Here is a 60,948-nt window from a genome sequence, read left to right as displayed (position 1 = left end):
ATCAATCTTCTCCCAGTTGATCAAACTCAACTTTCCTTTCTCAGCAACTTTCAAGTTTGCTGCTGCTGCTTTAATTAGATCTATACCATCTGTAACTGGTGGCTTGGAGACAGTAATTGAAGGTACAATTACTTTGCTGATTTGCACTTGAAGTTTCTCCCCCTCACTTGGTCCTTTCTCCCCCTTACTTGGTTCTCTCTCCCCCTTTTTGTTATCATCAAGTTGAGGAGTTAGGCCTTGTGTATTAGCTAGTTGCATGAGAAGATTTGTCTGAGACTGTTGATTTTGAAGAAGGATGGCCACAGAATTCTCAATAACTTGAACTCTATCTTCCAGCTTGGCCAGCTTCTTTTCAGAATCTGATTCTCTCCTCAGTCTCAGTAGTTGATCATGCATGGTACCATATGGCATGACTGAATCCAGCTTCTCAGAATTGTAGGTCTTCAAGTCAGCTATATCCTTTTTGAGTTCATACACACTCATATTCTGTCTTAATTGATGTATCTTCATGAGATGTAGAGAATCTAGGTGAGCTTGAAGAATAGCCTTGGTACCAGCATCTGAAGTTTCCTGAAGGGCCTTTTGAATAGCCATAACCTGCTTGACCAAAGATACACCAAATTGTCCTGTGTAGATTTCTTTGTCCATGCCCATTCAGGTAAATTTGGAACAGAATTTGGGCCTTCATCTCCCCCTAAGTTCATGCTTCCATCCAAAGAAATAGATTCATCATCATTAAAATTTACTCCAAATTCTTCAGATGGCTCATCAGCTGTAGGAGGCATTAAATTGACAGCAACTTTATCCCTTTTTAGAGATTCTGAAGTATGCACCAAATTTAATGTCTTTTCTTCCTCCTCATTGCCCTGAGCAGCCAACAATTGATAGGCTGACACAGGATGAGTAAAAGTGTCAGCATCCAAGGAAATGTTATCAATTACAGCCTTGTAATGTTGCTGAAATTGTCTTTCCTTTTCAGCATCATCCACAATCATTGACTCATGAGCATTGGTTGTATCCACCCTTATTACTTCTGTACCTACTTTTCTCTCATAATCTCTCTTTTGTTGCATCGGGGTCTCACCCTGGCTCCCCACCCTCACACCCTCACCTTCACCTACTAAGGTGGGACTCCTCTCACTCACTTTTGCCAATCCTGAATAAATGGATTGCTGATTTTCACTCTTTTCCTCTCCTTTTGCCTGGGAGCAACCCAGCCTCTCACTCAATACACTCTCCTCTCTCAGTCCTAAGAATGACTGTACAACCACTAAATCTTCTGCACTTGAAATAATTGAAGTTTGAAGTTGTGCAGAGATACTCGACGGATAAGTGATATCCATCGAGTGAGTGGTAATGCTATCCGACGGATAACTGTTGTTAAGCTTATCCGTCGGGATACAATCACTACTCGACGAATGAGTAATATCCATCGAGGGAGTAGAAATGAATGAGGTGGGAAGAGAAACTATTGTTGACTTTGTGTTGATTGAAGATATTTGGGGCACAGATGTCACAATAGTATCTGAAAAAATTGGCAAGTGAGCCAACAAATCATCTAAAAGATGATGCTCACTTGCACTAGATTTTGGCTTCCCCAACAGAGTTAAAGAAGGGGAATCAGGAATTGAAGTGTTTATCATATCCACTTCCAGAGATTTTGTTGGTGAGTATGGTGTTTCAGATGCTTCTATTATTAGAGATTTTGGCTGTGACTCCACATTTATTGGAGCCACATCGAACTGAATTTGAGAGAGTGTAGGGACTGTGTCTTTAGCACCAGTTTGCACTGTGTGTGTGCCCTGTGTGTCCCCGGAGGTTTTAGATTTCTTCTTTCTTGTGTAAGTTTGGGGTGAGCTTGTGTCCCTAACCATTTTGGCCTGTGCTCTTGGCTGAGAGCTTTGTTCAATAACTGCATTCTTTTGGGAGGATGCAACTAGAAGTGAGCTTTTATCCTTTTTAAGCATTGCAGTTTGTTGGGAAATTGCAGTGTGGCTAGGCTGGGATTCACTCAACTCTCCATCCTTATTCTTGGGGTTTCTTTGATGTCCACCCCTTCCCTCACCTGACTTTCCCTCCTTCACACTCCCCTCTTTTGCTTTTGTGGATTTTTCAACTGGCATCTTTTGAGAGATGTCAGAGGGGGTTTTCTTTGATTTAAATTTGGAAATTGTAGAGGGTTTGGAGGCTTTGGTAGGCAACTGTTTGGTCATTGGCACAGTTGCCATAGCTACTCCTGAAGTCAAAGAAATAGTGGAGGTTGGAATAGTTGTAGGGATGGATGAACTTACCTCACTTACCTGAGGTGCCTACATTACAGGAAAATAGAACATTGGCACATCCCTGTGATGGTTGGCTCTGTTCAAATCTGCAATGAGTCTTCTCTCTTGAACCCAACAAGCCAGTTTGTTGTTTGGGTTCTCAAGCACAATCTCTTGACATAGATGGTTAGCCAATAACATGAAAAATCTAGCATAATACACATTCTTTCTTTTTTTAGCTAACTCACCTAGTTTAAAACCTAACTCAATCAAGACAAGGTCACTGAAATTATAAAATTTATCTGTAACTAGCATGTATAGTATGTTAAGCATGGAAATATTCACTGAATCAAAATTACTGACTTTTTCAGAGAAAACTTTAGTAACCACATCACACAAGAAACTCCACTCCTTTCTAAGACCCAATCTCCTAATATCACTTAGTTTAGTAGTAGGAAGTGCAAAATGCATGGAATTATGCATATTGATAATATCAGTGTCATTGTGTGGTGAAGTCACATTATTATCAGGAATTTTGAAACATGCTTTTATCACATCACTATTGATACAGAACCCATTACCTTTGATGGTTAGAGTGATGGTCTTGTGAGCAGAGTTGTAGATAGCAGTGGTCCACATCTCTTCAACAACTTCACAGAAGATTGTGGGTGACTCCAGCATGGCGTAATTTAGCTTGCAATTCTTCACAAAGTCCATCATCTTGTGATAGTCCTCTGATTGCTGAATACCCTTATTGACCAAAGCAGTGAAATTGTTCTTCTCATAAATGAACCCAGTTTGAGACATAATCTTTACTACAGGTGCCATTGTTAGAGAATGAAAGCTTGAAGAGAAAGATAATATTTGCTTGAGAGAGAATGAAATAAAAGCAGTTGAATTTGAGAATGATAAAAGAAAACAATTGGAATGAAATAAGCTTTTATACTATCTCAAAAATAACTGATAAAAATAATAAAAAAAAGTAATTTAACCAATAGAAATTGCCTAAAATAGCCGTTTAAAAGTAAACTGTAAAAATTCCACCCATTATCCGTTGTGTAATGCTTACAAACTGTAAGTATACTCGATGGATAATGTTCAGGGAATTAACGGCTGAGATTTAGACAATTCGACGGATGAGGATAAACTGATATCCGTCGAGACATAAAGTATTCCAAAAAAGTAATTGACTTTTATTAGCAAGTAGTATATCGACGGATGACTAAACTCGATGGATAAGGGTCATCCGTCGAGATGCAAATTTTGACTTGGCCAAAATTTCATCCAAGACTTAAAAATCAACTAAATTTCTGGCTACATTATAACTTGCAAAATAACTCAGATAAATTTAAGAGTAATTAAGCATACCTAACTCACTTACCAACCTTGAAAAGGTGGATTCGTCCAGTGGCTTGGTAAAGATATCTGCAAGTTGCTTCTCACTTGGAATAAAATGTAATTCCACAGTACCATTCATCACATGTTCCCTTATGAAATAGTACTTGATGTCTATGTGCTTTGTCCTTGAATGTTGCACTGGATTTTCAGTGATGGCAATTGCACTTGTGTTATCACAGAAAATAGGAATCCTCTTAACTTGCAAACCATAGTCTAGCAATTAATTTTTCATCCATAAAATATGTGCACAGCAACTGCCAGCAGTGATATATTCAGCTTCAGCTGTAGAAGTAGAAACTGAATTTTGCTTCTTACTGAACCAGGACACAAGCTTGTTTCCTAGAAATTGACAAGTTCCTGTTGTGCTCTTTCTATCAATTCTACAACCTGCATAATCTGCATCTGAATCACCAGTTAGATCAAAACCAGAATCTCTAGGGTACCAAATGCCAAGTTTTGGTGTTCCCTTGAGATATCTGAAAATTCTCTTAATAGCTATCAAGTGAGATTCTCTAGGGTCAGCCTGAAATCTAGCACATAAACATGTAGCAAACATTATATCTGGCCTACTAGCTGTTAAGTACAGAAGTGAGCCAACCATGCCTCTATAACTTGAAATATCCACAGACTTTTCAGTAGTGTTTAGTTCAAGCTTAGTTGCAGTGACCATGGGAGTTTTTGCGATGTGCAATCCATTAGATCAAACTTCTTTAAAAGATCAAAAATATATTTAGTTTGACTAATGAATATTCCATCACTAACTTGCTTAACTTGCAAACCAAGAAAGTAAGTTAGTTCTCCCATCATACTCATTTCATACTTACTTTGCATCAATTTGGCAAATTTTTTGCCTCATCTGTAGAGCCAAAAATAATATCATCTACATAAATTTGAACAAGTATACTAGTGCCATTAACATTTCTGAAAAATAAAGTTTTATCTACAGTACTTCTTGTGAAATGATTTTCCAAAAGGAACTTTGATAAAGTGTCATACCAGGCTCTAGGTGCTTGCTTCAGTCCATGAAGTGCTTTCAGAAGATAATAGACATATTCTGGAAAATTTGGATCTTCAAAACCAGGAGGTTGACTAACATACACTTCTTCCTCCAAATCTCCATTTAGAAAGGTACTTTTGAAATCCATTTGATAGACCTTGAAATTGGCATGGGCTGCATAGGCTAAGAAGATTCTGATGGCTTCAAGTCTTGCAACATAAGCAAAAGTTTCATCAAAATCTATTCCTTCTTGCTGACAATAACCCTTAGCAACCAATCTAGCTTTATTCCTGATTACTATGCCATTTTCATCCATCTTGTTTCTGAATACCCACTTGGTGTCTATTGGATTCTTTCCTTTAGGCTTGGATACCAGCTTCCATACATTATTCCTTTCAAATTGGTTTAGCTCCTCCTGCATAGCTAAAATCCAATCAGGATCCAACAAAGCTTCTTCTACCTTCTTTGGTTCTTCCTTTGACAGAAAGCTGTTGTATAGACATTCTTCCTGAGTTGCTCTTCTTGTTTGAACTCTAGAAGAAACATCACCAATCATAAGCTCAAAGGGGTGATCTTTTGTCCATTTCCTTTGTTGAGGTAGATTAGCACTAGATGAAGAGACCTCATGATTGTCTTGATGTGTGATTGAGTTTTGATTGCTAGAAACTCCCCCTGAGTTTGTGGATCCTTGATTTGAGAAAGGGGAATTTTCTATAGGTGATCTGTCTTGACCTCCTGCTCCTTTTGATAACCCGACGGATGGTGAATTTTGAATACTGACGGATGAGGCAGGTTGTCTTCCGACGGATAACACAGATTGTCTTCCGACGGATGAAGCATTATGCAACTCGACGGATGTTGAGTTTTGTGCTTCATTGGTGGTAGATTTGTCTGCATTATCCTTAGACACTGTTTCTTGATCACTCTCATCATCACTAACCATCTCCACATTGTCGAATTTGAGGCTCTCATGGTAATCTCCATCTTTCAGTCCTTCAATATTTTTATCATCAAACACAACATGTATAGATTCCATAACAATGTTGGTTCTTAGATTATAGACTCTATATGCTTTACCAACAGCATATCCAACAAAAATTCATTCATCTGCTTTAGCATCAAACTTCCCATTTTGATCAGTTTGATTTCTCAGGATATAGCATTTGCAGCCAAAGACATGAAGAAAGTTTAAAGTTGGCTTCTTGTTCTTGAATAATTGATAGGGAGTCATGTATCTTGCTTGATTAATCAGAGAAATGTTCTGAGTGTAGCATGCAGTATTTACAGCTTTAGCCCAGAAATATGTTGATAGTTTAGATTCTTCAAGCATTGTCCATTGCAGCTTCAATAAGTGATCTGTTCTTCCTTTCCACTACTTCATTCTGTTGTGGAGTCCTTGATGCTGAAAACTCATGCAGAATCCCATTTTCTTCACAAAATGCTCTCATGACAGAATTCTTGAAGTCAGTTCCATTGTCACTCCTGATTCTTCTAACTTTGAAATCAGGATGATTGTTGACTTGCCTTATGTGATTGATGATGATTTCACTGGCCTCATCTTTAGACTTTAGAAAATGTGTCCAAGAGAACTTTAAGAAATTATCTACAATTACTAGGCAAAATCTTTTCCTTGAGATGAACAATACATTGACTGGTCCAAACAAATCCATGTGAAGCAGTTGCAAAGGCTCTTCAATTGTTGAATCAAGTTTCTTCCTGAATGATGCTTTAATCTGCTTCCCTTTTTGGCAGGCATCACACAGTCCATCCTTTGTAAACTCCACTAGAGGAATGCCTCTTACTAGTTATTTCCTTACCAGCTCATTCATGGTCTTGAAGTTTAAATGGGATAGTTTCTTGTGCCATAGCCAACTTTCATCCTGACTTGCTTTGCTGAGAAGGCAAGTTGCAGATTCTGCTTTGGATGAGTTAAAATCAGCTAGATACACATTTGCTCTTCTCACACCAGTGAGAACCACTTTGTTGCTTTGATTATTAGTCACAACACAGGCTTCTTTGTTGAAGGTTACTGAATTGCCTTTGTCACAAAGCTGGCTGATACTCAACAGATTGTGTTTGAGACCATCCACTAAGGCAACCTCCTCAATAATGACATTGTCCTTTGAAATCAAGCCATATCCCACAGTATAACCCTTGTTGTCATCTCCAAAAGTAATACTTGGGCCAGCTCTTTTCTTAAACTCTGTGAGCGGGGTAGAATCACCAGTCATGTGTCTTGAACAGCCATTATCCAAGTACCAAAGATTCTTTCTGTTTCCCTGCACACATCAAAATCAAATCAAGTTGATTTTGGTACCCAAGTTTCCTTGGGTCCTGCCTTGTTAGCTTTCTTCTTCTGTTTCTTAGGTCTTATCTCAGTTGACTTAGGAATTTCAGATTCTTCCTTAGTCATTTGGGTTGGACCTTTGAAACCATTCAATGCAACAGAATTATCATGCATATTATGGCTAACAGGAAATGGCATGCTTGGTGTAAACATGTTATTCCAGTAAGGCACGCTAAATGGCATTTGAGGCATACTGTATGCAGCATAATATGGATTAGGTGCAAATGGCATATTAGCAAACTGTGCATTCATGTTCTGTGTAGGCATAGCATTAACAGGCATAGGAGGCATGGCATTCATGTTAGGAAATTGAGACTAAACAGACATGGGAGTAGGCATGGCAGATTTGCAATCAACAGACAAATGATTTACACTACCACACTTGACACAGATTTTTCTAAGAGCATATTTATCAGGTGTGTAGTTATTGTGTTTGTTAGTCCCTACTTTACCATTCCTATTGTTTTTCCTTTTAGTCTCTATTTTTACCTCAATTTTCTCAAGTCTGTCACTTAACTGTTTGACAGTCAAGTGACCAACATTAGCCTTTTTCCCTTTCTTAACTTGACTTGACTCTCCTGAAATAAAGTTCTTCGGAATAGACCCATACTTCTCATTCAGCTTGATTAGTTTGGCTTTGCTAATGGGCTTGCTCACAGCCGACGGATGAGAATTTTCATCTTTCGACGGATAACACTTTTTGTTATCCGACGGATAGTCCTCATCATCCGTCGAGTCTACATCTTTTAGCAAACCATCTACCAAATTAGGTTCTAGTTTCTCTTTGCTCTTTTTCCAGGCTTCATCACAAAAAGACTCAATTCCTTGAACTTTGGTGATTTGAGCATGGACATCCCTGGATGTTTTCCATGCTTTAATCACCTCTTGTTCACGCTCGAGCTGCTTCTTTAAAATCTCTTCCTTTTTTAAGGACTCGGTTAATTCCTCCTTAGCAATCTTACACTCAATTCTTAATTTCTCAAAATCAATAAACTGAGACTCAAGCACATTATTCCTCTCACTTAAAAACAGTTTGTTTTCTTTGATTTTAGCATTTTCTTTAGTAAGACACTTAAGTGTAACACGCAAATGATATAATTCTGTAGACATGTCATTTATGGCATCATTACACTCAGCTTTAGATAAATGTGCAAGGTTTGTAGTAATTACCTGATTGCTTGAGGAACTTGTCTCTGTGTCATCAGACTTGGCCATTAGGGCTAGATTGACATAGCTGACATCTTCATCTTCATCCAAACCATCTGCTGCCCAGTCATTTTCTTGTGTAATAAAAGCCCTTTCCTTTTGTTTGAGTAGATCAAAGTATTTTTTCTTATAATCCACAGACTCAAACTTTTTCTTACTAGAATCTGACTTTCTACACTCATTTGCAAAATGCCCTGCCAAGCCACATTTGAAACATTTGAATTTTGACTTATCCACCATGTTTCTATTTGGCTTGGCTGCTCCAAAGTTCTTCTTGAACTTGAGCTTGGAAAATCTCCTGGAAAGAAATGCTAGGTGCTCATCAATGTAATCCATGTCATCTTGGCTCAATGAATCTTCACTTTCTACTGCAAGCCCCTTGCCCTTGTTCTCACATACCTTAGAAGTTGACTCAACAGCTTCCATCTTCACTTCCTTCTCCTTTTCCAAATCAACAACTAATGCAATGGATCCTCCTTTCTTTTTTCCTCTCCCCATCCTTTCATCCTACTCTATCTCAAGCTCATAGGTCTTCAGGATGCCATACAGTCTCTCCAAAGTAAACTCTTTATAATCTTGTGAGTTTCTTAATGAGACTGTCATTGGTTCCCATTCCTTTGGAAGAGATCTAAGGAATTTCAGATTAGAGTCTTTAGTATGATAGACTCTTCCATGCAACTTAAGAGCATTTAGTAGTTTTTGAAATCTATTAAAAATGTCAGTGAGTGATTCACTTTTCTCATTGTGAAAATGCTCATATTGTTGAATCAAGAGCTACATCTTGTTTTCTCTAACTTGCTCAGTTCCATCACAAATAATCTGTATAGTATCCCAGACTTCCTTGGCAGTTTTGCAGTTGATAATGTTGTCAGACATGTCGGCATCAACTCTATTGAACAGAATGTTTATGGCCTTTTTATCCTTCCTGACTTGTTCAATGTCAGGATCAGACCATTCATGCCTTGGCTTGGGAACTGATGGCTCGTTTCCTGTTGCAGCTCTCATTGGAACATGAGGGCCTCTTTCTATGCAGTCCACATAGGCCTCATCTTGAGAAAGCATATGAAGATGCATCTTTACCTTCCAATGATGGTAATTATCTTTATCTAGAAAATGAATCTTGACTCCAACGTCTTTCTTGTTCATATTGCTGAATTGTTTTGATCTTTAAACTTTTTGTAGATTAAGAGCTTGCTCTGATACCAATTGTTAGTCCATTAACAATATAAAAAGAATTACAGAAGGAGGGTTGAATGGAATTCTTGAACCTTTTTCTCGAAATAAAAATGTTCAACTCGAATATAAATATAAGTATTTTGATTAGCACAATGCGGAATAGAAACTTAATTGAATCAAAACATAAGTAATTAAAAACAAGAGTCTTTAAAAACTTTCTGGTGGATTTAAACAATTCCACCAGAGATATATATTATATATCGAGAGGACTCTGTGTGCAAGAATGCTCACAGCTGCTTACAAATTGAACTACTGAGAATACAGGGAAATGCTAAAGATTCTGCTTACAAAGATTTCTCTATTTTTGTATCTCAGCTCACTTCAATCTATTTGCTACGTTCTTGGTTTATATATTACCAAGATTACAAAGTCAAAAAGACTGAATAAATATAAAAACTATCAGTCTTAAGCTTTGCTACTTTTCGTCCTCTATTACCCAGTTAATGGGCTTCCACAGTAGATTTGTATACATCTCGACGGTTGTGCTCAGCTTTCACTGTTCAACTGCTGTTTGAATTCTTTATGTGATCATCCGTTGGACTTTATGAACATCCATTAAATATATGATCATTCGTCGACTTTATGAACATCCGTTGATGGCTTCATTGATCATTCGTCGACTGCTATATTAAACATCCGTTGATAGTCATTTGATCATCCGTCGATGGCTTTGCTAATCATCCGTCGGTAGCTATTTTGGCACTTGACTTCATTTCACTTATGCAGAATTATAAGACATCATTTATATACAATTAATCAACCTATTCTACATATCTAGTTAAAGTCAACATGACTTATAGGCTACTACAGAATCTATACAAAGATGTATACAGAACTGTGTTACAGACTCGTTATTACATAAGCTACTCACTCGATGGATAATAAGTCAACATCCGTCGGGACTATAATGAGTTATTCGTCGGGACTATAATTCTTATCCGTCGAGTGCTACATTATTTCACTAAGTAAAATCTACTTATATGTTTTGTTTATGAAATCATCAAGTACACAACATATGCACAACAATTCTCGCCCTTTAGGTGATGTTTTCCGGCGTTGATTGTCTTCCATTGCGCGTCATGAAAGGTTTCTGAAGATTCGCCTCAGGCGCCAGCTGATAGCAGACTCCCATAGTCAGAGCATTCACACTACTTTACTGAAAAGAAGTATTGTCAAATAAGCAAGGATAAGGAGAAATATTTTTATACTCAATAGGAAGGTGCACACTGATCAGGGATTGGATTACTTCTCAGCAATGCAAATTATACAGATGTGCTCGCAGCATACCTCCCAGCTTTTGGTTCGACACCATGGAACTGAACTTGCGCCATCATATGGTATTGCCCTTACTTTAATCATTATGCATTAACCTACACACTAAGCTACTCATTTAAATTAGGTTATCAGTTAGCTTTTAGCAGCGGTAACTGGAACTTCTGAAATCACCTTAACAATTATACTTATGTAAAACTTAGTATCTTGTGGCCACTATGGCATTCTTGCTGATCATTTAAGCTGCTTATGCTTTCCATAATCTTCTTAGCTTCCTTTTGACTGGGAATAGAACACTGATGCAATTATATAATGTCATATACTATCCCATATAGCCAAATTTAAACTTGAAGGTAGGAGAATTTTAAACACTAATAACTTATAATGAACAAAAGAACATTCTACATCAGTTTTTGAGTGACACTCTTCAAATACAATACCAAATTGGCACCCTTTTCTGATATAACTAGGCTACTTCCTAATTAATGTTAGTATAGAATTCATATTTAGTACCTGCTAGGATCAAAAGTAACTTGATAAGTGTATTGACAGCTAATAATATCAGACAACTCCTAATTTACAATCACTATATTTAGGCTCTGGTCGTTGTTCAAGTAAAATGCATAGTCAATATATCATTTAAATTAATAGGTGAAACTCCAATGGTATAAGCATGACAAGAATCAATTGTCAATAGTGCTAAGGAAAATTTAAATGTGACAGCACTACTTGAGGCAAAAGTAATAATATCTGACATCCTGTCAATTATCTGTTAGAGGTGATTAAAAATGGAGGAATATATATGAGACGCATAAAAGGAAACAAGTCATGCATATTTAGCGACCCCTTACTTCTCAGCCTCCGCTCTCTCATCTTACATCTTAATTTCTCTGACTAACTAATTAAAATAAGGTAATTAAACTGCTTCAAGTATCTGACACTTAGCCACAAACCATGAGCGCTTTTAAACCTCATAACTTAAATTTCCAGCAACATTATCACTTTTAAATCATGTACAGAATAGTGGTGGGTTCTATTTACCCATGGACTTTTGCAACTTGTTGCATAAGGTAGTGGCCAACAACATGTTGATACATTATTAGGAACTAACAAAATAAATTGAAGTTATTCATCATTGTTGAAACTGTTGCAGAAGTCAGGGCTGAATCTTCTTTGCCAATGCACCCCCTTCAGCCAAGCGAGCAGCACCGGGAGATACACAGGCTCAAATAGGTACTTTAATACACATTTTGGGACTTCTGTGTCCTTTTATGAGTTTTAAATCTATCCTAACCTGCTGAGTCCTGCTAAATATGTTTACTTCCAGAACTGAGGACCAAGCTACAAAGGGTGCCATCACTCACAAGCACAGCCAATCATACCATGAGTGGACCACTATTAACCGATGGAGCAGGACCAAGCAATACCCCTATCAATTGGGCTGCAGGTACTACCTTAATCGAGATTGTTAGTTGCGTCAGACTAACCGCCTCGCGCTTCTTCTGCAGGCATCTTGGGAAAAAATACCAATTGTCATGTTCTTCATATGTTCTTTGCTTACTGTCATTGCAGCTGAGCGGGCACTTCTGTCGTATTTCGGCCTCCCCGGCACAACTGCATGCATTGTGGCACGACACTATGGTATGAAGAGCGGACTAAGAGGGACAGGAACACCTCCAACCCGCAATTCACTTTTTGTTGTGAAGAAGGGCGTGGGAAGCTCCCACTCTTGAAACAACCCCCCCTCTTCTAAAACATCTTCTAGGACCAAATTCTGGAGAGCAAGGTGCCAACTTCAGGCGGAATATATGGCCTTACAACTCCATGTTTGCGGTTGCATCACTGGGAGTACAGATTGATAAATTAATAAACAAATCACGGGGACCTTATGTGTTCCGTGCTGGTGGGAAATTTATCACAACACAAGCTCATTGCTCCCACCAACAGGTAAAAAACCCCTGTTTGCCCAGCTCTACATATATGATACTGATCATGAGATTAGTAATAGAATTAGCACATTGCGCAATTCAGAAAGAGGCCCAGCTATTGATGAGAGTATCGTCCAGGGTCTAAAGCAAATGTTAGACGAGCATAGCAATTTGGTAAAATCTTATAGAAGAGCAAGGGACATGTTCGAAGAACAGCCACAAACCACTTTTCATTTGAGGCTGCCTGAGGCCCGTACCAGGGATGGTAGACAGTACAACATCCCGACAGAATCTGAAGTAAGAGGGTTAATAGTGGGTGAGTTCACCAAAAAAAATTTGAGCGGGATGTTATTGTGCACCACCGTACTAGAGGGGTTACACACATTGATGAGTTACACCCAAGCTATATGGCAATGACATATCCCTTGATTCATCCTTATAGAGAAGATGGCTACAGGCTCGGTACACCATTGGCAGAAAGAACCTCGCAAACTTCAAAAATACAGACGATGTCAATGTGTCAGTATTATTGTTTCCGGCTCCAACAAAGGGCCAATCAGGGGCATACCTTGCTTTTGGCAGGCCGACTATTGCAACAATATATAGTTGATGCTTACATGGCAGTTGAGCAAGAAAGATTTAGGTGGATTCGGACCCATCAAAGTGAGCTCAGGACAAAATTATATTCAGGCTTAATGGATGCGGTGCACCGCGGAGACTCAGACAGCTCCGCAATTGGAAAATCAGTAGTCTTGCCATCATCACACACCGGAGGTCCTCGCTACAGGGCTTAAAATTACCAAGATGCAATGGCAATTTGTCGATGGGTAGGATATCCAGATTTGTTTATTACATTCACATGTAACCCAAAATGGAAAGAGATCAATGACATGCTTGGCCTAATCGATCAAAAAGATGACCTTAACAGAGTTGATATTATCTGCCGCGTGTTTGAGATAAAGTTGCAATAACTAATGCACTACATCAAAAAAGAACAGCTTTGGGAAAGTCATGACATGTAAGTTTGCTTTGTTTATATCGTATTTTTAATCAACCTATATTTATTTATGTCCAAAATCAACTTCATTTGTTTAGTTCATTCATTTACCAAACACTCCTAGCATTCTAATAGTTATAAAATGTTGATGCAGCTTTAAATACCATAGAATTCAAGAAAAGGGGTTTACCCCATGCGTACATTCTGCTTTTCTTGCACCAATCAATGAAAAATCATTCTCCTGAATATATTAATACCATAATAAGTTCAGAGATACCAGATATCAATGTCGACCCTAATGCTTATAATGCAGTTAAGAAATATATGCTTCACGGACCGTGTGGTCAGGCCAATGTATCCTCTCCTTGTATGCATCAGGGAAAATACGCCAAATTTTTCCCAAAAAAATTTAATGACATCACCACAATTGGAGAAGATGGTTTCCCAATTTATAGACGCAGAAATACAGATATTTCTGTGAATAAAAGGGCATCCTGCTAGACAATCGTTATGTCATCCCCTACAACAGAAATTTATTGGTCAAATTTGATGCTCACATTAACGTCGAGCTCTGCAACAGTGCAAGATCAATAAAATACTTATTCAAATATATAAACAAAGGACCAGACAGGGCAACAGCAATGATTGAGACTGCGAATGAGAGGGATGAAATTAAAGCATACCTTGACTGTAGGTACGTGCTATGTGTTTATAAAAGAAAATAAAGGCCTCCAATTTTAAAACTTATGCTAAGAATATATATGTGTTCTTTATAGTAAGCTTGGATTTTTATTTGAAATATTTTTATATATTTACATAACTTTGTTTTTACCTTTATCAGGTACATATCGGCATGTGAGGCTTAATGGAAAATTTTTCAATTCAGCATCAACTACAGGTATCCGGCGGTTGGGAGGCTGCCTTTTCACCTGCCTAACGAGCATACTGTTATATTTGAGGAGAACAGATGCATTGAAAATGTCCTTAATATGCCCGGAGTAGAAAAACAAAGTTCACAGAATGCCTAGAAACAAATAAGAGAAATGAGGATGCCCGTAGTCTAACTTATGCAGAGTTCCCCCGACACTGGGTTTGGAATTCCAAGGGTAAATTTTGGAGCAAGAGAAAGAAAGGGAATGCAGTTGGTAGAATTTACTTTGCACATCCGTCAAGTGGAGAACGATTCTATATGCGCATGCTCGTATTTTATGAAAAGGGAGCACATCATTTGAGTGCATTAGAACGGTAGATGGCGTGACATATCCCACGTTCAAGGATGCATGCTATGCTTTGGGATTGTTGGATGATGACAAGGAATGGATAGATTGCTTATCTGAAGCTGCGGTTTGGGCAACAGGAAATGAGCTACACAATCTATTTGTTACAATGCTTGTCTTTTGCCAAGTTTCCAATGTGCCAGAACTTTGGAGAATTCATTCGGAAATACTATCAGAAGACATGCTGCACTTGTAACGAAGAAGATTTCAAGCCCCTGACCTAAAACTAACAAAAGAACAAATGGAGGCATATCCATTGGCTGAAATTGATGATATTATGCAAAAATTAGGCAAGAGCCTGAAAGACATAGATGGGATGCCGCAGCTAGATTCTTCCCTCACGCAGGACTTGACAAATAGATTACTAAACGAGGAATTGGATTATGATCGGCCATCTTTGAAGACCTTGCATGAAAAGTCGCTAAATGCTTTAAACCAATTCCAGAGAAGTGCTTATGATGCAATTTTACACTCTATTCAGCATGATGAAGGCAAGTTGTTCTTCATCAGTAGTCATGGTGGCACCGGGAAAATATTCTTATGGAATACAATCGCTTCTAAATTAAGATCAAAATCATTAATAGTCCTACCTGTTGCTACTTCTGGGTTAGCATCGGTGTTATTGCCCAATGGTCGGACAACTCACTCCCGATTTCACATCCCATTAGACATAACAGCTGAATCTATATGCGAGATCAAACATGGTACACAATTAGCCAAACCCATTCAAAAAACTTCTCTCATTATTTGGGATGAGGCACCGATGACCCACAAATATTGTTTTGAGGCTCTGGATAAAACCTTAAGAGATTTAATGAGCATACGGTATGATAATAGTCGGGCTAGGCCCTTTGGAGGCCTTACAGTCGTGTGTGGTGGAGATTTTCACCAAATTCTGCCAGTTATTCCACAAGGTGAACGTGCAGATATTATTGACGCCTCACTTAACTCATCTTATCTTTGGCCACACTTCGAGATTTATGAGCTAAAGCAGAATATGAGGCTCCACAAGGAAGGGATTGATGCAGTAGAGGCCGAAAAAATAGCATTATTTGATAAATGGCTCTTACAAATAGGAGATGGTTCACTGTACGATGATTCAGCACATGAAATAATAAGAATTCCACCATAGTTGTGTAGCCCAACAATCGAGAATCCAATGGAAGTCATTGTTGATGAAGTCTACCCTTCGCTGCTGCAAAATTATAATGACCCTGCATACCTAAAAGAGCGTGCTATATTAACACCAAAAAATAAAACGGTTCAGGAATTGAATGACTTCGTAATGAACATGATACATGGAGAGGGGAGAACATATTTAAGCTCTGATAGTGTGTGTAAGGCGAGCATTAAGCCTGATGATGATGTGTTATACCCCGCTGAATTTTTAAATAGTTTAAGATTCAGCGGGGTCCCAAACCATAATATACGGCTTAAAGAAGGGACCCCCATCATGCTTCTCAGAAACTTAAATCAATCCGCAGGTGTGACACCCTTGTACCTCATTGTATTTATATGATTTAATCTAATTGAATATATACTTGTAAAAACTAAATAGGTTCAAGCGCTCAAATTTTAAATACACACAAGCATATGTATTAATATTACAAACCCACATTCTTCCTTAAGTTATACAAATAGATTCGACACAAAAATTATAAATAGCTTCCCAAAAGACTTAGCTAAGTATAGCTATATATATAAGTGCTGAAGAGTAGGGAGTCTGGAGCATTAGCTGACCGACATGTGACTTAAACCTGTATTTACCACTCCAAACTTGATATCATACAAAAGTCTATTTTTTTGGATAACTTGTAAAGTATTTGCATTTGATATGAGTTGCAACTCAATAAGAATAAATCATTATAACTTTTACTCTAATAAATTTAACAATATAAAAGAACAATAAAATACTTGTGCCATGTACATGAATACATATGTGCTAATATTCCCTTGACTTTTATTGTTGTGACCAATCAATCTTTTAGTATCATTCCGGAATTCACATTGTTTCACATTATTGCCTCAAAGGCTCATAATTCACGTTAATAGCCAAAAGGATGGAAATTCACATTGATAGCCACAAAGGCTACTAATTCACGTTAAAGGCTAGTAAGGCCTATCTTTGATAGTATAATATTGATGATCACAGCGTCTTTAATTAATCCAAGTGCTTATTCATCTTTATAGAATGTTAAAAAGAATCCAAGTAGCAGGTTATACGATTATAACTATTTTACAGCCAGTACAACACAATAAGTATACAGTCACATAATATAAACAATTTACAACATGCACATATAATTAAACAATATATTCAAGTAATATTCTCATAATCAAGTAATTAAAATAAACTTATAAAGATAATTATATTAGAATGAGGTTCTGATTTATACTCACCTTATACGATTTTAATCCAATAAATTTTAAGAAGCTCTAGTCGATGTCAAACGCTGGAGTCGTTGATCTCCTATCTTCCTTGTTAATTGAGCTCTTCGGAAATTACTAGGTTCACTAATCCGCCAAACTCTGTTTTGTTCATCTCCCGTATTCTTATACTCCCTTTTGTTCTCATATATATTGATACCCAAAAGTTAACGGAAAGTTTTTTTTTCTACTTGTGTTTCTTTGTTTTTTTTTGTCTGAGTACTATGTTAATCTATATGACCTTTGAATACGACACTCATACTATCAATTTGATAGCCACGTTTGCTACCTTTTTCTTTTTTTTTTTTTTTTCATTTTTTATTTCAAGCTTATCAACTCTTTATAAACAAGATCGTATGCTAATAAAATAAGTGACCTCAACTTGGTCACCTTATTCTTCTGTAGTGTCACTACTACTTCTATTAATTAATTATTTAATTAATTAAATAAATAAATACTAATTTTCAATCTACTCGCATGGACTTGAATTCTTAATTATATATTTATTCATTTATTTATTATACTAGTGTTCCATGGTCATTTTGACTTAATATTGTTTTATTCATTTTATTAATCAATGCCTCATGGCCCATTTTCTTGCTTTGTACACGTTTTTCTTTTTACTAAATACACTTACTTATTTAATTTTATAAAACAAGTAGTAACCTTCCCACCTCTGCATCACTCGCCAAAATTTCCCTTTTTAATTTAAAAATTATACTAGGTCTTAAATTCTATATTTTTTTCAACTAAAGCTCTAAAAATAATTTAAATTAAAATCTATTCTATCTAGAATAAATTCTTGAATACAAAGTTTTACATTTTCTTAAATCCATCTCATTTTCTTGTTTATTTATTATTATTATTATTATTATTATTATTATTATTATTATTATTATTATTATTTCTTTTTTCCAAATATCCCCTCTAATATTTAATTTTTTTATTGATTTAATTTCTTATTTAAACGCATTCTAATCAAATCATATTAATTAGGGAACCATGCATAGCTGACCCAACTGACCTTCAACTTGGTCACTAGGTCACACTATGATTATAATCTTTTTATTATTATTATTTTACTATTATTATAATATAACCAATTAATAAGAGTATGCCACCAAGTGTGAATGGACATGCATGCATGGCCAACTTAAAATCTTAAAAAATTGCTCTAATAGTTATTTTAACAATTAACTCACAATTCAGTAACTAAATTTTTATCTATACTTTAAATAATTATTTTTATGAAATACAATATAACATTTACTTTCTTAATAATATTAAGTTAGCACATAAACGTCAAACAACTAAATGCATAAACTTTGTAATATATAAATATTTTGCACATTTGATACTAAATTCCATCAACTCATATTAATAATAACAAGTAACACAATTAAAATCTTAAATAAAATATAAATGACTTATTATTAAAATAATAAATGCATTCTCGTGTGTGCTTCTCGGACAGAGATGTGACAACAGGTCTTTGTAATGGGACACGATTAATAGTCACACGCCTGTGCAAGTGGTCTATCCGAGGAAACATAATTTCTGGAGCAAAAATTGGTCAAAATGTCACCATCCCGCGTATCATCATGTCCCCAAAAGAATCAAAATGGCCATTCAAACTTAATAGGCTTCAGCTGCCGATAGCGTCGTGTTTCGCGATGACAATCAATAAAAGCCAGGGCCAATCTTTGAAACGTGTAGGCTTGTATCTGCCTGGCCAGGTATTCACCCATGGCCAGGTTTATGTGGCTATATCTAGGATGACCGGAATAGAAGGGTCGGTCATAGTCAATGCTAATAGTGAGGTAAAGGATCAGGCACTTATCAAGAACATTGTTTACAAAGAGGTCTTCAACAACATTCAGGCGCCGACACGTGACACTGTAAGGCATCAGACACTACACTGCTACTTCTTTTATAGAGCACAACATATATAATAGATAGCACCATCTGGATTTGCTTTGTATCTATAATACCAAAACAACATGAAAATAGAAAATCTACAAAAAATCTGAACAATTTTCAATTTAAATGGCGGCATTTTCAACCCTTCCCAAAAAAACATCTGCATATTTAGCAAAATATTCTACTGCTACATTGATTAACTAGTGTTCAGCTATTGCTTCCATTTCCATCACTGCTCCCTGCTTTAGATAATAGCACACCATAGAAATAAATAACAAACAAAGTTATGTCATACTGCGTTGCTTACTCCTTATATTTTAAAACATCAGGAGGGATCTTGTTAATTTATGGAATTAGGCGGGGTACTCTTAAAATGATCCGTAAATAGTGTTATTAGATTCATTCTCTATAACAATTACTTGCATTGTGATTTTTTTGGTGCATGCTTTCTCCCTGTATAGCATTCAGATTACTCACATTTGCATTCGCTATAACAATTACTTGCATTGTAGTTTTTTTGGTTCATGTTTTCTCCCTGTATAGCATTCAAAATACTCACATTTGCCATATTATATACTCAGCGCGGCATATTGGCATGTCTGAGCTACATTTGGAAAGCGCAACAAAATAGATGTTCTAGCCACTCAACTAGCTCGACAACTAAAAAAAGGGGGCCAATACTTTATTCAAAAATCATATTTGCCTGTATTTTGGTATGAATCTGCCGCTTACATCATAATGTTATACCCTGTAGGAATTATCTTGATATTATGATCATTTGGGGCAGCCCCCATGCTCTCATCTTTGATTAGAAAAATTGTTTTGCATTATTTATAAACTATTTATTCTGATTTTAGGTAAATTCGTGCTCCTCTAATAGCTTTTTGCATAAAACTTTGCCCTGCTTACATTTTAAATGGAAGTAGGCCTGTATTTTGCACGGTTTCTGCTTTAATATAAAGCTTGGTCAACTGTTCTTTTCAGTTAGAATTTGTGTTCCTAAAAATTATTTACTTCCTCTATAAACCTTATCCTTTCCAGGGTTAAAATTTGTGTTCTTAAAATTTGTATTTACTTATCCACATGTAATCACAAACAGCCCAGTCATGCTTGAAATCCTACAAATCAGATCTAAAAATTATTGTCAAAAAGGCATCTATAATTGTTGTTACAAGTTAATCATTATGGGCCTACATTACAAATAACTGTGTGATAATTAATGATATGTCGTATGTTATTTGAAATTACAAATTTTTGCTCAACATGTACCTGTACATGTATTCTCACACTTTTTAAATGCAGGTTCAAATACATGGTCTCAAAACCAACCTTCTTGATGCATTTAGATACACCAACAGCCTGTGTTAGGTCACACTTTCACTGTAGAGGGGGTGAATACAGTGTTTATTACAATCAAATCAAACTTCAAGAACTTATGTAACAGAAAACAAACTTTATTTAAACAATAAACTCTGTTACAATCTGGAACTGTTATCTCTCAGTGATGAACAAAATATCACGAGAGCTTCTAGAGTTATAATAAATAATATTCTCGATAATGATAACACCTCTAGTGTAAACTCTATTTCTGTGTTTATATACTACACAGTTACAAGATATTCGCTAATTGATATGGAATATAATTCTGCTTCCTAAAATATATCAATCAGATATCTTCTATTCCAAGTATTCCATTCTTCACGGAATTCCTTCTTCATGCATATCTCTTCTTATGTTTATCTTGATCTTCTTAACTTTAATCAGCTACTGTCCTTATCTGATCGTCCTTCAGCACTTAAGTTCTGATATCTATCTCCTGATAACATAAGTACTGATATCCCTTAAGTTCTGACTTCCAGTACCTTAAGTTCTGACTTCCAGTATAAGTACTGATCAGTTAAGTACTGATTTGTTCTGTTCAAATAAGATCTGAAATCTAAACATAAAACATATTAGCCATGACATTATCAAATATATCTAACAATCTCCCCCAACTTGTAAATTAACAAAATATACAAGTTTAACAGATATTTGATGATGTCAAAAACATTAAGTACAAATGCATGAGAAATAGACAAGATAACTACAACTTACAGTCCTTAAAGTTTTTACCAATTCAACTTCTGATAACAACTTCAACCTGTATAAATATCAGAATTTAAGCAGTTGTAGATCTTCGACTTGGCTTCATCATTTTCCGATCTCTCTGATGTCAGAAGTTGTTCTGAGATAATTCTTCAACAAACATTTCTCAGCATATCTGAGTTCATCAATCATTCTCCGTTTGACATCTTTAAGCTCTGCAGTATCTTCACCAGTTTGAAATATTGCAGCTCTGAGATCATTAATCTTTGCTTTTCTCAACTCCCGATCTAGTCTTATGACATAAGCTTTGTTAGACTCTAGATTGAATTCAAGCCCCTTAATACCAAGATATGTTCTGATCTGTGCAGTATTAGGCTTCATATCAACAATATCACCATTGTGATTTCTGTACTTTGGAACATATCTGCTGTCAGACTTAACATAATAAAGTCTTTTCTGTCTCTGAATCTGTTCCTTTAAGTAGTTTGCAGCAGTCTCTGTTATTCTGTCATCCACTTGAAGTAAGAATAATACATGCTCCAATTCTTCAAAATACTTCAATGGAATGGCATTTTGTCTTATATGATAAACCCTACCATCTGTCATGAAATACAACATGATGTATTCTTTCAAGTAGGTATGGTAAACCATCTGTACAGATTCTAGTTGATTCAATCTCTCAGGAGTTGCTCCAATACCTGGTTCACTCAAGGAAGTTGGATCATCAGTAGTGTTGTGTACTCTTCTTTCATCAGCACTTCCCAATCCAGTTTTATCTCTAGCTTCCTTTCCAGTAACTACTCTTGCTTCAAAACCACTTAAAGTAGTCTTCAAAGATTGAGTCTGTTTTGCTTTAGTGAATCCTGGTAGGAGTGTTTTAGATTTATCTTCTGATATCAAGTTAACTTGAGCACTGTCAGAGGTTACTTGCTTCTTCTGAATATCAGAACTTACAATTTCTTGACTCTGAACAACTTGAGCCATGTCAGAGGTTGTTTTAAGAATTTTTCTTGAAGTCAGAGCAAGATTATGTTTTCCATCAGTAATTTCTTCTTCCTCAGGAGGTACATAAGGCTTGATAGGTTCACCAACCTTTTCTTTACCCTTGGATCTTGGATCTATCTGTGGTTGTGATCTAGCCAAAGTTTCTTCAGTATGTATCCTCTCTTTGATCACAATGCCTTTAGGTTTTGGAAGTAACTTTTTACCAGAAGCTTCAGATTTAGATGTGACTTTCTCTGATTTAAGTCTGGCTTCTTCTTCCTTTAAACTTTCCAAGTCCATCCCTGGATTTTCTTGAAGAAATAACTGTCTTGACATTTCCTCATCAAGATCTAGAAGTTCATCAGAACTTATCCTTTTACCAGCAGCAGAACTTATTCTTTTCCCAGTATCAGAACTTGTTCTGTGACTAGCTTGTCTTGATGTAAATCTTCTACCTTGACTATGACCACTACCCATTCCAGAGTTTCCTTGGTCATCTTTTCCATCATCCTGTCCTTGCAGTGACTTGTTGGTTTTGCATTTGGACTTAATTACCTTCTCCCCCTTTTTGGCATCAGCAGGTAATAAAAGAGAGATAAGTAGTTCCACTGAGGTCTGGATTTCAGTAAGTTGCGATTGCTGAGAAGCTTGATTTGTCAGAATTTGATCAATCTGAGCTTGTTGCTTCTCTTGAGTTTTCTCAATATAAGCAACCCTGTCAATGGTAGGTTGGAAGAACTTTTTCTTATCAAGTTTCCAAACTTGTTCCTGTTTAATAAAGTTCTCCTGAATCTTGTGTAGCTCTGCATGAGTGTTGGAATGAAGACCTTGTAGATGTTTAGTACTCAATGCAGTGACTCTAAGCTGGGTTTTAAAATCATCAGAATTTAACATTTCATCAGCTTTAGTCAAGTGCTCAGCAAGATGTAAAGCATTTGGAACACATGAAACTGAGTTCCATTCCTTAGTCCACTCCTGTCCTGCAGGAGTTTCACTCCAAGGTACTGGTGCATCCCTGATAACAAACTCCTTTAGCAGTTCAGACTTAGGAAGAGTCAGTGGAGGAGTATGTCCTGAAGGACCTGCTGCATCAGCATCTACAGTTGTAGCAGCTTCACCAGTATCTCCAACATTTGCAGCATCAGAACTTAAAGAATCAGTATCTTCTGATAAGACAACTGTATGAGTAGCAATGGAGGCTTCAACATCCTCTAATTGCTGATCTGATACTAAGTTCTGATCAACAGCCATATCCTGATGCTCACCTAAAATCTGATCATCATCTTGATGCAGAGAAGGTGTTAGTGATAACTCAGGAGTTTGAACAGCATCAGTAACAGGTGTTGTGGAAGGATTATTTGCTGTTGGAGCTTCTAAGAAAAGTATTTCAGGCACAACCAAGTTCTGAATATCAATTTCAGCACTTGTGCCTGGATCAACAAGAGATAAAGAAGGTAAATTAGCCTTGTCAGATACAGGTTCCTGAAATGGAGTTGATAGAGAAGAAGTGACTGGAGCAAATTCCTTGTCTTGTGAGATCAGAGATTCCTGATCCCCTTCCTTAGCTGCTTCCTCCTCATCATCTGAAACTGGCCTCTGTGCCCTCTGTTTCTTGTACTTCCTTGTTGATTTGGATTCCTTGGGAGTTGCAGGAACAGTCATACGTCTAAGCCTCTTGAGAAGCCTAGAACCCCCAATTGCAGAATCCTTCTGAGAAGTTGCCTTCTCAGCTTCATAAATCATAGGTTCTGAAGAAGGAACCTGATCTTCAGAATCTGTTTCATCTCTCAAAGTAATCCTCCTCTTCTTCTGAGATGTTTGAGGAACAGTCTTTGTTCTCTTTGGCTTAGAGGATGTAGGCTTCACAGTAGGTGCTGAAGAAGAAGGTTGAGCAGTCTGTGAAGTGGAGAGATATGATTTGAGATAAGTTCTGAGGGTAAGTTGAGTAGAATGAGAGGTAGGGACTGAGGTTGATGGATTTTGGTTATGGTGAGTTGGTTGAACATTTGAGTAAACAGATTTGTAAGTAGCTGGATCAGCATTTACCAGAATCTGTTTCACAGACTGAGGAATCTGTAATTGTCTCACCATTGATTTCTTTGTGTCAGCATTTATCAGGTCGTTAAAGTACCTTTTTGCAACCTTAAAAGGTGGGGTTTGAGTGCTGACTAACTGGGGTTCAGCAGTACAATACGTATAAATAAGTTGACAGAATCTAGCAAAATAAACAACATCTCGATCCTCTGTCATCCTATCCCCAATAAAACATTTGCTCCAGTTGCTAGGTTAGAAGCCATAAGGATATTCATGGCTTATGCTGCTCACAAAAAGTTTACTGTCTTTCAAATGGATGTGAAAAGTGCTTTTCTCAATGGAGAATTGGAAGAGGAAGTATATGTTGAACAATTAATCTCCTTGTTAGGTCACACTTTCACTGTAGAGGGGGTGAATACAGTGTTTATTACAATCAAATCAAACTTCAAGAACTTATGTAACAGAAAACAAACTTTATTTAAACAATAAACTCTGTTACAATCTGGAACTGTTATCTCTCAGTGATGAACAAAATATCACGAGAGCTTCTAGAGTTATAATAAATAATATTCTCGATAATGATAACACCTCTAGTGTAAACTCTATTTCTGTGTTTATATACTACACAGTTACAAGATATTCGCTAATTGATATGGAATATAATTCTGCTTCCTAAAATATATCAATCAGATATCTTCTATTCCAAGTATTCCATTCTTCACAGAATTCCTTCTTCATGCATATCTCTTCTTATGTTTATCTTGATCTTCTTAACTTTAATCAGCTACTGTCCTTATCTGATCGTCCTTCAGCACTTAAGTTCTGATATCTATCTCCTGATAACATAAGTACTGATATCCCTTAAGTTCTGACTTCCAGTACCTTAAGTTCTGACTTCCAGTATAAGTACTGATCAGTTAAGTACTGATTTGTTCTGTTCAAATAAGATCTGAAATCTAAACATAAAACATATTAGCCATGACATTATCAAATATATCTAACAGCCTGTAAGAATATTTGAAGATGGAAGACTTAGTTTTATACAACTCTTGGCATGTAAAAATGATGAAATGCCTGTCGTCCCTGCTCAAGCCTACAGGATGAGCAACCTATGACTTGTGTATCCTATGACTTGTGTGTTCTTACTGGTTTTAAATACGGCGTTGTAATAAACAAGTTACTTTGTGCAGAATACCGCAACCTGTCCGGATACGCTCTCTATCTCATTTCTCGTAAAAAATTAAAAACAATTTTATATCTTAATTGTTCAGATCATTTTTACTCAGCACTGTTCTCAACCTCGCGATATGCTGGTTTGTTAAACCAGCAAAAAATAAATAAGCTAATCATAAATTAACAATTATAATATCTATAATGATTTAATAGCTAACCTTAGGGCTGAGCAAAAAACCGAAACCGAAACCGTTTAAAACCGATAAAAACTGAACCACTTAAATCCGAACCGAAATCGAAACCGAAAAATCAAAAACCGAAACCGGTTTGCGCTTTCGGTTATACGTTGCAACCGAACCGAAAAAACCCGAAACCGATCTGAACTATTAAAATAAAGAAATAAATAATATATTTATATAATATAAATTTCTAAAATTAATATTCATGTAACATGTGTATATATATATAATTTCCAAGGGATCATGACTTCTCGTGGCTGACTGCATTTTTGTAACCTTCAACTTCAGAATCTCATTACTAGTTACTTGTATGTACAGAGAGTCAAGGTTAACAAGTGCATATTATATTTCCAAGCTGTAAATGACCATTTTTGTCTGCATTTTTTTATCGATTACTTTGTATGCTGCTTGGATTGAGTTTTCCCATTATGCAAATGGACGGATGAATAGATTATTGTTAGAAAGACCTGTCAGGCAGTCATGACTGCCAATACAAAAATTTTAAGCATAAAACTAACATTAAGCAATAAGCATACAACTATTAAATAGTATTTTGAATACTTTGTAATTTCTTATTTGATAATAAATGTACTTTATAATTTATTTAATTCAAAATTCTAGTAATTATATTTGTGTTTTTAATTTTGAGTGATGCGGTTTTAAAACCAATCCGATTAAAACCGAACCGAGGTTTTTCAAACCGAAACCGAACCGATGGTTTCGGTTGCGGTTTCGGTTTTCAATTTTAAAAACCGAGTACATGCGGTTTCGGTTTCGGCTTTGATCAAAAATCGCCCTGAACCGAACCGCGCTCCACCCCAGCTAACCTTTATGCAACACAAAATTATAGGGAATAATGAAGGTAAAATATGAGCCAGGGAGTACAGGAATGATGGTGGTATGAATTCACCTTAATTATACGCCAAGGAATACAATGAATGATATTGCTAAAGTGTGCATGGATTCACCTCAAACAGACCCAGTACTCTCATTTTAAAATATCTTAAAATTCCTTATTATTGGAACACATTTGCACAAGTTAATTTTTATTTTTACTAAAATCTAATCATATTACTTGCACTATTAAAACTGATCTCATTCATTATTCTTTTTTTGAGTCACATGTACTGTCTTCAATTAGTGCAGAGGATAATGTTCAATGTTCTGCAATTTATTAGGCCTCAAAATATAAACTTTGTCCATGGCCTTAATCTTTGTAAATTTGAGGCCCTACACAACAAACCAGATGTGATATGTAACCTTGATATGTCAATTTATAATATGCTGCAAATATGAGAGGCATATTTATTGACAGCTCTGTGCTTATGCATAAAAACCTGATGCTTCAACCTGAAACTAATCTGTTGCACAGAGGATAAAATGTGGGATTTACTGTTTTTGAAAGCACATGCATTCTAAAACACATGCAGCTATCGACTTGGAAAAAAGGGTGGGCAACATTCATTCATCAAAAAAAGAACAAACAAGTTTATAACAATCGCGCGAAGCGCGGTTTTTACACCTAGTTTACAACATCATAAACAACAGGAGATGCATAACAGCATAAGTCCACTGCCACACTTGATAAAAGGTCACTGGTCACTGGTCACTGGCATAAAATCCACAAGTCCAACGGTATCATTGCCAACCAAAATATTACACGATAGGATTATAAGAATAAGTTCTTAGAAACGTAAACTAGTTCAAAATAAATTAACAGGAGTTTTGTAGATGATGGCATAGTTCTATTCGTCGATAACATTAATGGCTGCCTTGACTATGTCATTCTTTGCACCGATGTCTTCCTGGTCCATGTTACCTACAAGTAGAACTAGAAACTAAAAAATACTGAAAAAGTGAGATGTGAGAATAGAGAAGAGAGCGAGAGGCGGGAGCTGAGCAGCGACTTTATTATTTCCTTTTGTGTTAGATTGTAAGTAAGTAACCCTAGGTAATTTGATTTAGGTTACATTTTCAATTGGGCTGGACTCTAGAATAGATATGGACTATGTTAGACTACTGGACTATATAAAAATTTAATGGGTCTGCACTATTTCTAATTGGGTTGGTTCAGGGTTAAAATTAGCCAAACCCTGACCCAACCCAATTTAATCGGGTTTTTTAAAAATTAACCTGTTCAAATCTCGGTTTTTTGAACGGATCGGCTTATCCGGCAAAAAAAGAATTGATTTGAGTTGGTTTTGATTTGAGTTGGTTTTGACGGGTCGGTCAATTTTCGTTCATCCTAGATTATAGATTACAAGAGCGAGCACAATAAGTAAAAAGTAGCAACCATCGGAATATTTGGCAATTGGCGGTTCATGTGTCCACATCACTGCGAGGAGCCGCGCACCTAAAATAAATTACCAACTACTAACAATAACATCCGCTGCAGCAGTATGTTTCACACAAGTTTCACGAACAATATTAATGAAAAAGTAATAAATTTTTAATATAACTCATTCAAGATATGTGAAGATGAAGTGAGGTTGCTTTTATTCATATTTAATAATACACACGAAAACTTATGTCATTTGTAAGAAACGAACTCAAAAATAAACAAGTAATTTTGATGTTCTTCTCGTTTGGTGTTCTAAAATTTCTGATATTTTTAATAAAATTTGATTAATTTAGAAAATTAATTTATTAATATAATTTTAAATTTATTTAACCACAACAAATTATTTTTGAAGAGTAAATCTGATCATAAATAAGACTATTATAGTAAATCTTATTAGAAGGATATTATTTTTATAAAATAATTATTCTAATAAATTTTTGAATGGTCGAATTTTCGTTTAATCTTTAATTGACACATTAACCGACTAGTTTTGAGTGTGGAGGAGCATGGTCGCACCATGTTATTTTGGAAGTTTGAAATGGAAACAAAAGGGCTAAACACATGAAAATGCTTCAATCAAAAGCGACTGGATTTTTTAATTGAAGGCATTGATTAAAGGACGAAGGAGAAGAAACAAACCTGTCCAACTTATGACATTGCACCTAATATGTATTATAATAAGGTGTCACATTATAATTATTTTCCCTAATTTGTAAACATAGTAATTTTTCTTTAAAAACAAAAGACCATTTGTATTAACATGAAGAAGAATAAAAAACTAGGGAGGAGACCGAACAAGGCACTCCGGTTGAACCACCCTATTCGCTTGTATTCTAACATACACATCCTTCCTAATCTTAAATAAGTCTCAACACTTGGTTACAATGTGACCACATTCCAGCCATTTATTTTTCTGTTTATTTATAACATTCATTACAAGGAGTGCGTCACTTTCCACTACCATAAATTGGTTGTCCAGCTCCAAATGCCAAATACCTTACCAGTGCCGCCTCCTGTTTATTTTCAGGCCGAGCGTGCTCGGTGCTTGTATTCCTAAACAAGTGTTAATTTAAATGCTCCCGCAACTACACCCGGACCCGAAAATCTGGCCCAGCCCGATCTGGTTAAAGTCCAATCAAGTCCGGTCCCGGCCCGGACTTAGGGCCTTGACGGGCCCTATATTTTTAGGCAAAATCCGGTCCGGCCCGGTTAAAAACCTGGGCTTCGGCCCGGTCCGACCCGATTAAAAACCCGAAAACCCCCGGTTAAAATTCGATTATTCCAATATATTTTCTTATATATTTATGAATTCAAATTTACTATAAATATAAATAATACTTTAAACACGCATATATATATACATATTTGTGATTTATAATATTATTTATATATATTTTAATTGCATAAATAATGAAAGAAGATATAGTAAATACATTATATATATTTGGATAATAATGATAAAACATATTATTTTATACATATGTTTATTTTTTACGAAGATCTAGTTGTTAACAAATATCACTAATTTATTAAATTTGTTGAAAATTATTTAAGTTTAATAAGTATAATATGGGGTAAAATATGAACATTTGGGGCGTGATGGCGAAAATATCATTTGGCGGGAGGGATGCCCAATTTACCCACTAAATACGCATTACTATTATGCGGTTTTTTTTATAAAAAAAATTGCAAAGAACACTGCTAGAGTAAAAGTAAATATGCATGTCACACATGTGCATTATTTGCAAATTTTATAAAAAAGGAAATATGCATCTGTAGAATATGCAGTTTATCACTATTTTGGGTGGTTCCTATGTCGATGGGTATTCTGAGCACTTGAAGCCGTGAAGTGGTGTATTATGGATATTTTTTTATAATATGTATATTCTGCAATTTGAACAAATATTCTGCAAACTAAACATATTTCGTAGAATAATACATTTTATAATATTATACGTGTAGTATATGTACGATATTTAAGATTTTAAATAAAATGATGATTTTTATGAAACATAAATCGCAAAATAATACGTTCTGAAATATTTTATGAAATATTTTAGTTGTAAAATATAAATAGTCTCCAACAAAAACGTGGTTTTCATAGAAATTGACTTTGATTATATAATATAAAGTAATTTTATCTTAAATATCAAAAACTTGATTATTGTTAAATTTTATCAAATATTTAGTTTTCAATTTATTAGGTTATTAAAGGTTAGTTATTTATTTCCGGTTAATAGTGATTTATTTTGATATGAAAGAATATTTTGTTTTATTAATGTGCCTGCAAAGATGGAAAGTTTTAAAAAAAATATCTTTTTCCATCTAACCAATCAAAATATTTTAATAGCCATCAGATTGGCTAATCCAAACAGACTAAAATAGAACAAAATGGATTATTTTGTTAGTATGATATTCTTAAAAAATCCTTATTATTCAGATTTTAAAAGCCTATTTATTAAAGTCTAAGTAATTATTAATGCCAAAATGATGGATTGTTTTTAGAAAAATATTATTTTCAAAGCTATTTTTTTACTTTCATAGCAAAAAAGAGAGGGTGAAATGACAAAACTGTCCCCCCATATATGTGCATCAACATTCCTGAAAAAATTAACTGAAGGATAATTTGATCTTTTAAAATAATTTTACTTTGAAAATAAAAAATGAGTTTGAAAATAACATTCATGGGAATTAATATTATGGCAGATAATAACAGGGGAATTAAAATGAGAAGGAATATATAAAAAAAGATGAATGAAAAAAAGAGGACAGGACAGGAGTAGTGGGGGTCAGGGGTGAGAATCAGCTGTGCCCGTGTATGTCTTCTCCATCTTCATTTTTCAATCCTCTCTCTCTCTCTCGCTCTCTCTCGCTCTCTCTCTCTCTCGTACACATAAAAAACATATATGATGTTGTGGGTATAGGATTAAATTGAGAAGTGAAATATGGGTTCGAGTAGTAGCCGCCTGGGTTCACGCCATCATCGGACACCAACAAGGCCCAAACACAGCCGCCGCCTTCTTTCTGCTCTTGTTTGTGGCGGTGCTTCCTCTTCTCATTCATCCACTCTTCAGGTACCCCCCTCCTTTTCATTAAAGTTTTCAACTTTATCTCATTTTTTTTTATTCCCTTTTTTGTTCAATTTGACCAAGATTTTAGGTTTATTTTACATTTTTTGATTCATTTGTCCTACCCAACTCAGATATTTTATCATTTTTGGGTTTATCATGGTGTACTTGTCAAGGGTTTGAGACAAATTTGAAGATGAGAAGGAAACTTTTGGTAGCTTGATTGTATTATTAGTTCAAAGATTTTAATATTTTTTTGGAGATTTGGTCTTTTTCGATGTTTGATCGGATGTGTTTGTATGGATATATTTGATGGGCTTCTGTGAATGAGCTGAATTTATGGTTACTCATTGATAAGAACAAGAAAAATTATTGATTTAGAATATTAAATAATTACAAAAGAAGGTCATATGGTGGTTGAGATTAGTAACTTTAACAAACATGGTATCTGTAAAGATGGTTATTTGACAATTTCAGAAACATTTCCCTGATCGTCAAGTTAATACGGTTTCTTGATTATGAATATGATTATGGCATCCAGAGCAGAACTTGTTTGTAGAGCAGCAAGGGAAGTATTTTTATACTTTATTACAATATTCATTTCCATTATGAAATTAGGGTTTTTATTGGTAGATTTTCACCTAAAGAGACAGTTATATTATTTATGGGTACAATATATGCAGATGGATGTCATCTATCAAGTATTGAATTGGTATACTCAAAAAACGTGCTCCTTGTATTTGAATTTTTAAACAGCTAATTTTCTTTTGTTTTTTTTTCTGGCGGAGACTGTTTGTTAAATTAGTTTGTCCTCTCTTGCTACTGAATATGTGAGTTAATTCTTAAACCTGTTCTTTAAAATGCCTGTCTATTGTTGTAGATGGATGATGATCCCGCCGAAGTACTAATGACTTCTGCTCAATGCCGAAATTCGGTTTCGGGAAAGTTTCAAAGGTTTAAAAAAGAATCTGTTGCAGCATCTGAGGCCGTACATGGATTTAGCATCCCCCAAATTGAGCAAGCATCATCATCTGAAGCTGACTTTAGAGCTACAGAGAATTCGCCTGTAGATGATAATTCAGGAAGTGTTGAGGCAAATAACCATCGCAAAGCCTTGTGCCTAAGTAAGGATGTAATAACTCCTCATCAGCTTGGTATTGATTATAGGGGTAGAGATATAGCTAGTACTTCATATGAGGATCGGCTACCTTCAGGCCTGATCCCTGCAAATGGAAGGAACCATTTGGATGCTGCCAGTGGTGTTGATAACAGAATTGATCGTAACTGCCCTCAAAGTTGTTCAGTTACTACACAAGCTTGCATTAGTGATTCATGTTCAGATGGCTTGTCGATTGAAAACCATGCAAGTGAACTGACAGCCATACATGATTTTGATTCGGGCTCTGTATCAGCTGTATCCGATTTTCCAATAGACTTTAACATGCAAAGTAATGATACTCAAGATGCAACAGCAACGAGTCTTGGATTTGCTGTGTCAGATGGGGAACAAGTTCTAAGAGATGAAAGTTTACTTCATGTTGACGTTCTGAGTCTCTCCCCGAACACCCTGTCTAATAGCGGTGCTGACAACAGTAATCATGAAGCAAGACACAGCAGTAGAAGGCTATTTTGGGATGCATTTTCAAGACGTAGTTCAAGAAGGCGTAGTGATTCTCGGACGTTGGTGTTTGCAAATGAAGATTCTGATGATCCAGGATCACAGGATAGATGGCTTTTTGATTTTAATGGTGAATACTTTGGTGATGGAGTTGGAGTTGGTACTGGAACTCTAGGAAGTAGAACTAATAGCATAAATGAGCACCAATGGCACTCGAGCTCCGAGGTACTCTTACAAAGTTTGTTCTGCTAATTTCATAATTACATGTGTTTTACTGTTCTTCTTAATGCATTACCCCCACCCACCACACACAAAAAGAAAAAGAGAATAAAATATAAAAAATGCTGACATCAATCTTTACATGATAGCTTCAAGTTAAGGTCTGTTTGCCTTGGCATTTAAATTTAGTAAGATATTGATGCACATAATTGTAGAATTTATCGGGCTGTTCTGTTATGCTAATAAAGTTAGGAAGGTATTAGTTATATATTTGAACAAGATCCTAATAATGTTGACAAAACTAGAAAGTTCATGGAACAGTAATGTGGCATGTATTTGACCGTCATGATATGGGATATAAGTATATAAAATTGTCTAAGGTATTACTTGCTTATCCTTATACGGATGTTTTGATTATATCTCTTTTGTTTTAGATATGGGAAAGACTTCACAGTGGTCGCCGTTGGAGTGATCGTCGATCAAGCATTTGTCCATCGGGTCGGCATCCTAATGGCACATGTTCATGTGAATCAGTCTTAAATGCTGATGAGGGTGCTCATGCAAGCATTTCACGTATTGTAATGCTTGCAGAAGCATTGTTTGAGGTATGTTTTTTTAAAACACTAGATTGGATCTGTGTAACGAGTTAAATTTATGAATTTTTTTAATCTAATATATGCTTTCCTATACATCAATTTTTTATGCCATTTGTAGTGCCCTCTTCTTGTACATTTTGGTTAGCTTTTTGTATGAAACTAATGTGTTTACTCTTTATCGTAAATGGGGACCTATTGAATTAGAAAGACACAGAATTTAATACTTTCTCCTAGATATCAGTAGGGTTCTACTTACAGCAGTAATTAGTAGGTTGTTTCATATTTAGGTGTCAGTTATTGACATGTATGTCCACCATTTCAGGTTTTTCTTTAACAAAACTGGAAATTTGTTATAAGAGTTGTTATATACAGTAACAAGCTGAATTATTAAGTTATTATACGTCTGTTGGGATTGCAGGTACTGGATGAAATCCATAGACAACCTCTGTCACTTTCACTTCCTATTGTCTCACTGCCAGCATCTGAGTTGATCGTTGACTCTCTGCCTGTGAAGAATCACAAAAGGACACAGATTACTGACGACGATGAAGAACAGTAAGTTGTGCAGCAGTACTGCTCAATGGTCTAAGTACTTTAGTATATCAAGCATAAGTATATATTTTAGAGACTGTTCTTTTTAGTAGATATCTTAGAGACCACTGAGAGTTATAAGATTTAGTAGCATTCAGATATGGACTTCTTATGCCTGATAATGCATTTATGTTGCGTTGGAAAGAGTGTCCACTGCCCAAAAAAAACCTTGCAACTCTTGAGAAACTAAAACAACAAAACTTCCATGATGAGGCCAAGCGAGAGACAGAATAACATATTCAAACCAATGATTTGGAGGTGATCTGCTAAATCCCTCTCTAAATTCTGTATTCTCATCTTGGTCCATGTACCCCGACCAATATAAACCTCCATGTTCGCCAGTAAATAGTCAATACAGACATTCTAAATATGCCTTTAAGAATGAAAAGAACATGATCTGAATGCATTACCTCACTTACATAACAGATCCATATGCAGACTGAATATTGTGCATGTATACCTAGAAGGGTGTTGATATATGCGTACTATGTTGACTCACATGACTGTAATGTTATCTACTGGTGAAGAATTGCATAGATCCACATAGACATGCTAGTGCGTATATTACCTGTTATATAAGCAAGCGAAGTTTGGTATGCCTATGAATTTGTCTAATTGTTACCAGAAAACTAACATCATTATCTGCAGGTGTTACATTTGCTTGGCTGAGTATGAAGATGGTGATAAAATACGAATTCTTCCTTGTCACCATGAGTACCACATGTTATGTGTTGATAAATGGCTGAAAGAGATACACGGGTACATCCTTTATTCCTTTTTTGCTATTTTTTTATCAGTTTCCTCCTTTCTTGTTTAAATTTTCAACTTTGCTCATTCAATTCATGGAGTCTTCCTTTCCTCTGCTGTTGTTTACAGGATTTGCCCCCTATGCCGAGGTGATGTTCGTGAAATGGATGCTTCCGAATCGAACACAGAAATTCCTTCTCTTTGATGGTATAGTATTACGCATACGCACAGACGGACACAAACACAAACACAAACACAAAAACACACAAATACAACATGTAAATAAGACGTAGATATTCTGTATAAAGATTACATCTTCATCAGTTTATATACCTTTTGTTGCATTCTATGTTGTCATTCATAACCCTCTCCCCCATTCCCCAAGACGCGCAAGGGTAAGGGTGGTGATATAAAATGTGATTCTGCTACTCCATCTTAAAACACAAAGTTATTAAGTTTGAAGAACAACATTCTTGGATACTATTAAACTTTGTACTAAAGCCACAAATATATCAGTAGCATTCCTACTACCGGCCTAATAGTATGTATTTTAACCATTTTAGAGGATCTGTTTGTAGAGGGGTCTGCTATGTGCAATATGATTATCATTTGTGGGAGCTGAATCTGGTTGCTTGATTGGGACACGGGGAAGGGCAAAGCCATTTCTGTGGGCAAATCTTTCCCACAGCAATTTTTGTTGTCAAATAATTCCCATGTTGTAAAGTTTGGATATCTCTATAAACACTTTTCATGTCTTTGGCATGATCCTTCCACTCCTTGACAACATCTAAAACATTACTGCACTGCTCATACCACACAACCTAGTAGTCTAGTATTTGGATATGTAGATAACTGGAACAATTTCTTCAAGTGAAGCGTATCGAAAATGCCTCAATATAGTACTTACTGACAGGCTCCTTTGTGTTCCACAATTTCCATTTGTATTAGCACAAATTCCTTGTTTTTAAAACGTGGTCGTTATCCACTGAAATAGGGAAAGTATTTGTTTATTTTATGTAAAAATACAACTTATACTTCAATTTTATTCGAATACACATCTTGATTAGAGTAGTGCAAGGGGATAAAAATAAATAGGAAATCAGTGGCTTAAATGTAAAGCAAGCAAAGTGTTATATGTGGCGTTGAAAACCCTAGACCAAAAGAATATCAAGTGAGATATTTAAGAATGTAGATTATGAAATATAAATATATGGTAGGCAGAGTGGGAACGGTGTAACAAAGGAGAAAAGTTGACCACAAAAAGGAAAATATAAACAAGAATGATTAGTTCCCGGTTGAAAACGTAACAGCCGTTGTTATCCACTTGTATGTTATCTATCCCCCCCAACAGATATTCGTGTTGCACCCGTGTCCTCTTCTCTCTCCGCCTACAACTGCTGTCATTGTCCATTTCTACAACACCGCACTCACTCCTCCTCCTCCTCCTGTTTTATATAATACATACACTACGCCTTTCGAATCATACAAATCTAACACACACATACAAATATCAAAGAAACTTGTTATGGATTCATATTCATATTCATCTCCAGTGTCGATGACAAGGAAGCTTAGAGAAATACTGTCAGTGTTGTGTTTTAGGATTAGACAGCATGAGATACCGGAGTTAAAGAAGCGACTTAGAGTGTTTACCCGCCAGCTGTCGAGGCGTAGAAATGATGATCTTCACTTCTCATACGCCTCTTAATTTCCAAGAAGATGGACATCTCCATCACTTTGCGTTACGGAGCTTCTCCGCTAAACGAATGGCTTAGATCATTATTTACATATTAACGTACGTGTATGTTAATGTTTGTACTCATCTATGACTATAGATGATATTATACTACTTTCCCCACAATTTTCCTACTACGTGCTTTAGATGTATACACGATAGAGCGAGTATAAGTGAATCAACTTTCAAAGAAACAAACTTAAATTTTTCCTCTTTCTACTAAGTCTTCTTCGACTCTATATTATGCAGTGCTCCATGGATCATAATTTAATTGGTTTTATTCAACAAACTGATGGATAAACAGTCATTTAGGTCATTCTATAGAGCCATGTCAGCACACTTAGTGGTCCACACCAGTCAGTATACTCCCTATCTCCCATTAAATTTTATACATCACTTTTTGGCATATTTTTAAATGTTTCTTTAAAACATAACTGCATAATATTTTTAAAATTTTTCTTTTCCGAATAAAAGTTTTATGTTTAAATTTTTATTCAATTTTTTTTAAAAAAAACATTATGAAACTATACTTTATAGAAAACTCGAAATATGTGAAAACAGTGCATGTATACAATCCGTTAGGACGGAGGTAGTATAATCTTGTCTTGATTGTAAATAACTAATTATGTTACATTTCTTCCCGTAGAAGATAACATTCTCTCTCTCTCTCCTATCTGCAAACAATACGAATCTAAATATCATTTTCTTGTTCTTAGATTCACATTCATGGTTGATTGATTAGTATAAACAAGTTATAGATATTACTTAGTTTAACATGGTATCAGAGCAGTTTTTTCAACGATTACGAGATGTTCTCAGATCTTTCAACACAGTTTGAGTCTAGCTCTCATTTCAGATGTTTTCTTTCTGATTCATTATAGATATCAATCTGTTTCGTGCTTGATTTCTGAGTATTTGTCTTCGTTTTCTGCTTCAATCTCTGTGAGAATGATGAATTTACTTGAGTTTTGGATTGTATCCTTGTTTCTTTCAATATAAATCTCTAAATCTCTCTCGTAATCACTTAAATCTCTCTAAATCTCTAATTTCTTCTCACAATCACCTAAATCTCTCTCGTTTTTTCAGCATTTATTCTTGATTGATTGTATTACTTCGGTTTTTCTCTGAATCATCCATTTGTCTAAACTGTTAATCAACGAATTCTTATGACTTCAACTTCAAACACTACGAATAATGCTTGGAATAGACAAGCTCTTTCTTCTAGTCAAGATCCTAATAGTGTTTACTATGTGCATTTATCAGATACAAATTCTTCACAGCTTGTTTTTGTGAAATTTAATGGAACTGGATATAGTAATTAGAAGCGTTCTATCATGTTGAGCTTATCAGCAAAGAATAAATTAGGATTTATAAATGGAACTGTATCGAAACCTGCAACTACATCTAGTGATTATGCAGCCTGTGAGCGTTGTAATGATCTTGTTTGTTCATGGCTGGTAAATAATGTGGATGAAAATATATCAAATAGTGTGTTGTTCTTCAAAACCGCAAGAGAAATATGGCTCGACTTAGAAGAACGATTTGGTTATGCTTTTATGACTCAAGTGTTTTCTTTGGAACAACAATTGTCTGATTTGAGTTAGGGATCTAAAAGTGTTTCTGAGTTTTTTTTACTGAAATTAGGGCTGTTTGGGATGCTATCAGTGAGGTTGATCCTCTTCCTTGTTGCACTTGTCACAAATGCACTTGTAATATCTCTCGGAAAGTGGTAGAAATGCAACAAAATCATCGCTTACTGCAGTTTACGATGAAACTTAACGATAAGTATACTACTATAAGGGGGAATATATTGATGCAACAACCATTGCCAACCCTGTCTAATGCATTTAGATTATTTTATCAAGAAGAACGACATCAGGGGTTATCAAATTTGACTAACCACACAGAGTCTTTGGCATTTGTGGCTAATAATAGAAGATCTTTTAATGACAATAGTTCACAGAAGAATTTCAGAACTGGATTCAACAATTTTCAGAAACAAGGTTTAGGTAGAGGATCAGGAAATTTTGCATAGCCTCATTCTGGAACTAAGAAGAATTCAACCTATTTTTGCACTCATTGCAATATCTCTGGGCACAGTAATGAGAGATATTTTAAGTTGCATGGTTATCCTCCTAATTTCAAGTTTAAGGACAGAAAGATGGCTGCCCTATCTCTTAATAACATTGAGAATCAGACTAATTCAATTTCTTCTAATGGGGAGACTTCTACATAAATTTCAGCGGCTCAATACAACAAACTGATGGAATTGCTCAACAAATCTAGTCAAACCAATTCTGATCAGTCAGATCATGTTTTACTAGCTGGTAAGTTTTTCTTATTAGCAAATGCTTTTTCCAAATAAGATTGGCTAATAGACAGCGGTACTACCGACCATATTTGCTCAGATTTAAGCAATTTTATTTCATATAAACCAGTCAATAATGTTAATGAGTTCATAGTAGTACCTGATGGTAGACAGTAGAATTCTACATACTGGTTCAGTTAAGATGCATGAAGACTTGATTCTCCATAATGTATTGCATGTTCCTGATTTTCAATATAACTTACTATCTGTGCAAAGGATATGCAAGGACAATGGAGTCTCAATAAACTTCACTGCTAATGAATGTTTCTTATAGGACCCTTTGAGGAAAGGGTAACCAGTTCTTCTTGGTAAATTGCTTGGTGGGTTATACAGTACTTTTGAAGCTGTAGTAGACATGAACACTAAAAAAAGTTTACTCATTGTTAAGGAAGATCTTAGTTTGTGGCATCTCAGATTTGGCCATGTTCCATTCAGTAGTTTGAAGCTTATATTAGGACTCTCAGCATATCAAATCCTTCCTCTGATCTTATTTGTCAAGTTTGTCCATTAGCCAAGCAGACTAGGGCATCTTTTCCTCACAGCAGTATACAAACTGATGGGCCATTTCAACTAATTCATATTGATTTTTGGGGGCCTTACAGAGTCAACAGTTACAATGGATTTAATCAGTTTCTCACCGTTGTTGATGATTATAGTAGATTTACTTGGTTGCATCTGTTAAAACACAGAACTAAATGTGTAAAAATCTTATTGGATCTTTTTTCTCATGTTGAAACTCAATATAAAACCAAAGTTGTTATTGTCAGATCAGATAATGCACCTGAATTGTGTCAAGGTCTTATGAAGGACTTGTACTTACAAAGAGGTATCATTCATCAAACTAGTTGCAGTCATACTCCATAACAAAATGGTGTTGTGGAGATGAAGCATCGACATTTACTTGAAACAACCAGGTCATTACTTTTTTAATCTAAACTTCCTTCTACTTATTGGAGTGAATGTATTCTTTGTGCTACTTATTTGATTAACAGAACTCCATTACAGAGTATAAATAATTCTACTGCTTATTTCAAACTAACTAAGAAGGAACCATCTTTAGATCACTTCAAGGTTTTCGGTTGTTTATGTTTTGCTTCCACTAGTGTTGACAAGAGAATTAAGTTTAATCCTCGAGCACAAGCATGTGTATTTCTAGGATATTCTGTTGTGCAGAAAGGTTACAAAGTAATGAATCTGAGTACTAAGCTAGTGTTTGTTTCTAGAGATGTGACTTTTCATGAGTTTCACTTCACCTTTCATACTCATGTTTCAACTTCTTTATTTCCTTCTGCCATTCACTTACCAGCTATCACGACAGATTCTTGTTCTATTGATGATACTATGTTCACTTCTCTTATAAGCCCTTCTTCTTTTGAATCTGTCCATTCACAGCCTGATTTTTCTGAGCCTTGTCAGAATCTTCATTACAGTTCTTCTGATAATTCTCTTGATTCTCACTTGTCTGATGTACAAGATTAAAGTACTGCATCACTTCCTCTTATACCTCTTAGGAAGTCTCCTAGAGTTCATAAACCACAAGCTTACTTATCTTCTTATAAATGTAATACTGTGATTACTTCATCCCCTTGCCGGCACTGGTGTAATTGGTTACACATCATTCTTTCAATGCTTCTAAGTGTCAAATTACTGAACCTCATCTTACAAAAAAACAGCTTGTGATCCAATCTGGGTTAAAGCTATGCAAACTGAAATTCAAGCTTTATATGACAATCACACATGGGATCTTATACCACTTCCACCTGGAAAGAAACCTATTGGTTCAAAATGGGTTTACAAGTTTAAACTCAAATCTGATGGTAGCTTGGAAAGTTGTAAAGCTCATTTAGTGGCTAAAGGATATAATCAAAGATTTGGAGTGGATGATGAAGAAACCTTTTCTCTAGTAGTTAAAATGGGAACTGTTAGGATTTTACTCTCTTTGGCGGCTAGTAGACATTGGAAACTACACCAACTTGACGTTAACAATGCGTTTCTTCATGGTTCTCTTAAAGAAGAAGTGTTTATGTGTGTACCTGATGGCATACCTAATCCTTTAAATCTAGTTTGCCTACTTAAAAAGCCTCTCTATGGGTTAAAACAAGCCTCCAGAGAATGGCATGCTAAGTTGGTTGATGAACTCATCTGCCAAGGTTTTGTTCAGTCAAAGAATGATTATAGTCCATTTCTTAAAACAACTAATGGGAAATTGTGTATTGCTGCTGTGTACGTTGATGATGTCATTCTTACCGGAGATGACATTGCTTCGATTGATAATCTTAAATTGTATTTAGATTCTCAATTTGGTATTAAAGATTTCGGTCAATTACATTTTTTTCTTGGCATTGAAGTAAATCATACAGATTCTGGTATAATTTTGTATCAGCAGAAGTTTGCTAATGAATTGTTAGCTGACTTTGGATTTGATCTATCTGTCAAAGCTCTTACTCCTCTTCCTGTTCACCTTAAGCTTGCATAAGCTGATGGTGATCTCATTCCTGATCCTGAACACTACAGATCTTTAGTTGGAAAACAAAACTATCTTACAAATACCAGGCCTGATCTTTCCTATATTGTTCAAGCTTTGAGTCAGTATATGCACCATCCTCGGACGTCTCATATGGCTGCTTTGCATCATACATTGCGTTATTTGGCCCATACTATCCACCAAGGTATTTTGTTAAAGGCTTCTGATTCCCTTACGTTATAGGCATTTTCTGATGTAGACTGGGCATCATGTGTTGATTCTCGCAGATCAGTTACCGGGTACATCTTGCTCTTTGGTAATTCTCCAATCACCTGGGAGTCTTAGAAGCAGCATACGGTTTTTAAATCATCTACAGAAGCAGAATATCGTGCCATGGCTTCTGCTGCTAGTGAAATCACTTGGGTTGTTCGTTTATTGTCTGAACTGGGTGTCTCAGAAGTCAGATCTAAAGCATGTTACATTGCATTGCGACAACAAATCCGCCTTATACATTGCAAAAAACCTTGTGTACCATGAAAGAATCAAGCATATCGAACTTGACTGTCATTTTACCAGGGATAAAGTGCTAGAAGGCTTGATCCAGCTTACATATTTGCCCACTCGTTCTCAACTTGCTGATGTTTTCACCAAAGTGGCTCCTTCTCCTCATTTTAACTTCCTACTGTCCAAGTTGGGACTGATTTCTTCTTCTTCTACCCCTCCCAACTTGAGGGGGGCTATTGAACAAACTGATGGATAAACACATTCACTTGATTAGCTATCATATAGTAGTGTGCTAGCTGTCATTCTGTAGAGCCATGTCAGCACACTTAGTGGTCCAGACTAGTTAGTATATAATCTTGTCTTAATTGTAAATAACTAATTATGTTACATTTCTTCCTGTTGAAGATAACTCTCTCTCTCTCTCTCTCTCTCTCTCTCCCTCTCTCTCTCTCGCCCCCCTCTCTTCTATCCGCAAACAATACGAATCTGAATATCATTTTCTTGTTCTTAGATTCACATTCATGGCCGATTGATCAATATAAACAAGTAATAGATATTACTTAGTTTAACAAGTTTGCTGTCATGTTGTCATTCTTATATATTCTTACTGGTGTGAGTGAGCTTATCTTTTTCACGAAACAATTCTCATTAAATACTAGGGTGGTATATATTTTTATTACAGGAGTCGATTTGTTCATATGTTGCCGGTAAATTTAGTTAAGCTATTTATTGGATGGAAACAATTACACTCCATATTTGAACTAAATTTATGAAAATCTCACAAGTCCAATGCGAAATTCAATACTAAACGTAAAATAAATATACTCATTGCTATAATCAGTATTTTATATTATTTTAGTCAACTATTTTAGGTAACATTATTGTATATAATCTTAGAGTTTATACTTTTTTTTCACACAATCTCTATAACTATATTTATGATATGTCACGTATACTTTTACCTAAGAGTTTATAAGTCGGGGAGATACTTTAAGACTAACTATAGTCCATGGGTGTAAATGAGTAAAACTAGTCATGAGCTAGGCCCATAAAATATTCGAATTCGACTCGATAATAAACAAGTCAATATCTAACTATTTAAATTTTTTACCGAGCCGAACTCGAGACTCAAATTATTCGGCTCTTATAGTTCGAGCAATTGTGCCGATTATAGTTGGGGTTGTTTGGAGGGCCTCTTTCCTTCATATAAACGGCCTACATCTCCTCTCTATGATAATTGTGGCTGACCCCGCCTACACCTTCCTCGGATTCAAGACATTTTACAATTTTCACTGACGAGCTTTCTCGCGAGCTCTTTCTTCTCAGGAACATCTCGAAATTGAGCTCAAGAAAGAGCTACTTTTGTCGGTGCAATAGTGGGCAGAATCATGAATTTTTTATAAAAACAGTGTTTTAGCCTTTACTATCTTTAATTTATTTTAGTATAAATATATTTTAATAAAAATATTTAATATTTTATTTAATATATTATATATATCTAATCGAATCGAACCCGAACTGAACCGATCATATTTCGAATTTTTGTCAATATTTAGTTAAATCAATTCGAGTTTTCGAGCCGAAATAGAGCTTATTGAACTTTTTATGAACCGATTTTCGAGCCCGAATCCTAACATTTATAATTGAGTTCGAGTCGAGCCTGACAGAATTCGACTCGACTCGACTCGACTCGCAAGCAGCTCGAGTTCGAACTCATTTTGTAAAACTCGCCATGACTCGAATTCGAAAATGAGTCGAGTTTAGACTCACTTTTATATCCGTTTATGTAAACGAGCCGAGCCGAATATGTGCCTAGATCGAATTGAACTCGACTCGATAATCGAAACTCAACCAACTTGAACTCAAACTCGAGCTCGTTTCCTCGATAAGTATCAAAATAATTTAATTTATATATTACCAATCACTTCAACTACAAGTACACTTCACACTTCACACCACTTGCACAGGCAATTAAACAAGGTAAGAAATGAACAATGAATTCATAATCAGTCATTTCTTTCAGAAATATAAACAAACATCTTGTATATAAGAATATAGTAGAAGAAGAAATTCAAAATATAGATAGTTGTGCAAAGTCACCCAAGTAAATACACATAAAATGTCGTAAGCAAAGTGACTTACTTCATTAATCGAACATTTTGCTCGTACTCGCTCGCAGAGTCGCAGTATTGATCAGTTGCTTGCTACCGACTTGACAAAAGGGTTGAAACAATATTGATGGATTAAAGATTGTTTTTGGGCTATTTGTAACAATCAAATTAAACGAGCTATCCGAAACTTAACTCGTTGAAACTCGGCTTGTTAAACTCGCGAGTAAGCTCGACCCGACTCGTGAATTTAACGAATCGGATCCGGACATATTTTTTGGCTCATATAACATTTTAACCCGGCTCGACTCGTTTAACTTAATCCCGAGCTCAAACTCGAATAACCTAAAATCGAATCGGCTCACATTATGGCCCTATTTTCCGCTCCAAGACACACAATAACACTATGCACATTCACGTGCCTTTAGAATTCCAAACTAGTTTTGCACATCACTGTATGCTATATGTAAATCAACAAACTTTTAGTTAGATAATCTTTGACGATATTGACTAAATTAATTGATTAAAATAATAATTATATAAAATGTGTTGATATATAAGGTAACGTGTTTCAAGTGAAGTTAGATAAAATGCTAAATTCGTATGTACAATTTTGTATAGTTCAGGAGAATTTTGACAAATTTACCCAATTTTAATTAAGAGACTTGCTTGGAGATCCTCAAATTATACAAATTATTTAAATTATTTATAATATTTGCTACATAGAACTTTTTTGCTAAGAATACCTTACATGGGAGATATCCATACAAATCCAAATTAATCGCGGACAAATCTACGTAACCATTTTTAATTTAGCATCTACATCACAGTCTATTTATCAGTTATTCTGAGAAAATATCTTAAATTTAAACATTAAAGTGGATCATTATCATTATAAAAAATAACCTAACTAAATTAGTTCCCGTAATTTTATTAATAATACATATTATAAATATTAGCTAAAAACTCGTGTCAAGCACGAATCAAACATTTTTTTTAATTTTATATATTTTTTAAAAAAAATTTAATTAAATCCTTAAATTTGTTCATTTAAAATTTTAAATTATAGACTTCATGATAGTTATATTAATATATCTATATGTTCATAATTTTTTAAAACATTTAAAACTATTGAAAGTAATAGTCTCGGTACCCAGAAAAAATGTTATTTTGATTATTTTCTTCAAAATAAAAATACAATGTCTCCTAGGACCTTAAAAAAATATTTTAGCGAGTTATTACATAATCGATTGATTATAAGAGCTATTTAAAAAAGACAATATTACTAATTGAACGATACAGTTTTATTAATAATTCTATGTGACTATGTGTGTTTTAAAAAATATTAATTATGTTTCAATTAAAAGTTAATCTTTAATTCAGATCTATATGATACGAATTATGCTTAATCTGACATTAATTTGATTTATCCTGGATTAGTGGTTTATATTATTATTTTTAGCCCGAGGCCCATTATACCGACAAAATCCAACTTATTATTTTTAATTTAATTTTAATTTTTTTAAGTCCAGATCTATAAGATAATTTTGTTTTAGTCCGCATAATTATTATATAGTATTATTTTATTTTTTAGTTAGTTGAATTATATTTTAATTTTAATTTTGTGTATGTTTTGATCAATTGTATAATATATTTTTCCTGGAAGAATAATATATATTATTTTGTTTATTATAATTCAATAGTATAATTTTATAGCCGGATCAATAGTATTTATTATTTCGTGTTAACCCGAAATCCATTATATCAACCAAAACCAATCATTATATTTAGTTTGTATAAGACCGATCAACTACTAAATTTTTAATTTTTCTTCTATTATCAAACTCTTCTTTATGCCTATAATTATTATACGTTACCATGCATTAAAATATATCCATGGTAATAATATTTAATCATATAACCAGAAGATTTTATAGGAATTAATCACGTGGGTTGACGATACTATATAACTATGAATCTATGATGGGTTATAAATTAGAAGAAAAGAGGGAATTTGTTTTTTTGGGCAGGTAGGAAAGATGGAATTGGTTATAGCGCAAAAGCCTAATATTAATGCGTGTTTAAAAATTGAGGTGCTGGCAAAGAACAGATTACAATTAAATATTTGTATTTTATTGTTAATACGTGGCGTTTAAATATGGGAAACAAATAATTAGATTTTCAGCGATATTTTTTTAATTTATTATAATTTTGTGGTAAGAGGTAACAGAGATTAGTTTGAAGGAAAGCTGACCACAAAAAAGGTGAAATAAAAGAAAAAAAAAAAAGAAAAAATAGGCGTTGTAATCCACTCATACGTTATCGACAGTTAGTAAAAATGGGTATCGCTCCGTGTGAGCTTCTTCCTGGTTTCTACTACCCTTCCTTTAACAGCTTCACGTCTATCTATATAAGGCTCACAACTCCCCCAAACCAAAATATACGTACTCCAATCAAATACTCTTTTATTTCTCGTCTCGCCGCAATTTATCGATCGTTATGGATTCATATTCGTCGCCAGTGTCCGTGAAGAAGAAGCTGAAACGAATCTTATCAGTGTTTTGTTTTAAAATCAGGGAGCATGATTTACCAGAGTTGAAGAAGTGCCTCAGCGTCTTCAACAACCAGAACTCGTTTAAAAATATAGATGATAATAATGTTCACTTGTCTTACGCTCTCAATTTTCAAGATGAGGACCATCTTCACCACTTTGCGTTCCGGAGCTTCTCTGCTAAACTTCCAAGGAAATTAACGTAACCATTGCATATGTATATATAGTCTATAGATGAATGGTGGTATAGTAGTAGCCCATAACTTTTTGCTTCATGTATAAATATTTGTACGAGTACATGAAGAACATGATGATATAAGTAGTCATGAATCAGGTTTCAAATTTTATACAAACTTACTCTTCTACCCTTGTGTTGATGTTTTCTTCGATTTCCTCTCCTGCATGGATCCTAATTTTATAGTTCTGCTGACCTTTTCAAGAATGTTTTGACAACTCTTGAATTGCTGCAACTATTCTCTTAATATTATAAAAAGTAATGTCACGTGTGATTGATGATGATGAAGACGGACTGTTTCTGGTACAAAGTATGCGATTATGATGGGAATGTCGTTACAATGGTAAAATTGATCTTCTAAATTAATTAAGAATTTTTATTTGGGAATCATGACGATTAATTAACACCCCTAACTGTAATGTTATTGCGTAACTGTTGTGCTGGGTATTTTTTTTTATAATAGTTTTTTTTTTTAATTTTCATAAGTTTTATAGAGAGATGGCATATGCGTAATTGTTATTTTGCAATAATTAGAGCATAAATTATTTCATGATATTTCAATTTATTTTACTATTATATTTATATAGGTAAGGTTATCACTTCTTTTTCTTTAGAAATATAAAAGAAATTGTAAATATATTACTCTCTTTTTTATCATAAAATCTGTATATTATATTTATATATAATAGTCAAATACAGCATACTTTTTTTAAAATTTGTAGTTAAAATTTATTTACACCATTCAATTTCACTATACTCCAAGGATAAAATTTCAGCAAAAATTTTGGATTTAACCAAATTGTGAATCTAACAACTTGCTTTGTAAAATATATTTGAAAAAATCCATCATATTAATAATTATATATTTTTATTTTTATCCATTATTCTTCATTAACACTTATTTCCAATTCTACCCATCATACTATTAAGCAAATGTTATTTTTAAGAAGATATTTGTCAAATACATTTATAAGTGACCCATATTCCTTCAAAAGAAAAAAGTGACCCAAATAGTTTTTACATCAAAAGTAATTTCTTTTAGTAAGTAAGACAATCTTTATTTTAAGTGTAACAATGTATAACCGGTGACAAAAACAAAGTACTCCCTTTCGAAATAGTTGTTCACTTTGTTTTTTTATGACTAAATTAATTAAATTTTAGCTGAAATTTTCATATATCATATAATTAAAAATAAAATCAAAATTTATCGTAATAAATAGTATTACCTTAAAATGTATTTTTCAAGATTTTAAAATTGTTTTATTCAAAAAAAAGATTTTAAAATTGTTAAAAAAATCATATACGAGTGAAATGTGAGCAACTATTTTGAAACGGGGAGTAAAAAATAAGTGAGAGAGACTCCATAAATATTTCATTTTAATATAACTACTTCATGGACTATGCGATTCACTGTATATGTTTAAATAATTATTATTTTATTATTATTTTATTAATTAAATTGGTTAAAAAGGAAGTATCTTCAAACTTATCTTTAATTAAAATAGCTATTTATAAGAGTAACTGGCAGTTTGTAACCCACTATTTTATTTTTGCAATTTGGGCCTACATTATTTTCTTTATCAACTTACACCCCATAAAATTAATTTTGCTTCTATGTTCACCATATTGACGACTTTCCATCCAAGAGATGACTGTTAACTTTAAAAGAAGCGAGGACATTTCAATAAATTATTAATTAAAACAGAAGAAAATAGAGTAACTTGCATTTTATAACCCATTTCTTTGGGCGGTTTTCTCAATTCGGGTTTATATTATGTTTCATTGCAAGTTATACCTTTAACTTTTAATTTTGATTTATTTTGCACCCCCTAGACCGTTTTTAACTTTTACATCAGGGATAAAATCGGAAATTCATGGTATTCAAGAACAAATCGTCGGATCCTTATATTTTCCGGTCCAAACCAACAAATAAATACATGAATCAATTACAAATATGGCCGAGCAAAACCGAAACGAAACTGAAAAACCAAACCGAACCGTACTAATTCGTTTCGGTTCAGTCCTGATTTTTCAGAAATTCATTCTATTCGGTTCGGACCAAATAAACCGAAATAAAATTTGGTTCGGTCCGGTTCTTTTAAAAAATATTTCGGTCTAGATCGAATAGGCCGAATAGACCAAATCATAAATATTATAATTTTATATTATATATTTTACATATATCTTAAAAAAATTTAATCATAATTTTTAATTTTTAATTATAATTATACACTCTTAAAACTTTACATATCACCTTACTTTAATTATATTTTAAATTTCATATTTTTTGGTTTGAAATTTTTAATACAATTTTTAAAAAAAAAAAAAAATCGGTCCTTTTGGTCCAAACCAGACTGATTCGCTAAAATAAAAAATTAAACTCGATTCTACGCTAAAATAAAAAATTAATATGGAGATCGACATATTAAATATTCGCTACCGAACCAAAATAATTCGGTTAAGTACGGTTTTGAATATTACAGATAGCTTTTGCTTGTTATTTGCAACCGATTCATGTATTTATTTGTAGGTTTGGATTGAGAAATCGAAGGATCCGGTGATTTATTCTTAGAGACCAAAAATTTCCGATTTTACCCCTAATATAAAAGCTAAAAACGGTTCAGAGGTGTAAAATAAAACGAAATTTTAAATTAAAGGTGTAACTTGCAAGTAAACGTAATATAGATCTAAATTAAAAAAATGCTTAAAGAAATGAGTTATAAAGTGTCAATTACTCTTATTTTTTTCGTATTTTAATTAGTAATTTACTTAGCACTGATTACCAAACTAGTTTAAAATGAGAAAATAGAATAGGTACTATAGATATGTAATATCCACGTAAAGGAAAGAGGTTACAGAATTAGGCATGTATACTGCATTGAACTTGCATCACGAGAAATGGGAATTTTTATGATGCGCAATATACCTGAATCCGCTGACTAATTAATTTGATATATCAACGGAATTAATTACATCCGCACATTGGTGTTGATTATGCTGCTCACACAGGCAGAGGCTGTAAACAATTTGGATGTAGTAATATACAATGAACATATGTGTGGAGTCGATGCAAAGATTCTATTTGATTTATGATAGATTAGACAAACACAACCAGTAACTCGCATGTTATGATGATGAATACGACCACTCTACGCCCGTCCCTCCGTTTCATTTTTACTTATCAGTTCCATTTTGTGTTAGTGGTCACCCGTGTTTTAAAATTTTCCAATTCAATAATGCCCAATTAATGTCCTGAAAAGTATGATTGATTTAATTTTTTTTGTTGAATAATACTTAAAACATTTTCCTGATATCTTCACATTTGCACATACAAATTAACACGGTATTAATATTTGTACCCAGTTGAAGGAGCAAAGTTATAGGATTTTATAAAAAATAAAGTTCTAAACATTCAGTTCAAAACAACCCAAGAGAGTTCAACAACAACAAGCATATTCATTTCTGCACACACATTGACAAAAGGATACGCATAATAAGAGAATGCTGTGAATCATGATACTTCCATGTGCAAATTAGTTAATTATTATAGTGCCGGTTGTTTTCAGGTTTAAAATCTTACAGGCCTTGACATATTTTGTTGTACTTTCTTGTAACAAAATATAGTTATGATTTTTTGTTTCTTGCTTTAAACGTTGAGACCCTTGTGTTATTACTCTCTTTATCCTATTTAATTATATACATCACTTTTTGATACGCTTTTCAATAATCATTTAAAACATAATTTTATAATATTTTTTTAATAAAAGTTTTATGTTTAAACTTTAATTCAACAAAAAAAAATTGAAAAAAAACATTATGAAATTATATTTTATAGAAGATTCGAAATACGTGCAAATAGTGCACGTATATATTTTATAGAAGACTCGAAATACGTGCAAAAATAGTACACATATACATACCGTTGAGACGGAGAGAGTACTACTTTGTTGTACTAAATAATGAATTGATTTTAACAAATTCGATACTTGGGAACATGGTTGATCAGAACCGACACTCGATTGTTGTCCGTGCTGTTACAGTGTTTAGAGTTGCTCCTCTTTTTGGAGAAGAGTTATGCTTTAACTGTGCCGTTCAGTCAGATTCTTAAAAAGACTGTTGCTACAATCGAAGAAAAAGGACTACAAAATCTTCTTCTTTTTGTATTAACGCCAAATTTGTTGTCGCAGAGCATGTTCAACAGTATTTCAAAAATTCAAATTTGGGGCACGATAGATTATTCAAAATTTTCCTTCAACACTGATTCAAATGGTAATACAAATTTGGACAGACATAAATTGCCTCCGTTGTTGTCACGACAGACGATGCTAATTTGGACAGGGCGTCGGCCCATTGATTGTCTTCCCTGTAAACGTTCTTAATCGTCCACGACGAAACTTTCTCCAGCAAGGACATGGCCAGTTTCAAATATGTTGACATTCGAGCATCGTGTGCCTTAAACTCACTTTGCAACTGTTTTGCAACAAGCTGCGAATCGCCAAATATTTCTAAAATCTTCACCCCCAACTCAATCGTTAGGCGCATCCCTGCTAACAAAACTTCATACTCGGCTACATTGTTTGTTACTGGAAATGAGAATTTCAAAGCCTGTTGTATTTTGAAGCCCTATGGACTGATTAAAATGACACATGTGCCCCCTGATGATGACGTTGAGGATCCGTCGACATAAAGAGTCCAAGCCGTTTGTGGAAATGATGTTTCTTCAATTATAGGATTGTCAAATTTGCATCTACGATAAAATCTGATAAGATTTGAGATTTCACTGCATTACATGGTAGATATTCAATGTGAAATTGGCTGAGTTCCACCGTCCAAGCGGCGAGGCGCCCTGTCATATCCGGTTTGTGCAAGATACGCTTCACGGGTTGATCAGTCATGACTTTTATCAGACGGCCTTGGAAATAGTGACGGAGTTTTCTGCTTGCTACAACGAGAGCATAAACTAGTTTTTCCACATGTGGATAACGAGTTTCAGTATCTTTTAGAGTATGGCTGACGTAGTAAACTGGAGCTTCTCGTCCGTCGACATCTTTGACCAAAACAGAGGCTACCGACCCATCGGAGGCTGATATGTATACTTTCAGAGTTTCACGGGGCAATGCTCTTGCTAAAACAGGGGGGCTTGTTAAAAAAGTTTTCAGCGCTTCAAAGCTTTCTTTACATCGATCATCCCATATTAACTTCTTGTTCTTTGATGCTTCTTTGATGACCTTGAAAAAGGGACTATATTTTGTAGAGGCCTGTGGTATGAAGCGCCGAAGGGCCGCTATGCAACCAGTGAGACGTTGAACCTCTTTGATGGTCGATGGGTCTTTCTTTTCAGATATAGCTTTAATCTGCGAGGGATCATCCTCGATCCCCCGTTGGGAGACGAGAAATCCTAAAAATTTTCCAGATGTTAAGCCAAAAGAGCATTTTAACGGGTTCAATCGCATGTTATTACGACGAACGTTCTCAAATGTCTCTCGAAGGTCGACGACATGACAGCTTGAAAATTTTGATTTGTTATCATATCGTCGACATACACCTTGAGGTTCCGACCCAACTGATTTTTAAATATTTCATCCATCATGCGCTGAAATGTTGCACCAGCGTTGATCAACCCAAAAGGCATGCTCCGATATGCAAAGACACCTCGGTGTGTGATAAACGCTGTTTGTTCCCAAACTTGATCATCCATCCTGATTTGATTGTAGCCTAAAAATGCGTCCATGAAAGATAACAGTTCATGACCAGTTGTTGCGTCGATAAATTGATCTATGTTCGGCAAAGGATAATAATCCTTAGGGCATGCTCTGTTGAGGTCGGAGTAGTCAACACACATCCTCTATTTTCCATTACTTTTCTTAACCAGGACACCATTAGCAATCCATGTCGGAGATTTTACCGGTTCGATAAAGCGAGCCACTAAGAGTCGATCAAGTTCTTCGATAGCTCGACACTTTTCTTCTGAGAATGTGCGCCTCTTTTGCTTGACAGGATTCTTTTGACAGTCGACGTGCAGGGAGTGTCTCGCTACGTCGGTTGGAATTCCCGGCATGTCGGATGGTGACCATGCAAATATGTCCGAGAACTCCCGGAGCAACCTTGTTAATTTGTCTTTTATCCGAGGACTTAGATCTTTTCCCACTTGAACCGTTTTTTCCGGGGAATGTTCATCTATCACAACATCGACCGTTTCTCTAACAGGTGAAAATGAAGGATCCCTGGGATGTCGATGATGCTACTGGGGTCTATCTGAACGACTTCGTTGACTGTTTGAGAATCACTATCTTGTTTCTTGGGCGCGACGGTAGTAAAATAACATTGTCTTGATACCGCCCGGTCGCCACATATCCCCCCTACTCCAAACTCGGTCGGGAACTTCATCTTCAGATGGGGAATCGATGTAATGGCTTCCAATGCCGAGATTGTCGTTCGGCCTAGAATGACATTGTGGCTGGAGTTTGCACTGATTACGTGGAACTTGACTATTTTCCATACTTGGAAAGGCATCGTGCCGAAAAGCACTGGCAAGTCAATTGTTTCAACCACTTTTATCTCATTACTCATGAAGCCATAAAGAGGCGAGTGGGTGTATTCTAGCTTTCTGTCTCATATGTCCATTCGCGCGAAGGCGTGATGATAGAGGACGTCGACTGAGCTACCATTATCGACAAAGATCTTTTTTACTGTATTAGTGCCGATTTTGGCGGTGATAACCAGCACATCTTGATGGCCTCTTATGATATTTAGGGCATAATCTTCATCTGAAAAGGATATGATTAGAGAGGGATATGGTGATTCTATTTTGTATCCACAAGTTAACCTGTTTGCGACTCTTAGGACATTGAGGATTAATGTTGCACACTTCTCGAGCGTATGACTTACGAGAGTTGTTTGACATGCCTCTAGCGGCGTAACCCCCAAAGATTACATCGACTACTCTATCGTCTTATCTTTGATGAGTCTGGTTTTGCCCTTCAATATAATGGACGAAATGGCCTTTTCTGATTTTTGATTCAATGAGATTGCTTAGCTGGTAGCATTGCTCTATAGTGTGTCCCATATCCTCATGATAATCACAGTATCGAGAGCTCGGGGGCGACCCGGCTTCATCGGCCTTGGTGGTCGAAAGTCAGGTTCTATTTTAGAATTGCCAAGATTGTTGCTTTATCGACTGTGAGTTTGGTAAACTCTTTATCTTTTCTGTCACGGGGCTGCCATTTTCTATCTGAAATAGATCGTCACTGATACTCTTGACCACTAGGGCTTTGACGCTTTTCTTTTCCCATATCTCTTCTCGGCGGTGAACATCGAGGGGATTTGGAGTTATATATTCGCGATCTCGGGGACCGAGGGCTATGAGTTCTTGTCCTGTCATACTTGTAGCTAGAGCGTCGGGGAGATCTTACGCTTCCCACTGCTTCTTGGAGTGTCATTCGATGTTCAACAATCTGAAAGGCCGCATGAAGATGTTGGGGATATTTTTCTATGAGTTCTTCTAGCAGAATGCCATGTCGGCTTCCATCAATGCCTGCTGCTAAATAGTTTACTGCCAAAGGCTCCTCTAGGTCTGTTATTTCAGATATAGCCTGACGAAAGTGACCTAAATAGCTTCTCAAGGATTCCCTAGGCCTTTGATGCATCGTAATCAAAGATGCCGTGATCTTGCCCATTTTGTAGTTGCTTGAAAATCTTGTCTGAAATTTAGTCTTCAATATTGTCCAGGAGTCGATTGACCTAGATGGGAGATTGTTATACCAACGTAAGGCTATGCCCTGTAATCATGTAGAGAAGAATTGGCAACGGGCGACTACTGAGTGTCCGTAAAATGCCATTCGACCATCAAAGGTGTTAAGAAATCCCGATGGGTCAGTTGATCCATCAAATTGATCGAGCGTCGGAGTTTTCAAAGTCCTGTCTATCGTAGCTTTTTCAATGCTTCGAGATAGAGGGCTTTCCACCGGGGTTTCAAATCTCGATTGTGTTTTAACTAAGTCACGCAACTGAGCCATATCTTCCTGCATTTTGATGAACTCCTTCTGTGATATCGAGTCTGTTGACATCGACCCTTGCGGGATACCCCTTGAAGAAACTGTCCTGGGGCGTCGAGGTCTGGAATATATAGACTCGGTAGATACCTCCTCCTCATCATAATAATAATCTTCATCATCCTCCGACAGCTCCACATATCCAAGCTCTTCATCACCACCTTCCTTAATCGACGCATATTTTAACTCCTGCTGCAAACGCTGAATTTCTCTTTTTTTTCTAGTTTTGCTTCCAGTCTTTTGGTTTTAGCCTCTATCATCTTAAGTTCTTCATCTGAACCTTCCGTACCTTCTATCTCCTGCTCCCGTAGAAGCTTCTTCTGCTTCAACTTTTGCAAATACAACCTAGCATCACTGGAGAGCACCTGCTTTCCTTTTACATTTGACAGGTGGTCTCTGCACCTGAGAGCCCTCAGGTGGGGGTTATCCTCCACCGGAAATAGCTGTCTTGGCTTGAGTGTCGATGGTGCTTTCTCTTTTTCTGCTGAATTAACATGTTCAGATTTTTGGACAGTTTGGATCTCAGCGGTGTTTCCACATTTCTCTGGATCTTCTTCTTCAATAATCATGTTAGAGTATCAAATTTAAGAGTTCCTTCTAGCGCCAAATGATGACCCTAAATATAAGTCATATTTATGTGAGGAACAATACTCTTTATTAATACTTATTTTTCCAACCCCTTCTAAGTAGGGCAATTAGTCTCTATTTATAGGGAACACTTAATGTGCTTTTTCCTTTTACCATTGGGCCTCTATTGGGCTTTTTATTACAAGGTTATATACTAAATCTCCCTTCTATAGTCCTTCCTCTTTATTCTTTATTCTCGGGCCCAATAGTTGTCGCATGTTCAACAGTGATCCAAAAATTCAAATTTGGTGCACGATAGATTATTCAAAATTTTCCTTCAACAGTGATTCAAATGGTAATACAAATTTGGATCAGTAAACAATACTTAGATCTGTCAATTTAGATAACTGACTTGGTTTTGAATCAGATCAATTTCAGATAGGGTTCATTTTCGGATTATGATATATTTGGAGACCATTCAGATCAGATTTGATTCAGTTCGGGTCTAATTCAGACTAAAATCAGATGAAATTCAGATTAAAATCATACAAAATTTGGTTCGGATTAAATTCGGTTCAGATATTTTCGAATCATAACTTATTAATCTTTTTAATTTGTGAGACTTAAAAAATAATTATTTTTTTTAAATTTAGTATTTATAATGTAATATAATGTACTTTTACAAATATTTATGAAAAAATAAGTATGTTATTATAAACATTAAATTGTTTAAAGTATGAATATTGTTTATTTTGGGTCATATTCGATTCGGATAATATATAATTCGGGTTTGATCGGTTCCAAGTTATAATCAGATCTTGTACTTAGATTAATTTTTGATTAAATTTGCGGATCAGTTTAAATTAATTTTCGGATAATAATCGGATTATATAATTCGGATCTCATTTCATGAATTTCGGTTTGGTTATTCGAATTCATACCTATTTTTCCTTGTCTAACAATACTGATCCAAATTCAGCACCTCCAAATTTACGTAAATATAAAATCATGGTATTATTATTAGTGTAATTTTTAGATTACTAGATTTAAAATTGATTTGTGATTAATTAATAAATATTAATAATACAAATGATTAATCATGTTTAAACATTAAATTTAAGAATAAAGAATTTTATATGATATTTATGTATTGTAATATGTAAAAATTAATTTGGATCACGCTGTTGTAGTTTGTCCGAAATTTGAATCAGAAATTTTGATTAATTAATGATCCAAATTTAGATTTTTGGATAAAAATAGTTGGAAATGACATTAGGCATATTTTCCTGGAAAATGTTCATAAATACTGCAATTAAAATTCGATCACGTCAAGATAATGTAGCGGATGTGCAAATCCACAAATTTGAGCATTTCGGTAATAGAGAGCCAAAGAATGACTTAACTGGTTGGGCAGAGAAGGCCAACAGGTCGGTTTGCATGCGTGAGAGACATTAAAGTTGTTGTCGAGCTTGCTTCTTTGGTGACATCGTTCTTTACACTCAATGAGGCAATTAAGACCACAAATCGGCAGGATTAACCAAGATAATAGTTACATTTTTCTCAGCGACTGCACTCAAATGCTCATGCACATCTCGACAAGCAGCCTTCAATTAGTTATACTGTACCTACTGGGCACATTCTTATGTTTATAGCTCCAGGTACGTGTTGCTTTCTCCAAAGTTCTGTCATCCCCTAAAATTTAAACTGCCCTACAGTCTAGGCGATGTAGTAATGTTTAGCTTGATATTTTCTTTTAGTTGCAGTTTATTTATATTTACCCCCTTCAGAAAGCAAACACCAAGGCAATCAGGAATGTCAGAATCAGCATTCCCTATTACTAAAACATTATTACATCCGGTGATAATGTAATTATACAGATAAACAATATAATCAGAAATTCATATTCTTAAAAACCCTGTAATGATAGAACATGAAAAAAAAACAACTTCATTCATGTTACAAATTTATTTTTTACTTAAAAATAGATGGACGTTTTGATAGATATTATCAAATACAATCGTTAAATCAATGATTATGAACTTATTTTGAATGCAGTTAATATAAATTTTATGATAAAAGTCATTTAGTATTACCTGCTTATTGTTAAAAAAAAAAATTCAATTTAAAAGTAAAATCGACGCACGTGAACACTGACTAATAGAAATTAAAATCTATTAAAAATAGAAGTAAATTTGTGCTAGTAGTTGGGATTTAATAATATAAAATTTTAAAAATAGTTATATAATTATCTGGTGTATACCAAAATTTATTACTTTTCTGTTCCAATAGAACATATAGTTGGAATTTAATAATATACAATTCTCAAAATAATTAAATAATTATCTTGTGAGTAACAAAATTTGATATTTTTGTACTATTATGTTTAAATAAATATTAGTAGATATTCGTACGGGCATGCAATTAAAAATATTAAATTGATATTTGCGAAGAATTGAATTTCATAACTTGTGCGAAACAAAGACTAAAATTGAAATATTAATATCAAATTTAAATTTGATAATGTATGATAAATAAATGCTTTTAAATTACATAACAAAAATAATTGAAACCTGGTATAGGATGAAATTGCACCGCATAGTTGTAGTTGTAATCTTGTTATAAAAATTTAACAGGTTAGCGTGTTAGTTTGCAACTAATAGGACTGTTTTGTAAAATGAATTGTATAATTATTTTTATGAACCAAATATATATTTAATATTATAATTATTCTATAATTATCTTTTTCAACAGAGTTTATACTTAATTATTGATAAAAAAATTGTTTTTCAAAATAAAAGTAAATAGATGTTACTTTTACTTATTTTAATATTACTTAATAAAATTTAAATACAACTCATAAATTTTTTGTTGTTAAAAATTGTTTTTTTAACTTAAAAGTATTTAGATTATGGGATGGACACTAACAAATACAATAGTTAAACTAATAATTTATATGTTTAAATAAATGTTAATGAAGTCATTTATTATTACTTAATTGTTGTTAAAAAAAATCCCCATTTTAAAATTAAATTAATGTTTGAATGAATACTAACTTCTACGGTTATAAATAAATTCTGTATAGTATAGAAGTCAATTCAGGTCAGTAGTTGTAACTTAATAATATAAATTCTAAAATAGTCATTTAATTATCTAGTAAGTGTCGAAATTTGGTATTTTAATAATTTTGTGTTTCAAGAAAACGTTATTTTGCTCACTAAAGTGTATAGATTAGTTAGAATTGAGTCTTCTCTTATTTACCTCGAAAGTTAAAGCGAAAAAATGACAAAAATACCTTTTTTTAAAAAAATTTGTGACCAGAATATCTCTTTTAAATGGAGATACGCATTTCGGCCTTTGACTTTTAGTGATACGCATTTGAGAAATATGTGTCTTTGTGTCTTGTGTATTGTTTTTTTCTTTTTCTTTTTATTTCTTTTTTACCTAATACTCATTTCTCAAATGTGTATTATACTTAACCATTTCACAAATGCATATTAGATGTGTATTTTTGGTCATACACTTGAAAAAGTGGTATTCTTGTTACAATTTTTAAAAAATATATATATTTGGTCATGCCAAGTTAATAAAACTCACAGTAATAATCCAGGTTCTGATGTTGCCGCAGAAACAGCTGCTTCATCAATTGTGTTCAAAGTCTTAGATCCTTCTTATTCGACAAAATTACTTTAAACTGCCATTAATGTAATTTCTCTTCCAAACCAGACTTGATATTCCAATTGTTCTTATATGATCCTCATGATAGAGTTGCATTCTTATGACATGCAGGTCTTTAAGTTTGTAGACGAACACAGGGGTAAATACAGTGACTCGATGACTTCGGTAGTCTGTCCATTTTACTGCTCATACTCTGGATATCAAGTAATGATCAATTAGCGTTTCTTTTCACAGTTATCTGTCAAATATAGTTTTTAATGTAGGCTTTTTTATAAACAGGATGAGCTATTATGAGCCTTTTTATTGGTGGAACAAATAAACCGGATCCGAATGCAACAGTATATCCATTAAAGGTTAGGGAGGGAGAGAATGCAATTATAGAAGAGCCTATTACATTTGCTGAGATATACAAGAGGAAGATGTGCAAATATCTCGAGATGGTTAAGCTCAAGAAACTGGCTAAAGAAAAAATGTTGCAAGACTCAGGAGTGCACACGAAATTTTCGCTTAAGCTCTGTCAATTTAATCATGTAGTTTTTGAATTAATACCAAAATTAATAATTCTCATTTTTGTTTATTTTGTTGACTTGTATGAAAAACAGGTTTATGGCATATTCAATTTACAAAAAAATCTTATTAATTTTTTTTTGAAATGTTACATTAGGTACTTAAATGTTACAAATAAATTGGTACAATATAATACAAATCATTATAAAATTGTTACAATAGCTAAAAAAATGTTACAATGATTTTGTGACCCACCAGTGGGCCCCACAGGTGGACCCCATTTTTTTTGGAAATTGTAAGTGCAAAGGTAACATACATAATGTGATACTATAAATATAGATTGATGTTACCTTAGACTGCTATTGTAACACAAATGTTAATGTTACACCAGGGCAAAAGTAATGTTATCTTAGGGACCAAAGGTAACTCGAAAAAAAATAACTTAATTTTTATGTTACCTTAGGGCGTTTTATGGCTGTGGTAACATTATTATGGGCCTGTTGTAACATTTTTTTGCCGTTGCTATAGGCCATCTATGGTATAGTGATGCTTGGTGGGAGGAGGTATTATTTCATCATCTCCTACAAGTCATTTTTAAAAGGATTATAATCCCTCATTGTTATCCCATGTAAAAGAAACATGAGATTGAAAAATTTAAAGAACTATATTTCAATCTCAAATATTATCCCACAAAACAAACATAGGATAAAATTTTAAAAGATTATACACTTAATTCTTCCAAACAAACTTAGGATATGATTATCTAATCCATAGGACTAATTTTGGATTACTGAAACAAATATGTGAGGAATGATTATGATCTCAAATCGTTTGTTTAAACTCCTAAAATTGTTATCCGAATTTCAGATGTACAAAGAAAGTATGGATATTCTGGTACGCGTTTACTGGCTTTGGTGGACTTGGAATGGAATATGAGGGCTAGATGTTTCCTAAGCACCGTGCTGGCCAAACAGTGTGTAATTCGTTTCCTGGTCAGATAAGACTCCAAACTACTACGCTTATCAACCCTGTTTTTCCACGACATTTCCCCCTTCACGCTCATCTCCTTTATTTTGCCGTCCCTCTTGTATTATATATCTCTACAAAATCATCTTAACATCCTCATCACATAACAAATTACCCCGACCTTAATTCCCTCTCCTCTCACTCACACACCCGTATATAAATTTTTACGTATTAAGTTAATTAATTGTACAGCCAC

The 60,948-nt window shown here is 34.7% G+C and overlaps 3 protein-coding genes and 1 long non-coding RNA gene across 5 annotated transcripts; all 4 read left to right on the top strand.

Annotated features, from left to right (window-relative positions):
* Window positions 1-15,160: 15,160 nt before the first annotated feature.
* On the top strand, window positions 15,161-16,051 carry LOC141691719 (uncharacterized). The gene has a single exon (XM_074496477.1). The coding sequence runs from the start codon at window positions 15,161-15,163 to the stop codon at window positions 16,049-16,051; it is 891 nt and encodes a 296-aa protein (XP_074352578.1).
* A 2,740-nt stretch (window positions 16,052-18,791) lies between these two features.
* On the top strand, window positions 18,792-20,634 carry LOC141691718 (uncharacterized). The gene is made up of 2 exons (XM_074496476.1): window positions 18,792-19,244; window positions 20,569-20,634. Exons 1-2 carry the CDS (start codon window positions 18,792-18,794, stop codon window positions 20,632-20,634), a joined length of 519 nt encoding a protein of 172 aa, XP_074352577.1.
* Window positions 20,635-30,856: 10,222 nt separating this feature from the next.
* LOC141692246 (uncharacterized) lies at window positions 30,857-35,308 on the top strand. 2 transcript variants are annotated; one of them, XM_074496984.1, is made up of 7 exons: window positions 30,857-30,938; window positions 31,047-31,196; window positions 32,071-33,033; window positions 33,462-33,632; window positions 34,042-34,178; window positions 34,863-34,973; window positions 35,091-35,308. In XM_074496984.1, exons 2-7 carry the CDS (start codon window positions 31,068-31,070, stop codon window positions 35,164-35,166), a joined length of 1,587 nt encoding a protein of 528 aa, XP_074353085.1. In that variant the 5' UTR covers window positions 30,857-30,938; window positions 31,047-31,067; the 3' UTR covers window positions 35,167-35,308. The 2 variants fall into 2 exon arrangements, with proteins under 2 accessions (XP_074353085.1, XP_074353084.1); XM_074496983.1 differs by having other exon boundaries at window positions 30,884-31,196.
* Window positions 35,309-56,898: 21,590 nt separating this feature from the next.
* Window positions 56,899-59,824, top strand: LOC141693453 (uncharacterized). The gene is made up of 3 exons (XR_012563127.1): window positions 56,899-57,202; window positions 59,331-59,423; window positions 59,499-59,824. It is a non-coding gene; the product is annotated as an uncharacterized LOC141693453 (long non-coding RNA).
* Window positions 59,825-60,948: the final 1,124 nt, after the last annotated feature.

This window comes from Apium graveolens, chromosome 10 (genome assembly GCF_009905375.1).
Source record: "Apium graveolens cultivar Ventura chromosome 10, ASM990537v1, whole genome shotgun sequence".
NCBI classification, from domain to species: Eukaryota; Viridiplantae; Streptophyta; class Magnoliopsida; order Apiales; family Apiaceae; genus Apium; species Apium graveolens.
The sequence above is the reverse complement of the archived record's forward strand: the minus strand, read 5'-3'. Positions and strand labels throughout refer to the sequence as shown.

What these genes read in the sequence shown, in the direction of transcription:
- LOC141691719 (XM_074496477.1), top strand. Translation starts at nt 15,161, where the DNA reads ATGGAGGCATATCCATTGGCTGAAATTGATGATATTATGCAAAAATTA.
- LOC141691718 (XM_074496476.1), top strand. Translation starts at nt 18,792, where the DNA reads ATGCATTCTCGTGTGTGCTTCTCGGACAGAGATGTGACAACAGGTCTT. An exon ending in AGGCGCCGACACGTGACACT is followed by an intron (nt 19,245 to 20,568) that starts GTAAGGCATCAG and finishes TTTTAAATGCAG; the next exon opens with GTTCAAATACATGGTCTCAA.
- LOC141692246 (XM_074496984.1), top strand. Translation starts at nt 31,068, where the DNA reads ATGGGTTCGAGTAGTAGCCGCCTGGGTTCACGCCATCATCGGACACCA. An exon ending in CTCATTCATCCACTCTTCAG is followed by an intron (nt 31,197 to 32,070) that starts GTACCCCCCTCC and finishes CTATTGTTGTAG; the next exon opens with ATGGATGATGATCCCGCCGA. An exon ending in AATGGCACTCGAGCTCCGAG is followed by an intron (nt 33,034 to 33,461) that starts GTACTCTTACAA and finishes CTTTTGTTTTAG; the next exon opens with ATATGGGAAAGACTTCACAG.